Raw genomic sequence first — 72,089 nt, forward strand, 5'->3', positions numbered from 1 at the left:
ATAACTTGCTGTTAAAATGGAACACTCAGGATGAAACGGTTAAATCAGCTATGATAAAATGGGCGCAAGACATTGGCTACAATATTATGTTTGCTGACTGGGAACGGTTATGGACCACCGGTGTGAAATTCACGGCATGTAATGCCTTGAAAGAAAATATTATGAAAATGATATATAGGTGGTACATGACCCCAGTCAAGCTTGCAAAAATATACCATTTGCCAGACAATAAGTGTTGGAAATGTAAAGAAACTGAAGGAACATTCTTTCACCTTTGGTGGACGTGCCCAAAGGTTAAGGCTTTCTGGGAAATGATCTATAATGAGCTAAAAAAGGTATTCAAATATACCTTCCTTAAGAAACCAGAGGCCTTCCTTTTGGGCATTGTCGGCCAAATGGTGCCAAAGAAGGACCGAACTTTTTTTATGTATGCGACAACAGCAGCAAGAATACTCATCGCAAAGTACTGGAAGACTCAAGATTTGCCCACTCTGGAAGAATGGCAGATGCAACTGATAGACTACATGGAACTGGCAGAAATGACTGGCAGAATCCGAGACCTGGGAGAAGAGACAGTGGAAGAGGACTGGAAGAAATTTAAGGTCTATTTGCAAAAGTATTGTAAACTGTATGAATGTTAGAATGATGCAGGATATAAAGACAACGTGGCATTAGTGACAAATTTGAAAGGAGTATGTAAAAATTGGTTTATAAGAACAAAGGTGAAATTCGAACAATATTATGTTAAGCTCAAATAACTGATAAGAAAAGGGAAAAATTAGAGACGTAATAGTTGAAATGTATAACATAAAATAAGATTTGAAAGAAGGTGAAGTATTGCTGAATAAGATTTTATAAACAGGAACACAGAAAAGGGAGATGCGAGGGAGTCATGAAAGAGGGTTATGGAAATAATATTTAAGAAATTGAATCATTTTCTTTTTTATGTCTTTTTATGTCTTTTTTGCTTGTTTTTTCTGTATGCTTTGTATGTTTTTCTTGTCTTTTTTGGCTTATGGTGTTGTGTTTTTTTTGGATTGTGAATAAAAAAAAATGTAATTATGCAAAGGATTTAGAAAGTAAGAAATGTTAGATTCTTATGTTAGATTCTTATTTCATTGATGATGTGTGAGAAGGTGAACCCAAGATCTCTGTTTAAGATAAAATTAGAACCATTAGCCATCTGTTTTGGAGTGAATAGGGCAATAGGGCAAAATGTGATCTGGTAATTAAGGTGCCTGGTCGAGGCAAATGTAAGATATATGGCTACTTGTCTGCCATTTATGGATAGAAGGAAATATAGCTCTTTGTTTCCCATAAAAGGTAATAGGAAATGGGTGTATCTTTTATGATTGGTTCTAGCAAACAGCCAATAGGAATTTCTTTCTTTTCTTTTTTTTTAAAGAAAGGCAAACTGCCACATGCAGCGCCTTACTTGGATGTGTCTGGAGTCTTGGAAGCTTGACTACCCTACGTTCTCCTACAAATGAACCTTGAGCTTGTTTGGAGGTTCTAGCAGGGGAGCGCAGCTATCGTATACCCTTGACCGAAGAACGGTACACTCCTTCTATCTGGGATGGTCGTCCTCTTCCACCGAGCGCGCAGCTTCGGGAGGGACGCACATGGAGCGGCGAGGGAGGAAGGGGACACCCGGCCAGCCAGCCAGACCAGCCGAACCAACCCCGGCGATCAATGGGGTGACAGATGTCGCAGCCAGATCGCCCTCACATCCAGCCAATAGGAATTTCAACCAGGCTGATTGGACAGAGGCAGCCAAAGGAGGAGCAAGGGGGCTGGGCTGAGGGAATATAAGTGCTGGCCATCAGGGCTGGAGTAGGCAGAGCTTTGGTATCCATATACCGCTGTGTTTCTCATTTATTTGTCTGACAAATAAATTATTATTTTAATTTCTCTATTGCTGCATTGAATATTTCATTCCAGCTAAGCGTTAACCACAAGCAGGGTGCTACAATCATGGTGTTTCGATTATGTCTGGTATGTTTTTATTCTCTCTACTTAACAATTACTGCTACTGACAAGTCCGACAGACTGCGGCCCTCAGAATCAAAATGTCTAAGCAACTGGTTGCTCCGCCTTTCCAGCCAGAGCAGCTAGCGAGGTGAAAGCAGGAACATTTCACCTCATGTATAAAACCTTTATCTCGTTAATCACAGCAATACACACACACAAATAAAAACAACAGCATCACCTCCCTTTCTACAAGTACAGTGTTGTGGACAGAAAGTCAGCCTGTGGGAGAAGAATCGGGATCAAATCACCCCTCAGCCACAAGGCTTGCTGGGTGAGCCTGAGCCACTCACTTTCAGACAAACCCACCTCACAGGATTGTTGTGAGGATAAAAAGTGGAAGGAAAGCACATTATGCTTCTTGAATGAAAGGTTAGATTTAAATAATAATAATAATAACATGGCCCCCTCCCCACAAAGCAGAGAAATGCCCCACTCTCTCTGGGAGTACCTGGAACAAGTCTGGTTGACAAGATCTTGCTGGCGTGACTCGTAAGCCACCTGCAGGAGCTTGTTCTTGTAGGTCTTGGCCAGCATCTGCGGCATGGCCGCTGTGGAGGAAAGAAAATGCAGGACGTCAGGGCCCTGGAGTCTTCTCCTGAGCTTATAAGAGCCTGTTCAAAAACTGTCTCCTCCTGCACATTAGAATAGCACCAAAATTTTCCAGAGATCAGGAAGCAGCTCAGGAGGCTGGGGGGGTGTACAGGAGAGATCAAAGAGCAGAACTAGGGGTAGGTAGGGAAGCATTGTTTCTGCTTCTTGGGAAGGAGGAACCAAAATGTCAGTGCCTTTGTTGTTGATGGGGGAAGAAATACAGAGTGCATAAATCTCAATGGTGAAAAACACTGGAGAGTTTTTGGGGATTCGTGCAGAATTTTGCGGGCCACGTTCTCGAAAGCATCCTAAGAATCGAAAGCATCCTAACAATCTCTTCCATGCACTAAGCCAGGGGTGGGGAACCTCAGGCCCCAGGGGGCTAAATGTAGCATCCCAGGTCCCCAGAATCCTCTCCAAGACACAATGCCTTACTCTGGCCCTCTTCAAGGGCTTTTGCCTGGCTGAATTCTAAAAATACCTCGTTTGTCACGATGGAAGACAGAGAGGAGGTGTGTTTGTGCATGTGTATGTAAAAAATAGGCTATGGTACAAATGGAAAAATTTACATTTGTTGTCCCACCCACTTTAGCTTCTGGCCCCACCCACCCTGGCATGTGGCCCCCAGATGGCTGCCCAGAAGAGAATGCAGCCCTTGAGTGGGAAAATATACCACATTCTTTCTGTAGAAATCAACATAGCCAGGAGAAGCAGTTCTATGCCTGGGGTGTAAAGGGTCCCACCCAGAACTCCCACAGCCACACTCACAGGCCACTTCCTTCCTGCGCAGCTGCTCATCCTCCTCCTGAGTAATGGCCATCAGCTGCTCCATCCAGATCCTGGCAGGGGAAAAGGGAGAGATTCAGCCACTGCATGCCCTTCCCTCAACTGTCAGCCAATGGCAAGGCCTGCCCTGCCTCTTTCATTGTTTAGATTAGACTGAAGGCTCATCAAACCTAGTGTTCCACTTTCCAGCAGGGGGCAGCTGGAAGCCTCTGGGAAGCCTGGGCATGAAAGCAGCAGTCACCTCACATTTTTATGCATAGCATGTGGAATTTTTCAATAGGATAAGACAAACTCTTGGATGAAAAGATGATAGGAACTGAGGAAGCCACCTTACGCCAAGTCAAACCATCGGTGCATCTAGCTCACCATTGCCTACACTGACTGACGACGACTCTCCAGGGTTTCTGAGAGGGAGCTTTTTCCAACCCCACCTAGAGATGCCAAGGATGGTACCTGGGACCTTCTGCATGTAAAACAGGTGTTCTACCACTGAGCTATGGCCTTTCCCCAGTGGCGATCAATGGCTACAAGGTACAATGGAGGCAGCATGCCTTTGAATGCCAGGTGCTGGGAACCAAGTGCAGAGAGTTGCTGGTGGTGGTCAGAAGATGCATCTGGTCAGTCACTGTGAGAACAAGATGCTGAACTAGACCGCCCATTGTCCTGACCCAGGCAACACTTTTTATGTTCTCGTGCAAAGGCATCATCCTCCCCACTCCTTACCCAGCCAAGAGCATCTGGGACACTCACCGGTCATTCTCCAGAGTTTTGAGAATCTCAGAGCTCTGCTTTTGCCCAGAAAGAAAGCAAGGAGGAGAAAAAACGCCAGACGGCATTATTAGTCCTTGTTCAGTTCTAAGAGGAAGGGGGGAGCTCATGCAACCACCTGTCAGTCCAACATGGAGTGGAACCTATATAAAGTCCTATATAAAATCTCCACCTGAACAAAATCATGGCTGAAGCAACAGGATGAAGGATCTTGGTAAAAGATAGCAAGAGAAAAATTAATTCTGCTATGAAGGGTCTGGCGTTTCCAGACCATGACACTTGGGATTTGCTTTCAAAGGAAAAATCCTGGACGAATTTTGGTAACATCAGGGATGTCCTGACAGGGCTATTCCTGTTTGACCTCTTAACTTGAGAGCTGAGAACCTCAGACCCAGGGGCTGAATTTGGCCCTCCAAGCCTCTCTGCCTGGTCTTTGGAACTCTCCCCAGCCAACCCCCTTGCCAGTCCTACTTAAATTCTTGAGTGTTTTTGTCTGGCTGGGATGTGCCCCTGAACTCTGATAATGCCTCTTGGTTGACTAGATGGGAGGATAGACAGCTGTGTGAGAGAGTTCCAATATATAATTTGCATGTGATGCTCCACCTATTTTATCCTCTGGCCCCGTAAACCACTGGCAAGTGGCCCCTGGAAACCTTCCCAGAAGGAAACATGATCCTTCAGTTAAATTTGTTCCCCAACCCTAACTGAACTCCTTGTCTGGAGTCACACCATCAGATCTGAAAATCCAGCCCAGGTGTCTTTGAGCCTTGGTGCAATAAACCCAGCCTGGGAGTGAAAACAGTCAAGAGTTGCAAGCATAGCTCCCTAGCTCCTGTGACTGTTGCTCAACACCATCTCTGACCTATGGTTCTCTTCCAGCAGGTTCTTGAACCGGCTGGAGACCCCTTGCTCCATCTGCTTCAGCTGCTCCAACAGCTTCATGCATTCTTCTCCTAGGCACTCCTGGTGCCGGGTGTCGGAATCTCCGCTTGACCGAGCTGATAAAGCTCATCTGCCTCCGGCCGAGTCCTTTGGAATCACCTCCGATGTGATTAACGACCTGAGCCTTTGATGAGGCCTCAGGCACATTCCCATTACACAGAGAATCAAAGCAGCACACGGAAATGATGAGATTTATGGCTACATTGCAAAGGGTTCTATTATCCTAACTATGCAAACAAAAAACCCCCACATCCTCTTTCTGTGAGAGCAGAGCGCAACTGAAACAAAGGAACAGGAAACCAGTAACGTCACATCCGTCTCCCGTGAGACTTCCAACAGTATGGAATGTGTGGAATGTAAACAGAGTCTTGTGACTCCAAAGCACTGCTCAGTGGCAAACAGAAACTAACACCAGGTCAGGCCCTGCTCCAGCCTCACCTGCTCCTGCAAGCAGAGAGGAGAACAGCATCAAAGGACCGTTTCCTTGATCTCCAGGACAGCCTTATCTCCCACATAGGCCTCCCTGGACCTTGCGACTCGAGGGTAAGCCTACATCTGGATTCCTCAGAATGGCACATTTTCCCAACCACAATAAGCAAACGTATGAACCTCTCTCATGGGCAGTGGAGGCTGGTCCATCGGGGTGAATGGGGCACTGCCTCCCCAGCCTACCCTCCTACTTGCAACCAGTTCAGCGGGTGGCAGCACCACCCGCCAGCTTCTTCCTTTTTAGTCTCTGGGTGGCCCCTTGCAGAACTCAGCAGTGAGAATGAGGACAAAAGTACTTAGCAGTCTCTACCTGTCATTGGCTCTGGCACCATCTACTGCTGAGGCCTTCTGCCCTACCAGTCCCAATGGGCGTCAGTCATCACTGCCTACAGGGCAATTATCAATCCATCCTAGGATGACCTATTTCATTTTCTTTTACTTAGAAATATTTTTGAGCAGCTTAACCACGGAGCAACAGGAGGGTCCGGGGTGGTGGAGGAAAAGGGAGACAGACAAGATACCGCCTTCATGCTCTGGAGGATCTCCCCTTTCTGGGCGTGGCTCTGGTGCATGAGCTGGGCTTGACCGCGCTGCTCCAGATCCAACCAGTGCTCAAACTTCAGCTTCTCCTGCATCTTCTACTACTGGGAAGGACCAGCAAAGAGCCTCATCAGCACACACATTCAAGCATGTGAACATACTGTGGCTTGTAGTGTTCCTCCCAGTGCATGATGAGAGACAGGGCTTGTGTGTTCATAAACAGCAGATGGAAGTGAACAAACCTGTGTTTGGACTGTGTTTGGACTACAGACTGCAGGTGGGGGTGGGGGGGTGGAGCTGGCCTAACTGAAAGCTCACCCACACAAAATATAGTAAGAGTTATCCCCTTGCATGTTGTTTTGCTTGTTGTCATCTAGCCTTACAAATAAAGCTTTCTGAAAAAAATTTCTCCCAATAGATAATTCCCATGCACGTAGAAATCTAGTATGCCATGGAAAAGTTAGGCTAGATATGCTACTTTTCTTTGGGGGGTGGGGTGCGTGTGTGAGCAGAGGAGCAATCGTTGTATGAGCCAACACCTGCAGTTTGAAGTGGTATAGTCCATACACAACTCTGCCACCTCATCTTCCATTGAATTTTCCTCTCTCCTTCAGCTGCCACCCAGTGGGCAATTAATACATCAAGCTAGAGCATAGAGTAAGATGGGACAGCGGGTGCCCACTCCATCAATTCAGCTGGCAAACCAGCTCACTTTGAGCTCCTCCTCTCTCCTTAAACCCTTTCCTTTCCAAGCTGCTTGTTACGAGAACTTTGTAAGAACTAATGCATGAGCTTACTTGTTTGCCTCTTCTCTCTTCATTCCTTTTGTGCCATGTCTTAGATTATACACCTGCAGGTTAAGGACTGTTTGCTACTCATCTTGTGTAAGGTGCTCTGGCAACCATTCTGGCTGAAGCATTTTTTATTATTTCAATACTTTACACTGGGGGGGGGGGCTGTGGCCCTCCAGATCTTGCTGGACCCTTAACTCCCATCAGTCTGAGCCAGCATGCCCAATGCTCAGGGAAGATGGCAGCTGTACTCCAGCAACCTTGAAGGGCCAAAAGCTTTCCCATCCTGGCTTTAAAGCAAATGAATTTGCTGACTGAGGGAACTAAGTCAGATCTATTTTTCTTCAGATGGCACTATCATCATCATTATTATATGACGGCCACTCATGTACGTAAATAATACTGTCCCACAGAAATTGGCGGATCCAGTGAAGAAATGGAACAAGCTGGGGGAGCCATCTGGAGGGCATAACAGTTTTCCAAAAGGGAGAAGGGTTGAGCAATGGAAAATGTTTCTTACTTTCCGTTTCTCATAGCCCATAAATTTGTTCTGAAAAAGGAGGAGAAGGAGAAGAGTTTGGATTTGATATCCCGCTTTATCACTACCCTAAGGAGTCTCAAAGCGGCTAACAATCTCCTTTCCCTTCCTCCCCCACAACAAACACTATGTGAGGTGAGTGGGGCTGAGAGACTTCAGAGAAGTGTGACTAGCCCAAGGTCACCCAGCAGCTGCATGTGGAGGAGCGGAGACGTGAACCTGTTTCCCCAGATTACAAGACTACCGCTCTTAACCACTACACCACACTGGTGATAGAAACTGTGCCACTAAGAAAAAAAAAACCTATGCCAATGCTAAGAACCAGAGAACTAAAAAACACCTGGTGGATGAAAAAAAAAAAAAAAGCTCAAGAGATCCAGCACTTAGCCGACACTCATGATGCACAGAGTCTCTTTAAAGCCACAAAGACCATCTATGGACCAATAAATCATGGCATATGCCCCCTACGCTCAGCAGATGGTACCACGCTTCTGAAAGATAAAGAAGCTATTGCACTGTGCTGGAAAGGACACTACCAACATCTCCTTAACCACAACTCCCCCATAGCTGCTGAGGTCCTCTCACAAATCCCGCAAAAACAAATTAGAGATGAGCTTGCTGTATCTCCAAATCTGGGAGAGTTGTGTACAGCTATTAACCAAGTGAAAAACAACAAAGCCAGTGGACCTGATGGGATACCTGCTGAAATCTTCAAAGTGGGTGGAATTGAACTTACACAACAACTTCACAAGCTCATCAAAAAAATCTGGGAGAGAGAAGCAATCCCAGCAGACTTCAGGGATGCCAAAATTATCACTCTCTTTTTTAAAAGGTGACAGAACTGATTGCGGAAACTATCTAGGCATCTCTCTGTTAGCTGTGGCCGGCAAAATTCTTGCAAGGATCTTAGCAAACCGTCTCTTAACATTATCCGAGGTGACCCTTCCTGAATCCCAAAATGGTTTTCAGCCTTCTAGGGGGACAGTGGACATGATTTTCACAGCTCAACAACTTCAGGAAAAATGTAGAGAGCAAAACCAACCTTGGTACTCACACCATGCCGCCAGTTCTAGTGGTGCATCCAGCACCTCAGGGGCGCCCCTTGCTTGCTTCTGAGAAGAACTGGCTCTGCATTCCATACAAAATGTTGTTGTGCCTGCTGTTTGCTACAGAGACTGAAGATTCCTTCCCCCAGGTTTTGGCCCTGCTCAAGAACCAGTTAAGCACTTCCATGCCCCATTCGTTTAAACTGCTGAATAAACTTGGCCCTTCCATGAATCCCATTGAAATCTATAACATTATTCAGTTGTGTCTCAGCATATTTATGGGAAATGTCACTATTACAAAGAGTTTGGAAGAAGAGTTTGGATTTGATATCCCGCTTTATCACTACCCGAAGGAGTCTCAAAGCAGCTAACATTCTCCTTTCTCTTCCTCCCCCACAACAAACACTCTGTGAGGTGAGTGGGGCTGAGAGACTTCAGAGAAGTGTGACTGGCCCAAGGTCACCCAGCAGCTGCATGTGGAGGAGCAGGGACCCGAACCCGGTTCACCAGATTATGAGTCCACTGCTCTTAACCACTACACCACACTGGCTCTCACAAAAGGAGCCTGGGTTTAACTGGGTTTAACACAACCCACCCACTCATTCATACACACAAACACAGACAGACACACACACACACACACACACACACACACACACACACCACCTCTCACAGTTCAGGGGAGCCAGTGACCATTGTTAGGTTGCATGTAAGGCATGGCTGGGAAATCTGTGGCCCTCCAGATGCTGTTAGGATGCCAAACTCCCATCAGCCCCTGCAGCTGGCATGGCCAGTTGGTCAAGGGCAATGGGAATCCAGCAACATCTAGAGGGTAACACGCTCCCCATCCCTGACTTGAAGACCACTGCCTGCTTTTCAGCAACTACCTGCCACTCAGCCTCATTCTCCACATATTTCATGACCATCCTGCCGACTCTGTCCACTGAAGTCTCACCTCCGTCACGTTCCAACACTGGGAGTAAATACTGGGAGGGAGGATTGTACTCTATTCCTAATTCTGGGAGAAACCGGAAGACAGCACGGGCAGGTCAGTTATTGGCAGGGCTCAGGCATCACATACCTAAGTGTGATGCACTGGGCAGAGCGCTTAAAAATGAGTCAGGGAGACTTGAGCCCTGCTTGGCCACCAAACGCATCAAGGTGGCTCTAGAATTCAGCAAGCATGTTTTCATAGGAAGTGGCCTTATACTGAACCAGACCGTTGGTCCATGTAGCTCAGGGCCATCTACACTGGCTAGCAGACCCTCTTCTCAATTCCAGACAAGGTTCTCTTCCAGCCCTGCTTGAAGATGCTGGGCATTGAAGCTGGGGCCTTCTGCATGCAAGGCAGATGCACTCCGATTGAGCTACAGCCCCTCCCTAGGCCCTTCATTCCAGGAGAGGAAAGAGTCTCAGAGGTATCAAGCACTGTTGGGCTGGTCCTCTCCACCCTGCCTGCACTAGGCAGGCCCTCTGCTCTGCTCACCTCCACACAGAAACTGCTGGATGCCCTCTGTGCCAGCGCTGCAGATGTCATTGGACGGGTAGGACATGGACGAGGCATCTAGGGTCAGTGTCTGCAGAACAGACAGAAATATAATTATTTTAGAACGTAAGAGGAGCCTGGCTACTGGATCAAGGCCCATCAAGTCCAGCATCCTGTTCTCACAGTGGCCAACCAGATGCCCCTATGGGAAGCCCACAAGCAGCACCCAAGTGCAACAGAAACACTCCCAAATTCTAGCAGTATGAGAGAGGGAGGAAACCACTTTCTCTGCATCATGCATAATCTTACAGGTGAAACTCAGAAAATTAGAATATCATGTAAAAGTTCATTTATTTCAGTAATTCAACTTAAAAGATGAAACTAATATATGAGATAGACTCATGACATACAAAGCGAGATATGTCAAGCCTTTATTTGTTATAATTGTGATATTATGGCACACAGCTGATGAAAACCCCAAATTAACAATCTCAGAAAATTAGAATATTAAATCAAATCAGCAAAACAAGGACTGCAAATAGAGCAATATTGGACCTATGAGAAGTAGAAGCATGCATATGTACTCAGTACTTGGTTTGGGCACCTTTTGCATCAATTACTGCCTCAATGCGGCGTGGCATGGATGCGATCAGCCTGTGGCACTGCTGAGGTGTTATGGAAGACCAGGATGCTTCAATAGCAGCCTTCAGCTCTTCTGCATTGCTCGGTTTCATGTCTCTCATCTTTCTCTTGGCAATGCCCCATAGATTCTCTATGGGGTTCAGGTCAGGCGAGTTTGCTGGCCAATCAAGCACAGTAATCCCATGGGCACTGAACCAGGTTTTGGTACTTTTGGCAGTGTGGGCAGGTGCCAATTCCTGCTGGAAAATGAAGTCAGCATCCCCATAAAGCTCGTCTGCAGAAGGAAGCATGAAGTTCTTCAAAATCTCCTGGTAGACGGCTGCGTTGACCCTGGACTTAATGAAGCACAGTGGACCAACACCAGCTGATGGCATGGATCCACAAATCTTCACTTCACACTGGACTTCAAGCATCTGGCATTGGAAACTTCACACTGGACTTCAAGCATCTGGCATTGTGTGCCTCCCCATTCTTCCTCCAGACTCTGGGTCCTTGGTTTCCAAATGAGATGCAAAAGTTGCTCTCATCAGAAAAGAGGACTTGGAACCACTGAGCAACAGCCCAGTTCTTTTTTTCCCTTTAGCCCAGGCAAGATGCTTCTGATGTCGTTTTTTGTTCAGGAGCGGCTTGACAAGAGGAATTTGGGGAAATAAATCTTTTGGTCCAGGCAGCGCTTCCTCGGCGTAGGCTCTGCTCTCACCCTGACCTGGCCAAAGAAATGTAGAGTAGCAGCGGTCCTGCTTCCGTGTGAGATAAAGGGATAAATCAGTCCAGAGACAGTCCGTTCTTATCTCTAGTAGCTTTATTTACAGAGCAATAAATTCCATCAGACACCATCGGAAACTTCAGCCATTTCTCTGTGCTTTCCAAAAGCACTCTCACAGCAGCCTCTGAGCTGTGCTGCTTCTCTGTCCGTTGCAGAGACAGATCTGAAGAGCGTCAGAACAACATCCTGTGACGCACTTCTCTGCATCGAGATGCCTTGATACAGATACAGGACACCAGTGAGTTTTAACCCTGTCAGTTCCAAACTCCACACCCCCTCTTGTCCTGCATCTGGAGACAACAGTCAACAATGCTTTCCCCATACACAGACCCTCACAGAACTCCTCGTGCTTCTGGAAGGTTAATGGTTTTGTGAAACCATCAGCGAGGTTCTTGCTTGAGGGACAGTATTTCAGAGCAACTAGCCCCTCATGGACGCTCTGACATACATTCCAGAAACGTATGTCCAAATGTTTAGTCCTCGCCTTGAATTGCCCCGTCTCAGCTAATTTGAGGCAAGGTTGATTGTCTTCGTGCACCACAACAGGTAGACAATTCTCTCCACTAATTTCCTTGACCAAACACACATAGAACTCCAGCTCTCTGCAAGCATCTGATAGCGCACTGAACTCAGCTTCAGTAGACGAAAGCGCTATGAGACTTTGCTTCCGGGACCTCCACCCAACTACTGAGTCCCCAAACTTCACCACTAGGCCTGACACTGATTTGCGATCTTCAAGGTTAGCCCAATCCGAATCCACAAAGCAAGTCAGTTTGACTTCTCCTTGAGCTGGCAATCTAAGACAAAAGTCTTTGGTTTCCTGCAAATACCTCAGAACTCTCTTGATGCCATTCCAGGCTTGCACACTAGGACTTGAAGCCTCTCTACTGAGCAGATTGACAGCAAATGCTATGTCTGGTCTGCTCCACTGAGACAAATACAACAAACTCCCTAGGGCTGACTGAAACACTTCAGTATTTTCGAACACAGCGCGTTCTGCTTGCTGGCTGTCTTTCACAAAACTAGTCTCCATAGGACTTCTCACTCCTGCACAATCACTCAACCTGAACTTCTCAAGCAACTGTTCAATTTTACCTTTCTGGCAAAGCAAAAAGCTACCATCCTCAGTCTTTGCTATCTGGACGCCTAAGTAGGATTTGACATCTCCAAGCTGCTTCAGCTTGAACCGCTTTCCAAGCTCCCTAGCAAACTTCTCTGCCTGTTCACTAGCCTGTGTCATCATTAAGATATCATCAACAAAAACAAGAACCACTTGCTGTGACTCTCCTGACCCCTTCAGGTACAGGCAACTGTCTGCAACACTTCTTCTGAAACCTAGCTCTTCTAAGGCTTCATGTAGACACATATTCCAATTCCTGGCAGATTGGCGTAACCCATAGATGGATTTGTGCAACCGCCACACAATACCTGGTTCACTGACTTCAAACCCTGGAGGAGGAAGCATGTACAACTCCTCCTGGAGATCTGAGTTCAGGTAGGCGACATCTACATCAAAATGGTTCACCTTCCAACCTCTCTGTGCTGCTATCGCCAAAAGCGTCCTCAAAGTCTCCGCTCTTGAGGTCGGTGAATAGACCTCTGTGAAGTGGACACCCTTTTTCTGTGTGAATCCTCGGGCCACTAATCTCGCTTTATACTGTGGTTCTCCTGATTCTGTGGGTTTTAAGCGGTAAACCCACCTGCAACTAACAGCTCGCTGGTTAGCCGGCAGCTGAGTGAGTGAGAACACACCAAGAGACTCCATTGAGTTCATCTCCTTCTGCATCGCCTCACGCCATTTGCTAGCTTCCTCCTGAGGCAACTTCTGAACATCCTCAAAGGATTCAGGCTCACATCTAGCCACACCAACCCAAACACTAGTGGCTTCATACCTGTCAGGAGGCTTACCCTTGGTTGACCTTGCTGACCTCCTCAGTGTGAATTCTGGACCTGCACCTGATTCACTTGGATCAACCCTACCATCCCCTGTGTCAGAAACTTCCCCCTCTGACCTGCTGCGCCGTTTCGGGCGTACAGCTGGTTCTGCTGGCGAGGATGGTTCACTACTCGGCTCAGACTTGACAGAGACCTGCGGAGGGGTCCTGGGACTCCCCTTTGGAGAGGTTTGGGGCCTCTGCCTTGGAGATCCCTGCTCTGGACTCTGTGGCTGTGGACCGTGCACCTCAGCAACAGGTTCAGCCTCGTCCTCCTCCTCCTCATTACCTGAGTCTAACAGAACATCTGGGTTCCCGTGAAGACGTTTCCACCCACTCTGCTCGCAAAACTCAGCACTGCCGCTAATAAGCAGCTTAGACTGGTTGCCAGTAGGGTATGCGAAACGCCACGCCTTTGAACTTGGCTCATAGCCTACAAAGATCATCTTCCTAGACCTTGGCTCACCCTTTCTGTGCATGGCCTTTGGAACCAGAACCCAAGCCTCACATCCAAAAAGTGAAAGTAGTGGACCTTCGGTTTTTTCTGATGCAACAAGAAAAACGGTGTGTTGCCTACACTGGAATTGTACGTCCGATTCTGCAGAAAGCATGTTGTCTTATAACTTTCAGCCCAAAAGCGCTGTGGCAAACCCGAGTCTGCCAACATTGCGTTTGCTGATTCCTGTAGTGTGCAAAACTTTCTCTCTGCAACCCCGTTCTGTTGCGGAGAGTAGGGGGCCGACAATCGATGAGTGATACCTTTCTGCCTGAAAAACGATTGCAGCGCAGAACCTGTGAACTCCCCCCCCCCCCCGCGATCAGATTGAAAGGAAACCACCCTGGTAGAGAAACGCAGCTCTACCGCTGTGATCCAATCTCTGATCAGTGCAGCTGCTTCTGATTTGCATCTAAGCGTAAACAACCAGGTGTGTTTTGAAAAATCATCAATCAGAACCAGAACCCATTTAGACCCAGCTAAAGAAGGTGTTGGCATGGGTCCTGACAAATCTGCATGCACAAGTTCAAAGGGTTTGCTGGTCCTCCTCTCTGACCTGGGGTATGTGCATGTTGTGACTTTTGATTGCTTACAGGCTTGACAATCTAGGTATTTGTCACATGCCTTGAACCTACACCCAATTGTGTTCTCTGCTGCTTTTCGCACAAGTGACCACCCAGCGTGTCCAAATTTCCTGTGCCATAAGTGTATACAATCATGGTGTGGTGGGACATTAGCACACTGCCCTTGGGCGTCTTCAATGGACTCTCCACTAGCCCCATTTTCCACCAGCCCCATTTTCCCACCAGTCCCATTTTCAATGGGCATCTCCACCAGAAAGAGCCTGTCTTTCCTCTCAACACTGTAGATCTTCTTCCCATCCCTGTAAAAAGAGCACAAATTGTTAGAGAACAAAACATCGAACCCAACAGCCATTAATGCTGACACACTCAAAAGAGAATGGGCAAGTTCTGGGACCACGTAAGCTTGCACTTCAGCATCTATGAAAGAACAATATAAAGACCCAGAGTCAGTCAGCGGTCTTTTCGACCCATCTGCTAAAGTAACATAGTGTGCAGTTTTAACTGTCTTGCAGTTCCTCAGGAGCTCTCTAGAGTTAACGAGGCAATGCGAAGCTCCACTGTCGATCAGAGAAAAAGTGTCTCTCTGGCTGTTTTCCAAAGATGCCATGGCGTTGCTCGCACCCCCACTGGGGCCTCTGCAAAAGTCCATGTCCTTGGTTGCCATGGTTGCAGCCTCCCCTCGACTGGGACTCTTGTCTTTTCCCAGAGATACCAACGCAGCTGTGAGGTGAAAAGACGCCTTGTCTTTGTTTTTCTCCTGGCCTGCAGCTTTCCCACGTCTGGCGCTGGGAACTTGCTTTGTTGACATTCCACGCCGGCCGGTGTCCTTGGCAGCCTGGGCCTCTAGCGGATGCTTCCCAGCGCTGTTGGACATCGCCTCAGAGCACAAACAACTCTTGGAAACTTACGCTTTTTCAGAGCTCTTGGAACGGCTTGCTCCCCCACTCGTGGGTGCTCTGCTGCCTAAGGAACAGCCTGCAACTGCCTTCCTCTTCCCAGCTCTCAGCCTCTCTCCAGCACCATCACACAGACGTGTCGAAGCATGGAAACAGCTTCCCAAAACAGCTCCAGCCCCCTCTGGACATAGGGCTTTCTCTGGGCAACTCTCAGCCCCCTCTGGCCTTTCTCCCACTGAGGCTTGACACGCTATCTTCAGTGCCTGCCACGCGACCCAGAGCTTCCCTTGCAGCATTGGCAACAGCCAAGTATCAACGCTGGCCCTTAAAATGGCTAGCACCCTTTGCTCTCTCTCCAGAGCAGCCCCGTCTGCTTCCACTGCTCCTGCAGACCTCTCACTGGACTGGGCAAAGACTGGATCGGCCTGGGTACAGTCCCACAGCTTCCTTTCTGCCAGCCAGTGGTGCATGGTCTTACTCCAGGCTTCCCAATTGGCCCCATGCAGCCTTTCACCGGGGTAGCTCTCATGGCCTTGCTGTGCCTGAGCCATCTTCCTCCCCCCCCCCCGGGGCTTCAAGCGTACTCACTCTGCCAGCAAGCTGGTCGTCCGAAGCAGCAGCCGTCTCCCTTGGCTCTTGGCTCCGATCACCAGCATTCCTCACTGCCCTTCCTGGCAGGAGATCACAGCAACTCAAAGCTAGCAGCCTTCCTCCCTTCTCACACTTGTCAGGAAATGCGGAACTCCCATAACCTTTGGGTAAATAAATCTTTTCGTCCAGGCAGCGCTTCCTCGGCGTAGGCTCTGCTCTCACCCTGACCTGGCCAAAGAAATGCAGAGTAGCAACGGTCCTGCTTCCATGTGAGATAAAGGGATAAATCAGTCCAGAGACAGTCCGTTCTTATCTCTAGTAGCTTTATTTACAGAGCAATAAATTCCATCAGACACCATCGGAAACTTCGGCCATTTCTCTGTGCTTTCCAAAAGCACTCTCACAGCAGCCTCTGAGCTGTGCTGCTTCTCTGTCCGTTGCAGAGACAGATCTGAAGAGCGTCAGAACAACATCCTGTGACACACTTCTCTGCATCGAGCTCCTCCCAGCTCCTCCCAGATCCAGATACAGGACACCAGTGAGTTTTAACCCTGTCAGTTCCAAACTCCACAAGGAATACGACATTTGAAGGCCATCTCCAGGATCCGTCTGTGTGTGGTAGCTCTTGATGCACTAACTCCAGCCTCAGTCCACTCCTTGTGAAAGTCCCCAACATGTTTGAATGGTCTTTTCCTGACAATCCTCTCCAGGCTGTGGTCATCCCTGCTGCTTGTGCACCTTTTTCTTCCACACTTTCCCCTTCTGCATAACTTTCCAGTAATGTGCTTCGATACAGCACTTTGGGAACATCCAACTTCTTCTGCAATTACCGTTTGAGGCTTTCCCTCCTTATGGAGGGTCTCAATGATGGCTTTCTGCACAACTGTCAGGTCAGCAGCCTTCCCCATGATTGTGCTTCCTACTGAACCCATTGCAGGTGTTATGGATTAAATAGTTACTGCACCTTTTCACAATATTCTAATTTTCTGAGATTGTTAATTTGGGGTTTTTATCAGCTGTACCCCATAATCGTCACAATTATAACAAATAAAGGCTTGACATATCTCGCTTTGTATGTCATGAGTCTATCTCATATATTAGTTTCATCTTTTAAGTTGAATTACTGAAATAAATGAACTTTTCCACGATATTCTAATTTTTTGAGTTTCACCTGTTGTCAGAGCTGCCTCAGGTCCCAGCTCACAAAGGACCAACACCAGTTTCTCTTTAGATACAAAAGTCTTTATTGAAGTCCATTTGTGGTTTCACAGTTCCGGCGCGCAGCCCTACGTCTGTATCTCTTAGACCGTTGAAGCTCCCTCTGAGTCGGTCCCTCCCCGACACCAGTTTAAGATCCTTGCCTTGCTCCACCTCCTTCTTTGTTCCCTCTTCCGCTGGGTCCTCCTGCCCCCTGGGGTTTCGCCCTTCCTAGACTCTTCCGACGCTGATGATTCCCCGGATTGTTCCCCCTCCCTCCGGCGGGCTTTAGGACCTGGTTCCCAATCCGGGGGCTCTGCTGTCCCGCACGCCTGTACATTTGAACTTGGCGCGCGCGCCCAGCTCCCAACCTTCCTTCTGATCGTTACACTACTCCTGTCACTGCTCTCCTCCTCTTCCGGGAGGATAGCTGGTCCTGACCTCCCCTCCATTCCTCCTTTCTCCGATGGAGGCGCGGCCAGCCCTGACTCATCTCCTCTGCCTGCTGGAGGAGACGCTGCCCCCGACATACAGGAACCTCCCCCCCCCTGCTATGCTCTGATGGGGAAGCTGGTCCTGATCTCCAGCTGCCGCTTGGGGAACCCCCGCTGGCCCCTTGTTTCTGGTGCGTCCCCCCTGAGACCTCCCTAGTCCTGACCACCGGCGCCCCCTTCTGGGAATCCTCTGATTCGCTGGAGAGGCTCATGGAATCCCTCGGATCACTGTCATTCTCCTCCCCACTGTCCTCAGTTTCTTCCCATTCGCTCTCCATCTCCTGTCTCCGCTGTGCCTCTGTCCCTGAACCCCTGATATCCATCCCCCCTCGAAGCCCTCCTTCCCCCTCCCTCTCCTCGGGTGCGGGTTCCGGGTGCTCCATTGCTGTGGGGGTTAGTGCTGGAAACTGTTCGTTCTCCCCTGCGTGTCGCCGTCCTTCTAGATCCGGCCAGTCCGTAGTGTGGTCGTCTGCTTCGATCTCCTCTGCTTCCATCTCTGTGTATTCGTGCTCGAACCCGGGATCCTCCCCCAACATGTCCATGCCCGTCTCTCCCCCCGTTACCTCAGGAGATGCTGCGTGCCAGGGTCCCCTTAGCAGCTCCCTGCGCCACCCCACCTCCGGTTGATCGTCCCACCAATAGGAGCGGTCTGTGTCAACCCCCGAGCATGATCCCCTTGGGGGGCTCGATTCCGGCGTCGTTTCCTCAGCGGACGAGAACCCCTTGAACGTGCTGGCTGAAAGTGTGGGTGTGAAAAGCCAGTCGTCGAAATAATCTGCTGGCATGGGTCTGTGTGGGTAGAGTGCATGGAACTCGTCTTTGAGATAATGCTCTTCCAGGGCATAGTCCGGTACCCAACTGTTGGCGCTGGCCGGGGTACCTTCCCTGGCAAGGAGATATTCTACTCCCTCCTCCCCCCCATCTCGAGTCCAAAATTTCCATGACCTCGTTGAGTGGCGTCGCCCTCGGCGACTTCCCCCCTGCTGGTGATTTTCTGCACGGATCTGGTGCGGTCCCTGGCGCCTGAAACCTGTGCGGTGCCTTGTAGGGTGTGAGCACCGACCTATGAAAGACCGGGTGCATTCTGGAACCTTCCGGGAGAGTCAACCGGAAAGCCACTGGATTGATTTGTGCCTCGACTTGGTACGGCCCTAGCTGCTTGTGTCCTAGCTTCTTCTTAGCTAACGATTTGGCCGGCACCGCCTGGGCCGCTAACCATACCCAGTCCCCCACCTGGATTTCTACCCCTGCTCTCCTGTGCTTGTCTGCCTGCACTTTGTAGGCGTGTTTAGCTAGTTCCAAGTGCCTTCAGAGTTGCTCGTGGACTTCCTGTAACTCTGCTGCTAAGTGCTCTGCTCCCTGCGGCTCCCCCTCCCCTGTCGTCTCTAACCCCGGGAAGGTCCTGGGATGCCGCCCATTGTTGGCGAAGAACGGTGTCACCCCCGTGGACCCGTGCTTCGTGTTGTTGTAGGCAAACTCAGCCAGCGGTAGGTAGTCCACCTAGGTCGAGGGCTGCTGATTCGCGTAGCAGCGCAGGTACTGCTGCATGATGGCGTTGACCCTCTCCGCTTGTCCGTTGGTCTGCGGGTGTCTCGCCGACGCTAAGTTGATCTTGACGTTCAGGATACCCAGCAGCCTCTGCCAGAAGCTCGAGATGAATTGGCGACCCCGGTCGGACAAGATGGACCGTGGCAAGCCGTGAACTCTGAACACGTGGTCTATGAACAGCTTGGCGGTCTGTTCCGCTGTGGCCACCTTCACGCAAGGAATGAAGTGCGCCATCTTGGTGAACAGGTCCACGACGACTAGTACCGCCGTTTTGCCTCGCGAGCTGGGCAGATCTGTGACAAAGTCCAGGGCCACCTTCTCCCACGGCTCTAGTGGCGTCTGTAGTGGTTCCAACAGTCCCGCCGGCTTCCTGTGCACTGGTTTGGCTCTTTGGCACGTGTCACACCTGGCGACGTAATCCGCGACTTCTCCTCGCATCTGGGGCCACCAAAAGTCCCTGTCCACCAAAACTCTGCCGTCTTGTCCTTGCTGAAGTGCCCAGCGCTGGGTGCGTCGTGCAATTGCTGCAGGACTTTCGCGCGTAGGTCGTCTCCCGGCACGTAGAGAGCCCGTTTGCGGGTGAGCAGCCCGTCGCGTATCTGGAACTCGTCGTCCTTCGCTGTGCCCCTGCGCACCTCCTCCATCTTGGATTGTGTGAACGGATCCGTCTGCAGCACGCGACGCACCGCATCCAGGTCCACGGTAGCTGAAGCGCATGCCCACGCTTGCGGTGCGAAAATGTGTTTGGCCGCCACCGGTGCCGCTTCCTCGAGATACTGTGGTTTCCTGGACAGTGCATCTATCGAGATACAGTGCATTCTATCCTGAAGTCGAAATCCGCAAAGAACTCCGCCCAGCGGATGTGTCTCTGGTTCAGGAGCCTCGCCGTGCGCCAGTACTCCAGGTTCTTGTGGTCTGTGCGGACCTGCACGGTGTGTCTGGCTCCGATGAGGAAGTGCCGCCACGCCTTGAAGGCCGCATGAATGGCCAGCAACTCCCTGTCCCAGATGGTGTAGTTCTGTTCCGACTTGCTGAGCTTCCTGGAGTAGAATGCGCAGGGCCTCCAGTTCCCTTGCAGATCTTCCTGCAACAGGACCGCCCCCACCGCTCTGTCTGAGGCGTCAGTCTCAACCCTCATTGGTTTGCTGGGGTTTACGTGTAGCAGCTGTTCTTCGGACGCGAAGAGGCGCTTGAGTCTCCGAAAAGACTGTTCCGCCTGGTCCGTCCAGGTGAACTTTTTCTTTTTGGAGCTGAGGGTGTCCGTGATAGCTGCCGTCTCCTTGGCGAACCCCTTGATGAACTTGCAGTAAAAGTTGGCGAATCCGACAAACTTCTGGACCTCCTTCCGATTGCGCGGGCTCTCCCAGTCCAACACCGAGCGGACCTTGGCACTGTCCATGGCGAGGCCCTTGTCGGACAGCTTGTAGCCCAGGAAATCCACCTCCGTCACGTCGAACTGGCACTTCTCCAGTTTGGCGTACAGTCTGTGCTCCAGTAGTCTCTGCAGGACCTCCTTTACATCCCTCTCGTGAGCCTCCGGCGATTCCGAGAAGATCAGGATGTCGTCGAGGAAGCATACGCACTTCTTGTAGAGGAGTCCCACTAACACGTGGTGTATAAATGCTTGGAAACAGTGGGAGCCATTTTGGAGACCAAACAGCATAACTTTGTATTCATAGGTGCCTAACGGCGTAAACATGGCCGTCTTCCACTCATCGCCCTCCCACATGCGTATGAGATTGTATGCGCCGCGTAGATCCAACTTGGTGAAGATTCTCCCCTTCCTCACCGTCGCGAGCAGGTCGTGGATCTTGGGCATGGGAAAGGCTGTGGGCTTTGTCTTCGAATTTATGAGCCTATAATCTACGATCAGCCTCTTTTGGGGCGTGTCTTTCTTCTTCACGAAAAACACGGGACTGCCCCCCACTGCCTTGGATTCTTGGATGAATCCCCGCTTCAAATTGTGCTCTATGAACTCCCTGAATTCCTGCATCTCGTCCTCGGACATGGAATACAGCTTCCCAGTTGGCAGCGTCGCCCCTGGTAGGAGGTCAATCGCACAGTCGTAGGGCCGGTGGGGGGGGTAGCTGGTCAGCTTCCTTCTCGCAAAAGACCTCCAGAAATGCCTTGTACTTGTGGGGCACCGCCTGCACCATGCCTAGGTGTAACTGTTGTCCATCCTCCTGACCCTCCTCTTCCTGGCCAGTCTGGATGCAGTGTTCTGCGCAGTAGGAGGAACCGAAGGTCAACTGCCGCTGGTACCATGCTAATGCCGGGCTGTGCCTGTCCAGCCAACTCATGCCCAACACTATGGGCGTGTCTGACAGGTGGGTGACGTTAAAGCTGATGACTTCGCGATGATTTCCAATTTGCATCACCATAGGCGGTGTTTGCTGTACCACCTGCCCGCCCAGCAGCTTCCTGCCATCGACTGTGACGACGTGTAGTGGCAGCGTGGCCGGCAGAAGCGCTATACGGTGCTGCTTGATGAACTCCACCCCCACAAAGTCTGCATTACTACCGGAATCAATGGTAATCGGGACTTCCAGGGTGAATCCATTTGGCAGCTGGAGTGATGCGGTGAGCTGCACCACTGGCTTGGGTGGGAGGGGGTCTGTGGGTTGTAAGATCTCTGGGGACTGCTTCACTGACTTGCCTGGCTGGGCCCCAGTGCTTCTGCTTCCAGCCAGGCATTGTCGTTTCCCTGAAGCTGCCCCCCCTGTTGCACTGCTTCTTTTACTGTTGCCAAGGCTGCAGTGTGCTTCTGGATCCTCTGGGGACACTCTTTGGCCATGTGGTTTGCACTGTCGCAGATATAACACTTCCTGCTCCCTCTAGGAGTCGTCGTCTTGACTGCTCCTGGCGCTAGGGCTCTGGCCGCTGTCTGAGCCTTGGCACCACCAATCTCCAATGGTACTTCTCCCTCCCCCAGCGGAGGCGTGGAGTGCGCGCGCCCTAGGTCCCCGGGTAGAAAGGGAGGTGCCCTGGCGGATGCGCGTGCCAGACGACCCTCATCCCTGTTCCAAGGGCGTTCTTCCTGGCGTACCCCTATCGTGAGCGCTCTCTGAACCACTTCTGCGGTAGTGCTAGGTCTGTCCCCTCTTGCCAGCTCATCTTTCACGGAGCCATTTAGCCCCTCCCAGAAAAGATCCCTCACTGCCGTGGAGTCCTTTTCCCAGTGCAGCACATTCAGTAACTCAAAAAAGCGAGAGTGGTATTGTCGCACTGTAGCTTTGCCCTGCCGCAATCCATGCATCTCCCGCCTCGCGAAGTCTACGTCCACGGTAGATTGAAAACAAGCGTCCATGGCCGCGATAAACGCATCTGAATTCCTGAGGGCGGGGCCATCTTCGCACCATAAATTGCGCAGCCAGGCTCTAGCTTCCCCATGCAGGTGGGTTATAATGAAACCCACTTTCTCCTCCTCATCTCTAAAGTCTTTCCGAAGCAGATTTAGCGCATAAACAACGTCTGCTCTGAAGCTGGGATATTGTTTCAGGTCCCCATTGAAATGGGCTACTAAGCTGCCCCCCCCCCCGTTTTGCGAGGCCAATTCCCTCCGGCCGGGACCCCAGGAGTCCTTCCTTGCACGCATGTTCCCACCTGGCTTGCAGATCTTTGCAGCGCGTTTCTGCGTCCTCTTCCCTCTTTCTGGAGACCGCTACCTCTGCGTAAAGCTTCGAGACTGCGTCCTGCAGTTCTGCCAGCTGCGCCTCCGTAGTCATGCCTGCCCTTCTTCGTGAGCTTGCGAAAAAATTTTTTTACTGTCAGAGGGAGCTTACTGTCAGAGCTGCCTCAGGTCCCAGCTCACAAAGGACCAACGCCAGTTTCTCTTTATATACAAAAGTCTTTACTGAAGTCCATTTGTGGTTTCACAGTTCCGGCGCGCAGCCCTACGTCTGTAACTCTTAGACCGTTGAAGCTCCCTCTGAGTCGGTCCCTCCCCGACACCAGTTTAAGATCCTTGCCTTGCTCCACCTCCTTCTTTGTTCCCTCTTCCGCTGGGTCATCCTGCCCCCTGCGGTTTCGCCCTTCCTACACTCTTCCGACGCTGATGATTCCCTGGATTGTTCCCCCTCCCTCCGGCAGGCTTTAGGACCTGGTTCCCAATCCGGGGGCTCTGCTGTCCCGCATGCCTGTACATTTGAACTTGGCGCGCGCGCCCAGCTCCCAACCTTCCTTCTGATCGTTACACTACTCCTGTCACTGCTCTCCTCCTCTTCCGGGAGGATAGCTGGTCCTGACCTCCCCTCCATTCCTCCTTTCTCCGATGGAGGCGCGGCCAGCCCTGACTCATCTCCTCTCCCTGCTGGAGGAGACGCTGCCCCCGACATACAGGAACCTTTTCCCCCCCTGCTATGCTCTGATGGGGAAGCTGGTCCTGATCTCCAGCTGCCGCTTTGGGAACCCCCGCTGGCCCCTTGTTTCTGGTGCGTCCCCCCTGGGACCCCCCTAGTCCTGACCACCGGCGCCCCCTTCTGGGAATCCTCTGATTCGCTGGAGAGGCTCATGGAATCCCTCGGATCACTGTCATTCTCCTCCCCACTGTCCTCAGTTTCTTCCCATTCGCTCTCCATCTCCTGTCTCCGCTGTGCCTCTGTCCCTGAACCCCTGACATCCGTATATACCCCTATCATGTCCCCATCCTGACATTTACCTGTCTATCCTCTAACTAAAAAGGCCCAAACATTGTAACCTTCTCTCACAGGGGAGTTGCTCCATCCCTTTTATCCTCCTAGCTGCTAATTTCTGAACCTTTTCTAGCCCTGCAAAATTCCTTTTGAGGTGGACAAAAAAAGTTCTTTTGAAATGCATTTTAACATCATCCAAAATGCCTTCCTTGAAACAGATCCCAGGATGGCTCACAATAATGATGATGAAATGCAATAAAAGGAAAAATATAATCCCTCAGAAAACAAGAAAACTGACTGAAAGGCAGCCACGTAGAACCCAAAAGCTGGCTGAAAGCAAACAGAACCCCTTTCAAATTGCCCTGGTCAACAATAAAGTCTTAACTAATTGCTGGAAAAAATTGCAAGGTCAGTGCCTGTGGAGCTCCTCTAGGAAGGGCATTTTAAAATCAAGGAGCCACTGCCAAAAAGGCCATCGGTTGTCTCCTGTACTAGTCCTATTCAGAGTAGATGCTTTGAAAGGTAACAAATGACTTTGACCCATTGATTTTGATGGGTCTACTCTGAGCAGAACTTAGTTGGCTACAACCTCTTCTCTTTTGTGCAACCCAGAAATGCAGTGGTCCAGAGTCATGGAAGGTTGAAGACCCATTACTACCCCCCCCCCCATGGCTCCAGTCTCCAATGTCACCCAATCCACATAAAAGGGGGTGTTTTAGCCACTGGGAAGAAGTCTTAGCCTTTGTGTTGATTTGAGCTAATCAGAATGAAAGGAAGAGGAGTCATCCTCTGAGGACTGGGCTCCAAGGATCACTCTGGAGAAAGCAAGCAGGGAAAATACTGAGGAGAAAGAGTTATGCGAGCTCCACAGTTAAGCACTTAGGAACCCTGAAAACAAAAGCTGCTTTGGTTTCTAGAGAATAGTGTGAAAGTTCTGTTAGGTACAATGGAACTTCCAAGAGAATCACAACTTAAGTCACTCTGAGAGAAGACGTTGGAGGACTCCAGATCATTTGCACAGTTCCTGCACAGTAAATGGAAGATCTAGCTGAAAGGCAACAAATGAAGATCTGCATTGATTGTTGCAATGCATCACTAATTATTATTACTGTCTAATTATAAAACTGTTGCATTTTAGAAAGGGATCTAGCTGTGAAGGGGCATGGCTTTGACCATCAAGAAGGGACCCTGCACTTCTGAACTGGCCACTAAACTACTGATGTAATCACAACACACTTCAGCAACAGACGGAGGAGGGTCTTAGTTGATGAGCAATGCAGGAGAAGTCTTGAGATTCATGCCCTTTGTACAAGGCTAGATTGGCACACAAGCTTCCCAGGAAGAGAAGAGCTGCTTATACCCATCCTAGTATGATCTGAAAGAAGCAAAGCTTTCCTTTCCAGCTCCATATTGACCTCTTCCTCCCGCTCAATATGAATTTTGCATCACACAAACACAAACAAAGCAAAAACTTCTTTGGGCACATACCTCCAGTGTTCGGATGTGAGCCAGTGCCTGCAGCAACTCCTGCATTAGGTTTTCGCTGATGTCTAAGGTCTGTAGGCTAGGGAGGCTGGCAGTTCCTTCAGTTTGTTGCCTGCCAGAAAAGGCAGAATGTGCAAGATGCAGATATTAATGCACTTCTTGGATATATATGTGTGTGTGTGTGTGTGTGTGTGTGTGTGTGTGTGTGTGTGTGTATTTGTATAATGGCTTGATGATGTCAGAAGTTTTATTTTCAATTCTTTTCCTATCGACCCCTAGAATGGAAAATGCTGCCCTGGGGAAGTCCCGTCTGGTACTAGCCTTGTCACTGCTTGGGCACCAGGCAACAACATTCTTGGTTACCCCAGGCGTTTGGGCAGATGCAGGAATTGGATGTTTTTACTACAACTATTTATAAATCTATTTTTGTGTGTTATTATTAGTGTGAAATATGTTCCCGTATCCCTGCGGATTGCAGCCTGAGGCATTTCCTCCTACCTTTCAGATTAAGCGTCTGCAGCTGGACAAGGTCCCCTATCGAATCTGGAAGGGCCTTCAATAGATTCTTTTCAAAGTTCAGGACCTATCAAGTGTTAGGGTGTGAAACCTAAGACGCTGGCAAGTTAGCAATGTCATGTAACTTTAAGTAGTCAAGCTCGTTAAGTTGTTAAGTTGCTCAGTATATAAAGAGTGTTTGTTTTCTCTGTGGGTTGGGGCGTGAAGCAAAAATGTCCGAAAGCTCCGGAGGTGTTTCTGTGATCTTTCTGCAATAAACCTGTCTTTGGAAAGACAGGCTTCCCTGTGTCGTTATTTCTTTGCTGCTGAGACTCTGAAGCTTGTACTGCAACAAGAATCTCTGCACTGGACTTAATTAATGCTCTGCAAAGAGAGCTGTTGCTGGTGGCGCAGCGGAAGCATTTACTGGACCAGTACAAACTCTCTTATCAAGGACAGAGAGCAGAAACAAGAGGGGTTGGTCTCCTTCCTGTTCCATTAGGGAGAGGCAGTAGGAGGTTCCTGTGAAATCCAAGTCAGAGGGTGCACTTTACAGAGTGCTGAGTCTCTTGAGTTCAGCAGCCTGGTCTTGAGGGCAGGAGACAAAATGTCTTGTTTTGATGACCCTGCTAAAACCTCAAGTGCTAAGATCCTCAGGTGAGCACTTGTAAGGGAGCCAGCCAGCAATTAATCACACAGAGTAAATGAAGTTAACTCCTTCTTAGAAGAAACAAGGTCAGCTGAGGGGTGTCAGGCCTAATGAGCACAGCAACTCTGCCCCTATGAGGCAGTTGTGGAGGCTGAAGGTCCCCACATTCCCACAGCTGCCTAAATCTCCTCCTCCCCTAGATTCTTCCCAAGATCCTTCCCAAGCAATCTGATATTCTGCCAATGCACCTGTCTCTGCTCCTCCCTCTTTGTGCCTCTCCTGGTCCTGGGAGACCAGGGGGAGGGGAGCAGAGCTTGTGGCAGCAGGAGGGGGAGACATCCTAGTATCTTCACCAGCCTGACTCCGCTCTGCCTCTTGGTCTCCTTCCTGTCCTGCTTCTTCCTCTGCTTCTGATTCTGGACTTCTCTCTGTCACAGACTCCCCCTGCTCACTAGAACCTGTTAGTGCTTCAGCTTTCAACACCTCCTCCTCCAGGCTTCTCCCTCTGACCATGCATTGTCGTCCCACCACCAATCCCCGGACTCTGAGAACTTTGTCCCTTGGGGGTTCTGCAGCAGGTGCCTCCCACCATACCTGTGTCCAGCCAGTCCATGGCAGCACCTTCTCATTGTCCAATCAACATTGGAAGCTTTGTTTGTGGTGACACAAGAAAGAAACTGCACCCCGATTGTAGCATTCCCTCCCAAGAGAGGTTAGACTGGCTCCCTCTTTGCTATCCTTCCGCCAATAGACGGATGGACCTTTGGAAACTAAGGTGCAGATGATACTGATCATTCAGCTACTGTCAGGGCAAATTGGATTTTAACTGCTGGTTCTAATTGTGTTTTGATGTATTTAAGCTACTTTTTAAACTGGTCTGATTTTATTTGTATTTTACAATGATTCTTTTGAATGTTGGAAGCCACTTTGAGTCCCAACGTGAGAGAATGTCAGGATATAAAAACTTTAAAACAAACAAAAAAACAGGAATGCCAGGCTCTTGGTATTCATAGAGACCTGGCCAATGAGCAGGTTTCACACTGGCAGCCAGTCACATGGGCTGATGTTCCACACAGGTTTCTCTCTGTTTCTGCTCTGTGATAACTCACCCAGCAAGGTCCTTTGTTGTTGTTGTTTAGTCATTTAGTCCTGTCCAACTCTTCGTGACCCCATGGACCAGAGCACGCCAGGCACTTCTGTCCTCCACTGCCTCCCGCAGTTTCATCAAACTCATGTTGGTAGCTTTGAGAACACCGTCCAACCATCTCGTCCTCTGCCGTCCCCTTCTCCTTGTGCCCTCCATCTTTCCCAACATCAGGGTCTTTTCCAGGGAGTCTTCTCGTCTCATGAGGTGGCCAAAGTATTGGAGCCTCAGCTTCAGGATCTGTCCTTCCAGTGAGCACTCAGGGCTGATTTCCTTCAGAATGGAGAGGTTTGATCTTCTTGCAGTCCATGGGACTCTCAAGAGTCTCCTCCAGCACCATAATTCAAAAGCATCAATTCTTTGGTGATCAGTCTTCTTTATGGTACAGCTCTCACTTCCATACATCACTACTGGGAAAACCATAGCTTTTACTATACGGACCTTTGTTGGCAAGGTGATGTCTCTGCTTTTTAAGATGCTGTCTAGGTTTGTCATTGCTTTTCTCCCAAGAAGCAGGCGTCTTTTAATTTCGTGGCTGCTGTCACCATCTGCAGTGATCAGGGAGCCCAAGAAAGTAAAATCTCTCACTGCCTCCATTTCTTCCCCTTCTATTTGCCAGGAGGTGATGGAACCAGTGGCCATGATCTTTGTTTTTTTGATGTTGAGCTTCAGACCATATTTTGCGCTCTCCTCTTTCACCCTCATTAAAAGGTTCCTTAATTCCTCCTCACTTTCTGCCATCAAGGTTGTGTCGTCTGCATATCTGAGGTTGTTGATGTTTCTTCCGGCAATCTTAATTCCGGCTTGGGATTCATCCAGCCCAGCCTTTCGCATGATGAATTCTGTATATAAATTAAATAAGCAGGGAGACAATATACAGGCTTGTTGTACTCCTTTCCCAATTTTGAACCAATCAGTTGTTCCATATCCAGTTCTAACTGTAGCTTCTTGTCCCACATAGAGATTTCGCAGGAGACAGATGAGGTGATCAGGCACTCCCATTTCTTTAAGAACTTGCCATAGTTTGCTGTGGTCAACACAGTCAAAGGCACACCAACAAACTCTACAAACTAGAGAAACGCCAGAAGCCCAGCCACCCTCCACAACAACCCATGAAACAAACAGTACATAACATATCAGACAGGATCCTCACCCCAACTGAAACCAAAGTACTCTCCAAAGGTTTCAACTTTGCAGTCGCCCCGAGACGCATCCCCACGGAAAACATCATATGCGGAGTCGAAGCTAGCCTGACCAAAATCCACCCAGATGAAGCCAATAAAATCAGACTTGAAGTCACCAACATCCTCTGCTCCAGCAAACCACCCAGAAGCAATTTACACAAAGAAGAACAGAAAGCACTCACCAACCTGAGGAAAGACAACAACATAATCATTCTCCCAGCAGACAAAGGCAACGCCACTGTTGTGATGAACACATCGGACTACCAAGCAAAACTATCAAATCTACTCCAAGACCCTACCTACCAACCTATAAAAACAGATCCCACCACCTATCTGGAAAAAACCACCAAATCCAAAATAAAAGCCTCTCCTATCAGTGAAGAAATCCAGCTAAGAATCATCCCCAGAGAAAAATCATCCAGATGCCCCAAACTCTACGGTCTCCCCAAGATACACAAAGAAGGAACACCACTCAGACCAATAGTCAGCTCCATAGGCTCACCTCTACAAAATCTCGCTAAATTTCTCGCTAAGCAACTTCAGCCCTATGCAGAATCCATCGCTTCACACGTTACTAACTCCTTCCAGTTCATAGAAACAATAAAGAAGCAATACCTACATCCCGATGACCTACTTGTGAGCTTCGATGTTATATCTCTCTTCACTCAAGTGCCCATTAATGAAGCCTTGACAGCCATTCAAAACAAATACAATCCCCCCAAATACATCCTGGACCTGACCAACCACTGCCTAACCAACACGTACTTCATCCACAATGGACAAAGATACAAACAGATAGAAGGAGCACCTATGGGATCACCCCTCTCACCGGTCATCGCAAATTTGTACATGGAACACTTTGAAACCAATGCTTTAGACAAGTCAGAACACAAACTTCCGCTTTTACCACAGCTGCAACAGTGTGAGCTCTGACTGCAGTAAGCAGGTCGGGGCACACACCGGTACTGTGAGGGGCAACGTTTGGCTACACGACCCCTGAAAAGGCTTGGAAGGAAGCTCAAGTCAAAGGAACTTCGGCAGTGTCTTTTTGGAGTCCCGGCACCCCTCGCTGAAGGAAAAACGGCAGAGGTGGGGGGGAATCCAGGCACAGAGAAGAACATCAAACAGACCGGTGAAAAGCCTCACATCACTGAAGCAGCGACAAGATGGTAAAATCTCTATTTCTATATCAAAATAAACGTAAAGTGGTAGCAGCAGTAACAAAACCTAAAAGGAAATAAGACAAGAGGAAGATAAGGGGACCCAGGAGGGGGAATCCCTCACGGAGTGGGTAAACCCAAAACAAGATAAAGAGTAAAAATAGCGGAGGAGAAGTAATGCTACCACAAAAGTAAAGGGAAGACAGAAGAACAATATATATGGAAAGAATATAAAGAAATCACTCAGATTGCAATTAAACTATTTGAAAAGCACACTATCTGAAACGGACTTACTACAAAGTGCAAAGCGGTGCAGGCTGCCTGTTGTTGGAGCTGGGTGGAGTAAAGCAGCTGCTTTGAAACTGAATGTCCTTGAAGGAAAGATAAGGACAAAGGAATAAGGAACGCTGTGGGGGAAAGGAGGGGAATTTCACAGATAAGATAAGATGGCGTCACGGGTCTGAAGACGCTGAGTAATCATCAAGAAGGAGGAAGAAGGAGGAAGTGACGAAGACAAAATAGTGAAAGAGAGGATTAAAGGAGGGCAGAAGCTGGCAAGCTGAGTTAATAAGAACACAGTGACACCCAGTGGGCAAAGTAGGAAAAGCAGTAACAAAAGAAAATTGGAACAATAGAAGGATATCTGATGGTTGGAAAAGAGAACGCAAAATGTCTCATGCAATTAAAAAACAGACTGGAACTGGAAGTCAACAGCAACAATTAAGAAGAAACTCAGGCCTTGAAGAAATGGACTTAAGGGAACTTATTATTAGTTTGAAACTGGACTTAGGAGGACTGAGAAAAGAGTTGGAAGAAAAAATCAACACAATTGATGGGAAATTGGAAAAATTAGAAAACACAATGAAAAAAAATGAAAAAGAAAATGAAGAAATAAAGGAAAAATTAACAGAAGTCCTAGAAGGAATGAAGGAGACAGATAAGAAAGTGCAAGAAATTAAGAATAAGAATCAGCAAATGGATGAGATGGTGAAGAAAATTAGCAAAGAACAAAGGGAACAAAGAAAAGAAATGGACAAATTGAAAAAGGAGATGGAGGAACAAAAAGCAATCCAGGAAGCTACTGGGGATGCGCTAGCAATGATACAGATGCAGATTAAAGAGAAGACTTTGAGATTCAGAAATGTTCCAGAAGAGGAGAAGGAGGATATTTGGAAGAAGATGATTGAAACTTTAGCAAAGTGGCTACATCTACAGGAAAAAGACATAATAGAACAGACAGAGAAAATCTTCAGAGTGAACTCAAGAAAAGCAAAAATGAACAAATGGCCGGCAGACTGCATCATTGTATTCACATCGAATTGGATGAAAGATAAGATCCTCCAATTAAAGAGTAAGAACAAATTAACCATAGATGGAAAGGAAATAATAATTTTACGAGAAGTTCCACCTAGGCTGATAAAAAAGAGACAGCAATTCCAATTTCTAACAAAAGCACTAAAGGCCAAAGCAATATCTTTCAGATGGGAATACCCAGTGGGGATTTCCTTCAACTTCAAAGGAAAAAGAAGACGATTTGAGACATTTGAGGAAGCAGACATGTTTTGGAGGAAGTATCGAGGAGAATTAGGAGGTGGGAAAAGTGAAGTAAGAAATGAGGAAGGAAGAAAGGGAGAGCTATCGGATGAGGCGGAAGAAGAAGAAAAAGCTCAGCAAAGGGTGGAAGGATAAAGAACTACGCCAGTGGTAAATAATCAGACCAATAACTATTACAAAACCCTTCTCCTTTACCACTGCAGATAACGTAAACTCTTTCCATTAACTTTAGAATTTTTTAACTAATAAAGAATGACATTTAAATTGTTATCATGGAACGTGAATGGTCTAAATAATAGGAGGAAGAGGCAGAAAATAGAACGTATCTTAGAGAGGCAGAAGTGGGACCTTGCTTGCTTACAAGAAACCCACATCAATACTAAGCATAAAAGACTATTGGTAAAACCAAAGTTAGGGGAAGAATTCATCGCATCTGATGTAAGAAAAAAGAGGGGGGTTGTAATGTATGTTAAAAGCAAATATGAACCGGAATTGTTATATGAAGACAAAGAGGGGAGGATTATAATAGTCAAAATATCAATAGAGGGGGAACCAATTGTAGTAGCAGGAATCTATGGATCAAATAAAAGAAAATCAGAATTCTATGTTAAAGTAAGATCATTATTAATGGAATATATAGATATGAGAATTATTGTGTTAGGGGATTTAAATGGAGTAATGGAACCAGAATTGGATAGATCACAGAAGAAGAGGGGGGGAAATGAAGGGAAGTTGCCAAAAAGCTTTATGGAAATGGTAAAGATTTTTGATTTAGTGGATATATGGAGATATAAACATCCTGTCGAAAAGGAGTTCACATATTTCTCAGAACCAAAAAATTCGTATAGTCGAATCGACAGTATATGGATTACTAAGGATATGACAATTGAAGCAGAGAATGCCGAAATATTGCCAAAAACACTTACGGATCACAATCCAGTATCATTAACTCTTAAAGGAAAAGAGGAGAAAGGGAAGAAAAGGTGGAGAATGAATGTTTTCTTATTAAAAAATGAAAAAGTAATGCAAGGAGCCAGAAAGTTGATGAAGGAATATTTTGAAAACAATTGGAGGAAAGGGACAGATGTTAAAACAGTGTGGGATGCTGGGAAGGCGGTTGTTAGGGGATATTTCATACAGCAAAACTCAATAGCATATAAGAATAAAGAAAAAAAGAAAAGGGGGCTTTTAGAAGAAATTAAAAGGAAGGAAAAATTGGCCTATGCAAGCAAAAATAAAGAGAGATTAAATCAAGAAATTAAATTACTGAGAGTAGAATATAATAAAATTATAGAACAGGAGGTAGAACAACAAATCAAATTTTGGAAATATAAAAATTTTGAATGGGCAAACAAGCCAGGCAAGATCCTTGCCTGGCAACTAAAGAAACAAAGAAATGAAAAATTAATAAATAAAATAAAAGTAGAAGAGAGGACAATAAGGGATATGACAGAAATCAAAAAAGAATTTGAAAAATATTACAAAAAATTATATCAAAAAGATGAAGTGCCAATAGAAGAAATAGAGGAATATATAAAGAAAAATAAATTAATAGAGATAGCAGAAGAAGACCATAAATTATTAAATGAACCAATATCAACCATAGAAATTAAGGAATCAATTCAAAAATTAAAAATAGGGAAATCCCCAGGTCCGGATGGCATACCAGCAGAATACTACAAAGAAATGTTAAATGAATTAATTGACCCACTAAAAGAAGTAATAGAGGAAGCAGTAGAGAAGGGGAATGTTCCAGACTCTTGGACTCAAGGGTATATAACGCTTCTGCCAAAACAAGGTACGGATTTGGAATTGGTCTCAAATTATAGACCCATTTCATTGTTAAATTCCGATTATAAAATTTACGCAGGATTACTGGCTAATAGGTTGAAAAAAATTATAGGAAAAATAGTACATAAAAATCAGGCTGGATTTGTGGAAGGTAGACAAATAAAGGATAATATCAGAAATATAATAGACATAATGGAATATCTACAAGTAAGAAGAGACAAACAAGCAGCCCTGATTTCAATCGACGCGGAGAAGGCTTTCGACAAAATCTCATGGGAATTTATGAAAAAACTATTAAAAGAATTGTGTTTAGGTGAAAAATTCCAAAAAGGTATAAATGCAATATATAACCAACAGAAAGCAAAAATTATTATTAATGGAGAGTTTGGAGAAGAAATCAACATCTTTAAAGGTACAAGACAAGGATGCCCCCTATCCCCAATGTTATTTATAATAGTATTAGAGGTTCTATTAAAGAAAATAAGGCAGGACAACCAAATAAGAGGAATAGCAGTTGGTGAAAAAAGATATAAGTTAAGAGCCTTTGCAGACGATGTTATGATCACAACAGAAAATCCCCTACAATGTACACCTAGAATATTGGAATGCATAAACGAATATGGCAGATTAGCAGGATTCAAATTAAACTATGGGAAAACCAAAATACTAGTGAAAAATATGGAAGAAAAAGATAAAGTGAAATTACAAGAAATTACAGGATTGGAAATTAAAAAGAAAATAAGGTATCTTGGAATAAATTTAACAACAAATACTATAGACTTAAGTAATGAGAACTATGGGAAAACATGGAATGAAATAAAAAATGACTTGCAAGTATGGGGAAAATTAAATCTTTCCTTACTAGGGAAAATATCGGTAATAAAGATGAACATATTACCAAGGATGATGTTTTTATTTCAAAGTATCCCAATACTAGGAGGAGATAAATGTTTTAATAACTGGAAAAGAGATTTGGCTAAATTCATATGGTCAGGAAAAAAACCAAGAATAAAACACAAAATAATGATAGATAAGAAGGAGAGAGGAGGATTTGGTCTCCCAGATATGGAGTTATATCACGATGCGGTGGGTCTGACCTGGATAAAAGAATGGATCAAATTAGATGACTCGGATGTATTGGATTTAGAAGGAGTAGAGACAAGATTTGGATGGCATGCCTATTTAATAGATGAAAAAGTGAGAGTACATAAAGGCTTCCTAGGGCATATAATCAGAAAATCTATATATAAAATATGGGAGAAATACAAAAGACTTTTAGAACCGAAAACTCCCTGGTGGGCATCGCCGGCAGAAATTGTCGCAGTGAAAAAATTAAATATGAAAGAAAATTGGGCTACCTATAAAACTGTATTAAAGGAAGAAAACGGGGAATTGGAATTAAAGGACTACACAGAAATTAAAGCTCATATTAGTGATTGGTTTCAATATATTCAAATTAAGTATAGATTAGCAAAAGACAAAAAGTTAGGATTTGAAAAAGAAATATCAAAATTCGATAAATATTTAATACAAGAAAAATCAAAAAATATATCTAAATTGTATAATCTGATTTTAGAGTGGGAAACAAATGATGAACTGGTTAAAGCATCAATGATTAAATGGGCGCAAGACATTGGGAAAAACATTATGTTTGAACAATGGGAAAAATTGTGGAAAGAAGATATGAAATTCACCATGTGTTATATACTGAAAGAAAATTACCTTAAAATGCAACATAGATGGTATTTAACACCTGAAAGAATAGCAAAAATGAATAAAAACTGTAGCGATATCTGCTGGCGATGCAACACGGGAAAAGGTACTATGATACATATATGGTGGAATTGTTTAAACATCAAACAATTTTGGGAAATAATATATAATGAAATGAAAAAAATGTTTAGATACTCATTTAGGAAAACACCAGAAGGTTTTCTATTGGGAATAGTACCAGGAAGCGTAAAGGAAGAAGATAAGACCTTATATTTATACGCAACAGTAGCAGCAAGGCTATTGATTGCGAAAAACTGGAAAAGTGGTATAATACCGACAAAAACAGAGTGGCTTGCCAAATTATTGGAGTATTACAATATATCCAAAACAATGGAAGAAATTGGAAGGATTTCGAAAGAAAAGATAGATAGGGACTGGAAAGTGTTTAAAAGATACTTGCAAAATCATATCGAAAAATCAGAACTCCTATTAGAATAAACAAGTTCCGTTTCAAATACTGAAATATCAAATAAGATGGAAAACAACGTGTAATAGAAAAAGAAGTATGAAATTAGGGTAAAGGTGTGTGAAAGAAAGTAATAGAAGTGGAAAGATATTGTAATTGAGTAGATTGGAAGTCAACACAAAGGTGGGGTGAAGGGTCGGTGGATGGTGATGGGGAAAGGAACTATTTGTGGGATTGAGTGTAAGTATGTTTGAATATTTTTAAAGATTGTATGAAATGTATGTTTGTATGCTTGTATATGTGTATTAATGATAAAAAATAATAAAATTTATTTAAAAAATGAAAAAAAAAAAAAACACAAACCCAAACTTTGGCTCAGATATGTTGACGACACCTTTGTAATTTGGCCACACGGGAAAGAAAAACTAGATAGCTTCCTCACACATCTCAACAGCCTACACCCCAAAATACAATTCACTATGGAAATAGAAGACAACAACCAACTCCCCTTTCTTGACGTCCTAATCTACAAAAAACCTGATGGCTCCCTAGGACACACTATCTACCGGAAAAAAACACACACCAACCGCTACTTACATGCACAATCACACCACCATCCTGCACAAATAAACTCCGTAGCCAAGACTCTCATCTCCAGAACCAAACGCCTGGCTGACAAAGACCACTTGACAACTGAGTTACAGAATCTCTCAAATGTGTTAATCGCCAATGGATACCAGAAAAACAGGGTTACGAAGCTAATCCAAAAAGAAACACCCCCCAAAAACCAAGACACAGAAGAAAACAATGGCATGGCCCTCCTTCCTTATATCAAGGGCACTACAGACAAAATTAGCAAAATCCTCCATAAACACAATATCAAAACAGCCTTCTGCACCAACCAAAAAATAGCCAATATCCTCAGAAACCCAAAAGACAAAATCCAGCTGGAAAACCAAGGGGTCTATGAAATACCCTGCAAAGTCTGCCCAGCCACGTACATTGGACAAACAAACAGACGAATAAATGCACGTATCGCAGAACACAAGAATGCCGTCAAAAAAGAAGAAAAAACTTCCTCTCTTTTCCAACACATGAAAGAAACAGGACACGAAATTAATTTTGCAGATTCCAAATTGCTCTTTAACATGGAACATCACCACAAGAGAATAATCATGGAAGCCATCGAGATAGAGAAACACCCTCACAACATGAACAAGCGTGACGACACGTCCCGCCTGCCAGACATCTGGAAATTAGCCCTCCCCACAAAAACCGACACCAGAACCAGAGGCACACAGAACGCCGTCACCAATCAACCACACCAGACCCAAACCCAGACCCTCTCCACAGACATATTACAGACTCCATCCAGTAGCCAAACTATAGTGGCACCTCCGGATGCTGCACCCCCCTGCAATCCCTACACAGATCTGGCTGGCACAAGGCACAAAACCATAGCTCGCCCCTATACACGAAGCCAAGCCAGAGCACAACTAAATGCAGCACAGCCATCTTCTCAGAAAAACTCTTCACAAGCTCAAGAGGTCAAGACACGAAAGCTTTAGCAACTAATCTACACTTAATGACCCACCCAGTGGTATTCAGAATATCACTCATGAAATCACTCAAGATATCCCTCAAGTAATTAAGGAACAAAAGAAGAAAAGGCACACTAATCTAGGAACTTCCTCTCTGCCCAGAACGTTGGAGGCTATACACCACACCCCTCAACAGTATTTATAGGAACTCAAACACCAGATTCTGCTCTGTTCCAGTAACAAGAAGCCGAAAGCACCAGCCTGAAGATGACGAGTGAGACCTCGTCGAAACGTCGCCCAGACACCCCGACTCTTACACGGGAAGACACCCGAAGACACCAAAACCTGCATTCCTGTACCCGTGAAAATCTACGAAAGCATATATATATATATATATATATATATATATATATATAATTAGTTTCAATCAATTCATTATACAACACCAAACATTAAGACAACAGAAAAGACAGAACAAAAAATGAGAAAAAAACAACAAAGAAAAAAGAAACATTGCATAACATAAAACACCAACAAATTAAACTTACAATAACTAAATAACACAACAATAATTGACTTCCCTTCAACTCGGTTTCGGAATATGTTACAAAGGGTTTTCTATCTGCAGTTTCGTTTTCTTAAAACTCTTTACGTCGCGGGCGTTACATCAAGCCTACTGTGATTTTTAATTTTTTTTACATCTGTTTCAATATATGTCATAAATTTATTCCACTCATTATTAAACTTTGTACCTTTTTGGTTTCTTATTTTCTGTGTCATTTTTGCCAATTCTATATAATCAAATAATTTAGATTGCCACTCATTTATAGTTGGGATTTTTGATGTCTTCCAGTTTTGTGCAATTAGTGTTCTAGCAGCCACTGTTGCATATTGGAAAAGTGTTTGATCTTCCTTTTTAATTTCTTCTCCAATTATCCCTAGAAGGAAGGCCTCGGGGTTTTTTGTGAAGGTATATTTAATTTTTTTTTTAATTCATTGTAGATTATTTCCCAAAACTTTCTAATTACTTCACAAGACCACCACATGTGGTAAAAATTGCCCTCCTTGATCCTACATTTCCAGCATAATTTGTCTCCGGTTTTGTACATTTTTTCTAATTTTACAGGCGTGATGTACCACCTGTACATCATTTTTTCCATGTTCTCTCTAAGTGTTGTACATGCCGAGAACCTCATACCTTCATTCCAGAGTTTCTTCCACTTATCAAACTCTATGTTGTATCCAAAGTCTATCGCCCATTTCACCATTACTTCTTTTATTTCTTCATCTTTGGTGGCCTTTGAGGTCTGGCGCCACCATCTTGAGGGAGCACGGCACCCGGTGGAGGTGAGAACCGACCACTGGAACCTGGAGTACCTCCAGACCACCCGCAAGCTGAACCAAAGGCAGATCCGGTGGGCGTTGTTCTTTTCCCGGTTCCAGTTCCTGATCCGCTACATCCCTAGCTCCCAAAACCAGAAGGCAGATGCTCTGTCCCGGAAACCTGAAGACAACGCAGACACGGTACAGCAAGCAGTTCCCACCACGATCCTACCACCGGCTGCATTCCTGGCCACCCAGGAGGCTGAGCCACTGCAGGCTCGGGTGCGGGAACAGCAGCGGATCGACGCTTGGGCCCAGGAACGACTCCGAACTGGCCGAAGGGTCCAGCCCTCAGTATCCGGGGCTGGCCTTGCATCAGGGCCTTCTGCTGCACCATGGTTGCCTGTACATTCCGCCAGGGCCACTGCGGGCTGAGGTTCTCCGGATGACCCATGATGCCCCAGCAGCGGGGCACTTTGGGCGGTATCGGACCACCCATCTGGTAAGCCGGGAGTTTTGGTGGCCCCGCCTAAAGGCTGACGTGGCTCACTACGTCTCTGGTTGTGATGTCTGCCGGCAGGCCAAGGGCCCTACCGGGCGACCCCCCGGCCTACTTCAGCCATTGCCGGTCCCACCACGTCCTTGGCACACGGTTTCGCTGGACTTTGTAGTGGACCTACCCCCGTTGTGTGGCTGTACCTGCCTTCTAGTTTTCTCCGACTATTTCACTAAGATGGTACACTGTGCCCCCTGCCCATCCGTACCCACAGCTAAGGAAACCGCTCAGCTGTACCTTCAGCATGTCTTCCGCCTGCATGGCCTACCTGAGCGTGTGGTGTCCGACCGGGGCGTTCAGTTCACATCCCGATTCTGGCGGGCGTTGCACCAGACCCTCGGGACAGAGGTCTGTCTATCATCAGCCTACCACCCACAGACCGATGGCCAGACGGAATGGGCGAACGCGGTGCTGGAGCAGTACCTTCGGTGTTACTGCAGCTACCAGCAGGATGACTGGGTTGACCACCTAGCATTGGCAGAGTTCGCCTACAACAACGCGGTGAATGCGTCCACCCAGCAGACCCCGTTCCAGGCCAGTTACGGGTATCATCCACGGCTGTTTCCGGATGTGCTGCCGGCATCCGCGGTCCCTGCGGTGACGGAGTGGCTTCAGGAGCTCCAGTCCCAGTAACAGCTATTGATGGAGCAACTGCGCCGGGCCAAGGAGGCGTACAAGGCCCAGGCCAACCGCCACCGCCAGGTGGGGCCGGAACTCCACGTCGGTGACCTGGTTTCGCTCTCCACTCGCCACCTTCACCCCTCTCAACCTTCGCGGAAGCTGGACGCCCGTTTCACCAGCCCGTTTCCTATCGTGGACCAGGTCTCGCCTGTGGCATTCCGTCTCCAGTTGCCCGCAACCCTGAAGGTTCACCCGGTATTCCACAGGTCCCTGCTGAGTCCAGTGGCCCCACCCGACGAGTTCCACCCGAACTGTCCCCGACCGCAGCCAGTTTTAGTTCAGGGGGAGCCTGAGTACGAGGTGGAATGCATTCTGGACTCCCGATACCGCAAGGGAAAGCTGCAGTATCTCATAGACTGGAAGGGGTATGGACCGGAGGACCGTTCCTGGGAACCAGCAGCCAACGTCCATGCGCCTGCCTGCCTCCGAGATTTCCATGCGGCGTACCCCAGCAAGCCGGGTCCAGGCTCTCGATTGAGGGGGGGACCTGGGAGGGGGGATGGTGTGATTGCCTGGGATTCCGATTCAGAGGCTGAACCGGAGGAGTCCCAGCCTGCACAGGAGTCCCCGCCTCCAGGGCCGGCTGAACTGGGGCAGGGCCTTGAGTCTGAAGCGCCTGCACCTGTGCCGGATCCTCAGGAGCAGGCACCAGGTGATTCCACTCTGGCTCTGGAGGTGATTGAGGACTCAGTGCCTACGGGTGAGTCTCCTCCTGGGTCCATTAACCCTTCAGCCTCTCCTGAACTGCAGAGGTTCAGGGCAGAGAGGCGAAGGAAACTGGTTTCTCCCAGGAGGAGTGCTCGCCTTAAGGCCAGGGGAGGCGGGTCTCCTGGGGGCCGGGGCCGCCCCTGGCCTCAGAGAAGATAAAGGCCAGTCAGCCCAGTCCCAGGTTGCGGGAGCAACGTCGTCGTTTAGTACCTGCTCCTACCCGGACCCAGACCTGACCTTCCAGTGTTCCTGTTCCCCGCCCGGCTTCCTGCTTCCGACCTTCCAGTGTTCCTGTTCCCCGCCCGGCTTCCTGCTTCTAACCTTCCAGTGTTCCTGTTCCCCGCCCGGCTTCCTGCTTCTAACCTTCCAGTGTTCCTGTCCCCGCCCGGCTTCCTGCTTTGGACCTCACCTCGCTCCTTGTGAACTGTTTCCAGGCTAGTGACCCAGGACTGATCTTCGACTACGATAACGGTAACCTACCCCCCGGGACCAGCACAAGTTTTGATTTATTTTCTAATATTTCTACCTGGAATCTGGATTTTTTTTCATCCCAATCGTTTTATCCTCAGTCCATAAAGCATTGATTTGATGAAATTTGGAGCATTCATGGACACTGCCCTTCTTGGGGATTGGGATGTAGACTGATCTTCTCCAATCCTCTGGCCACTGCTGAGATTTCCAAATTTGTTGGCATATTGAGTGTAGCACCTCAACAGCATCATCTTTTAAAATTTTAAACAGTTCAGCTGGAATATCATCACTTCCACTGGCCTTGTTATTAGCAGTGCTTTCTAAGGCCCATTTGACTTCACTCTCCAGGATGTCTGGCTCAAGGTCTGCAACCACACTACCTGGGGTGTACGAGCCACCCATATCTTTCTGGTATAATTCCTCTGTGTATTCTTGCCACCTCTTCTTGATGTCTTCTGCTTCTGTTAGGTCCGTACCACTTTTGTCCTTTATTATGGTAATCTTTGTACGAAATGTTCCTTTCATATCTCCAATTTTCTTGAACAGATCTCTGGTTCTTCCCATTCTGTTGTTTTGCTCTATTTCTTTGCATTGCTCATTTAAGAAGGCCTTCTTGTCTCTTCTTGCTATTTTTTGGAAATCTGCATTCAGTTTCCTGTATCTTTCACTATCTCCCTCGCATTTTGCTTGCCTTCTCTCCCCCGCTATTTGTAAGGCCTCGTTGGACAGCCACTTTGCTTTCTTACATTTCCTTTTCATTGGGATGGTTTTCATTGCTGCCTCCTGTATAATGTTGCGAGCCTCCATCCATAGTTCTTCAGGCACTCTGTCCACCAAATCTAAATCCTTAAACCTGTTCCTCACTTCCACTGTGTATTCATAAGGTAATTGATTTAGATTGAAGCTTACCGGCCCAGTGGTTTTTCCTACTTTCTTCAGTTTAGCCTTTGCCCTGCTTCGTTTTGATCTCCAAGGCCAAACTTGCCAGTTGTTCCTTTTATCTCTTCATTCCCTACTTTAGCATTCCAATCCCCTATAATGAGAAGAACATCCTTCTTTGGTGTCACTTCTAGAAGGTGTTGTAAGTCTTCATAGAATTGGTCAATTTCAGTTTCTTCAGCACCAGTAGTTGGTGCATAAATGTGGATTACTGTGATGTTAAAAGGTCTGCCTTGGATTCGTATCGAGATCATTGTATCATTTTTGAGATTGCATCCCAGTACAGCTTTCGCCACTCTTTTGTTGACTATGAGGGCCACTCCATTTCTCTTACGGGTTTCTTGCCCACAGTAGTAGATATGATAGTCATCCGAACTGAATTCGCCCATTCCCGTCCATTTTAGTTCACTGATGCCCAGGATGTCAATATTTATTCTTGTCATCTCATTTTTGACCACATCCAACTTACCAAGGTTCATGGTTCTTACATTCCAGGTTCCTATGCAATATTTTTCTTTACAGCATTGGACTTTCCTTTCGCTTCCAGGCATATCCACAACTGAGCGTCCTTTCGGCTTTGGCCCAGCCGCTTCATCAGCTCTGCATCTACTTGTACTTGTCCTCTGCTCTTCCTCAGTAGCATGTTGGACGCCTTCCGACCTGAGGGGCTCATCTTCCAGGGTCATAACTTTTATATGCCTGTTGTCTTTGTCCATGGAGTTTTCTTGGCAGGGATACTGGAGTGGCTTGCCGGTTCCTCCTCCAGGTGGATCACGTTTGGTCAAAACTCTCCACTATGACCTGTTCATCTTGGGTGCCCTGCTCGGCATAGTTCATAGCTTCTCTGAGTTATTCAAGCCCCTTCACCACGGCAAGGCAGTGATCCATGAAGGGGGCAAGGTCCTAGCCGCAAGCAATAAGGAGGCTTTCCATTCAGCCCCTGGTTTCACTATCCCATTTTGAGGGGCTAGTCTGAGCCTTCACGGTCCCGAAAGAGATGGAAAAGTTCCCATACTTTCTGAGTCACCACACTTACACTGCACACGAGAAACAATTCAGAGCAGGATTCTCCCGCAGGATGTGTTTTGTCTCTTTTACCTGGACAGACGTCAGTTGGCCAATATCAGGAAGAAGTGAGGTCAGCTGGTTGTCATGTAGATCTAAAACCTGGAAGGGCAGAGAAGGAAAATGGTCATTCATTTATCTGTTAAGCCTTCATAGCAGAGGTGGAGAACATTTTTTTCCCTATTGAGGGCCACACTCCGTCAGCACTAACCTGTTAGAGGGCAAAGCCAGTGGAGAATGGACCACTCACATCTCTGTCTCTGACAAACTGCTTCTTCCTCTTTCTCTGTCTTTGGCACCCCCTCCCTCCCCTCTCTCTCACACACTTCTCTGTCCCTGACATCCCCTTATTCCTCTTTCTTGGTCTGTGACACCCTGCTTCTCTCTTCCTCCCATTCTTCTCTGTGTATCTCTGACACTTTCCCCTTCTCTCTCTGAGGTCTCTCGTATATTTAAACAAGACATGGAACAAAATCACATTGGAATGGGACCTGGTTTCAAGGGTCCCCCTTCTGTCAACACACACAAAGTGGTTCTGTGCCTTCTTCACTATCAGGTCCAGAAGCTTCCATTCAATGATTCATTCCTACCTCTTGCGTCATTTGCAAAAAGAAAAAAGAAAAAAAGAGTTTCAAGTTACCTTCACAGTTAGGAGATTCAGGATGCTACAGGATTTAGGGATCAGAGATGTCAAGCAATTTGGTGTGAGCAATGAAAGAAGCAGAGAGGATATTATCAGAGTGATGCTGGGAGCCATAATCAAGGTTTGTTCTTGGCTAACTCACTTGTGGTTTGCTTGGAGAGAAATAAATGGTGAACCTGGGTTCAGAGGTAGCACTAACCCAGACTTATTTCCTGGGAGTGGAGACAGAGGGGCAGAGGGAGTGAAGTGCCTGCAGTTTCAGTGCACCTACTTAAATCATGGTTTACTGCCACTATGATTTGGGAAACCAGTGCAACAAGTGATCTGCAGTGGGAGGCAATGAAGAAATGGTCCTTGCCAGCAAGACACTGTATAGGCTTGGATTGCTTTTGCTCCCAGAAAAACCCTCCAGGGTGTTTGAGGAAAGTTAAAACACAACAGGGAGAGGGAATCGCTACACATTCGAAAGCACATTGGCTAGGACTCAAAGGGCCCCATTTCTGCCTATGTACATATGAGGCTTTGCCTGTTGTTTGAGGCCACCAGCCATTTCTTGCTCTGCGTGGACAAGAGGGTTCTCCAGCCTCATAAATTGTTTAACAGGGGAGGACACAGGAAGAGTCTGATGCATAGAGATGCCACCACCTAATTTTATGATATTGGCCTGTGTGTCAACATGGACTTTGTCAACCTAATGCTCTCTGGGTATTTTGGACTACAACTCCCATCAGCCCCAGTCAGCAGAGCCATTTTGGACTACAACTCCCAGCAGTCATGGCCAGCACTGCCATGCTGGCTGGGGCTGATGAGAATTGCAGGGCAACAATGTCTAGAGGGCTTTTGCCCATTGGACAAAGCCTGTACTAACACACTGAAAACATGTCCTTTACTGAAATATACTCGGAGTCGAGTGTGGATTTCATGCCCTTTATTCAGCTCATAGGGGTGAGGAGGAATGAAAGTTTCACCAAAATATCTGCTTTATATACATTATTTAAAAAATGGGCCACAGGTGATCGGCTAATTCCGGGATTCTCCTGTAGGCCAATCAGGTTGCGGATTCACTTCCACCTGCAGCTGGATTGGGTGGCTCCTGCAGACCAATCATACTGTTGCATTGTTCGAGGACCAATCAGACTGCTGCATTCTGAATCCTATTGTTCTAGGACCAATCAGACTGCTGCCTTTTGGATCCTATTCAACTCAGTACATAACACCCCTCCCGTCTAAGTTCCAGTCCGGCCCGGGAGATTGCATTCATAGTCCTCAAGGTACGCCGGCTGCCTACATGTGCATTGCGGTCTGGGGTGTTCCCTGGTCAGGGGTTCGGGTTCTGGCTCGTGTTCCGAGGATGCTGGCTGTGATGGGGCCGTTTGGTCTGGCACAACCGGCTCGCTCAGTCATTGCTCTGGTTCCGGTGTCCTTTCGGCCTCGTGGGTCCTCTCTGTATTTACTGATTCTGCCTCCCCTGCTGGCCCCTCCCTGCTCTACGGGCCTCACTTCCCCACTGTTCCCTTGGGACTCCTCTGACCTGTCCTCCTCCTGGTTTTCTCTCAGGAATCGTCGCTGTAGCTGGTCGCAGTGGCGGCGCCAGCATTGCCCCCATCCGTTAGCACCTCGTACGACATGGGGCCAGTGACCCTGGTGACTGTGGTGGGTACCCATGCTGGGCCTGCCCCAAAATTCTTTGCGTACACTGGGTCCTGGGCCACAAAGGTCCGGGGTTTCCTGCCTACCCCCGCCCACTACATCCTCCTGAGCTCTGTCCGGGTGAAGGCGGTCCAGTCTGATTGCGAGGTGCTGGCCTATTAGTAGTTCAGCGGGGCTCCGGCCAATCGTTGAGCTGGGGGTGCTGTGCTGTGCTAGGAGGAATGTGGCAAGGCAGTACTCCCAATCCCCTTGCGTCATGCGGTGGAGGGTGTCCTTGGTAGTCCGCACCATGCGCTCTGCTTGGCCATTGGTGGCAGGGTGGAATGGCGCCGAACGGATGTGGCAGATGGCATTCTGCGCTGTGAAGGTCTGGAATTCTCCTGACGTAAATGCGGTTCCGTTGTCTGAGACGAGAGTGTCAGGGAGCCCGTGGGTTTCAAACAGCCTGTGTAGTACCCGGATGGCTGTGGACGTGCAAGTGGACGGTACCAGTGCGACTTCCAGCCATTTGGTGTAGGAGTCCACCACTATGAAGAATGTTTTCCCCTGAAAGGGGACAGCGGAGTCCACGTGCAGGTGTGACCATGGTGCTCGGGTGGACTCCCAGGACTGGACTGGCACCCTTGGGGGATCTGGGCGGGATTCTTGGCAGGCCAGGCAGTGTTTGACCCAGGCCTCTATCTCTCCGTCAATCCCCGGCCACCACACATAACTTCTGGCAAGGGCCTTCATTCTCACTACCCCAGGTGTGTCTCGTGTAGGGCTGTGAGGACCCTTTTGCGGAGGGGCTGGGGAATGACGACCCTGCTTCCCCATAACAGGCACCCCTTGTGGGCTGACAGTTCTTGTTTGCGGGTTTGTAGCCCATGAATTCTGGCCCGGGGCTGCTGCTGGGCCATCCCCTCCACACCCAGTCCAGGACCCGGGAGATGACCCTATTTTCCTTGGATTGGTGCGCAACTTCTTGTGCCTGAATGGGGTGGTCGGGAAGCAGCTTCAGGCTCATAACCTCTTGCACAGGCACTGGGTCGGGGCCTGTTGTATGCCTGGTGACATGCTGACACCGAATTGCAGCTGCTTTACCCTGAACGCTCCTCTGTGCCTCACAGTCGTCTGTGCCTCTGCTGTGGCCTCATCCACTGGCAGCTGTTGATACGCTTGGGCCAAGTCCAGCTTGCCAAAAATTTTTGACCCAGCCAGGGTGGCGAGGACATGGCTGACCACTGGCACTGGGTATGCGTGGGCCGTGAGGGCCTTGTTTATGGTACATTTGTAGTCTGCGCAGATGCAGACCGAACCATTAGTCTTGACAGGTGTGACAATTGGGGTTTGCCAGGGGGCATTGGGCACAGGCTCCAGCACTCCTTGCTCCAAGAGCCGGTTCAATTACTTGTCTATACGGGGTTACAGGGCGAACGGGACCCAGTGGGCCTTGATCCTGACAGGTCGTACTGCGGGGTCAAGCTGTAGGCCAATGGGGGGGGGGCGTATACTGTCCCAATTTCCCATTGAAAACCTCCGGAAATTCCTTGCATATGGCATCCACGTCCACTTCTAAGCTAGTGCGGTTCACCCCGGTGACAGCTAGCCCCAGTGGTCCAAACCATGCCAATCTTAGTAAGCTAACGCAGGGGCCCTTGACCACAAGCAACTCCAGTTGCTGCCTCCGCCCTCGATATTGCACCCTGAAGGTCCCACCCCATTGTGTAGAAGGCATTTCGACGAGCCACCACTGAGGGCTGCGGTGAGAAGTGCCCCTTCAGCCATTCCATTATTATTTTGTAAGGAACAGTAGCGATGTCTTCAGGCGCAAGGAGAGCCCGGGCAATTTCGAACATATCCTCTCCACAGACGCTGAAGAATATCGCCCTCTTCTTGGCGTCGTTGGTGAACACTCTGGCTTCTAGGAGGAAGGTGAAACGGGAGGCATACACTTCCCAGTCTCCTGATGCTGGGTTGAACAGCGAGAAGCTGCTGTCACTTGCCATTCTGAGTTCCTTGGGTCCCGGAGCTGAAGCCTGGATACACGGTGCGAGGCAGCGGTGCGGCAGGTGGCGGTGCTGCAGTGCTGTGTGTAGCTGTCAGCTCAGCGGGATCCCATCCTCGTCGCCAGTGAAATATACTCGGAGTCGAGAGTGGATTTCATGCTCTTTATTCAGCTCATAGTGGTGAGGAGGAATGAAAGTTTCACCAAAATATCTGCTTTATATACATTATTTACACAATGGGCTGCACGTGATTGGCTAATTCCGGGATTCTTCTGTAGGCCAATCAGGTGCGGATTCACTTCCACCTGGAGCTGGATTGGGTGGCTCCTGTGGACCAATCATACTGCTGCATTGTTCTAGGACCAATCTGACTGCTGCATTTTGGATCCTATTGTTCTAGGACCAATCAGACTGCTGCATTTTTGGATCCTATTCAAGTCAGTACATAACACTTACCTTCTTCTGCAAGACTTTACAGGCCGCCAGGGCACCATAGGTAAAGGTAATGGGACCCCTGACCATTAGGTCCGGTTGAGGACAACTCTGGGGTTGCGGCGCTCATCTTGCTTTATTGGCCGAGGGAGCCAGTGTACAGTTTCCAGGTCATGTGGCCAGCATGACTAAGCCGCTTCTGGCAAACTAGAGCAACGCACGGAAAAGTCGTTTACCTTCCTGACGGAGCAGTACCTATTGTTCTACTTGCACTTTTGATGTGCTTTCAAACTCCTAGGTTGGCAGGAGCAGGGACCGAGCAACGGGAGCTCACCCCGTCGCGGGGATTCGAACTGCCGACCTTCTGGTCGGCAAGTCCTAAGCTCTGTGCTTTAACCCACAGCGCCACCCGCGCCCCTTTTTGGACCACCCCATACTCACCGTCAAATCACATGTCATGTCCATGGGCACAACGTGCACACTAAAAAAGCAGTATCCACGGCTTCCTGGCAACACCGTGGGCCAAAAACGCGGTCTCGAACCATGAATCCTTATGGATCCTCAGGGATTTTGCATTGGACTACCCCTAACTCACCGTCAAATCACACATCATGGCCATGGGCACAGCCTGCACCAAAAAAAAACCATGGATCCACAGCTTTCTGGCAACACCGTGGGCAAAAAACGTGGTTTCGAAGCACGGATCCTCATGGATCCTCAAGGTTTTCGCTTTGGTCCACCCCAAACAAACCGTGAAATCACAAGTCATGTCCATGGGCACAGCCTGCACACACACAAAAATGGGTCCATGGCATCCTGGCAACACTGTGGGCCAAAAACATGGTTTCAAAGCACGGATCATCATGCATCCTCAGTTTTTTCGCATTGGCGAACCCCAAACTCAACATCAAATCACACATCATGTCCATGGGCAAAGCCTGCACTACAAAAAACACGGGTCTACAGCTTCCTGGCAAAACCGTGGCCCACAAACTGCATGTGAGAATGTGTGTGGAAGCTCTCACACACAGCAGGAGTTAGTTGCCTTTATTGTACTGGGAGTGGGAGGATTACAGGCATATTTTGGTCCAGTGGGTACCAGTGGCTAACCCCTTTCTTATACAAATGTCCCAGCTTGTGTAACTGAGGTGCCACAACAGGGCAGGGAATGTGGAACCTCGGGTCCAGGGGCCAAATAGTGTCCTCTAGGTGTCTGTGTGGCCCTCTGCACTCATCCCAGGCACATACCCCTTAAACCAGGCCTCTCTGCACCACCCCCACCCCCTGGCCAATTTTATGTCATGGAGGTTCGCAAGTGGTAACTGTTTGGCTACACCCCACCACTGCAGCCCCTGGAAGGTTCCTCACAAGGGAATGTAGCCCTTGAGCCAAAAAAAGGCTTTTCCACCCCTGAACTACAGAAGGGTTATGAAAAAGAAAATTCATAAATGTGTTTTGATTTATTCTCTCCCACCTGCCCCCAACTTCTCCAGAGTGCGGCACCTTGAGCAGAATTCGTCTGACATGAGCAGCTTCTTCTCAGACTGACAGAGATGTAATTCCTGTTGCTCAGGTTGTGGTTGCCTTCCTGCTTTCGTTTCCTTTTTCCATCTCTGAATTGGGATAAAGGGAAGAAAAGAAGAAGATGCCGCGCTTCTTCCGTAAAAGGAAACCTAGCGATGAAACCCGCAAGCGCCTTGAGTACCAAATATGCCTGGCAAGTCAGCCAAAGCTAGCTGGGCCAGCTGCTGGGACTCTTCAGGCTAGCGGGGGCTCCACTAGGGTTCTGAGGAATCTTCTGGAACCTTGAAAGAATGTCATCACCTGGTCTTTTCTATCCCTTGTTACAGATGAATCCCAAACAGGCTGGATGGATGTAGCAGATCCACAGTATAAAAGCCCTGCTGCCATGTGATAATTTGTTTCATAAAACTACGCCAACTCTGGGATGATGCAGCTGGAGGGGGGGGTTAGTGGGTTAAGCCCTAGACCCTCAGGGGATCAGCTGGTGCCTACTCCACACACACACCCAGAAAAACATGCCCTTTATTGGTGGAAAACTCTGCAGAAGAGACTTTCCACCAGGAGTGGGGAACCAAACCAGCCTCCGGCAGTTTGGACAAACTCATGCTGGTAGCTTCGAGAACACTATCCAACCATCTCGTCCTCTGCCGTCCCCTTCTCCTTGTGCCCTCCATCTTTTCCAACATCAGGGTCTTTTCCAGGGAGTCTTCTCTTCTCATGAGGTGGCCAAAGTATTGGAGCCTCAGCTTCACGATCTGTCCTTCCAGTGAGCACTTAGGGCTGATTTCCTTAAGAATGGATACGTTTGATCTTCTTGCAGTCCATGGGACTCTCAAGAGTCTCCTCCAGCACCATAATTCAAAAGCATCAATTCTTCGGCGATCAGCTTTCTTTATGGTCCAGCTCTCACTTCCATACATCACTACTGGGAAAACCATGGCTTAACTCTACGGACCTTTGCTGGGAAGGTGATGTCTCTGCTTTTTAAGATGCTGTCTAGGTTTTGTTACGATATAGAAGCAATGCGGCAGCGAGCTGCTAGCTTGAAAGCAAAACATAAATGGGAATGTTGGGACTGTTCCGTGGGAAACAGAGGGACAGTCTATTCACAGTGCGAAGCACCGGAATTAGCTCAGAGTGTAATATGAGCTGTACAGGAAGTACAGGAGGAGTTTGTCTCTCGGCTGCTGGAGTTTGAAGAGAGCAGACGTGTTTTTCTGTAACGCTGCAAAGACAGAAATAAAGACATGTAAATACGTTTCTGTCTATCTCTTTCCCCTGCCTGGGGGGGGCGGCGGCAGGAAAGAGTGGTGTGTTCTTCTCACACTGAGGAGGATCGCCGATCATGACCTCTGCCTGAATCCTGCCGGGAAATGCAGACAGGGAGGTCAACCGGTGATTCAAGCCGGGTGCCTGGAGAGTGGACAGTTTCTCCTGATAATGGCTTGAATCCCAACATCTGGTAGCAACGGGCCGATGGTTTTGATTCATGTAAGCTGCAAGAGAGGTTGATGGATCGTACCTTCATCCTCTGCACCAAGAGAAGGAAGATACAGTAACGTGCAGCTGGGAGCTACATGGACGGCTGGGCACTGACGAAGGTGTTTACTGAGCAACGGAACCCCTACGTTATGCTGATTTTATGGCTGTGAGAGTGAACGCGAATTGAAGCATTCTTCGGTTCACTGAGTGTCTGTGTTTGGATGAAACCAGCACTGTGAGAGGCCACATACTTCGCTTATCTTGATATGCCTGGAATTTCTAGTTGCTAAGCAACGATACGTCAGTTCAGTGGAAAGTTACTGGCAAACAACGGACAAAGGGGCTGGCACAGTGTGAGGCTGGGAAACAGCGTTTGTTTTGTCTATAAAGCTGCTTTTGGAAGGACTTTCAAACAGCTTGCATTGAACTGCCAGGTATGAGGCAGTAAACAGCCAATTGACTCTTGGATTTTACAAGCTCACTGCTGAGAGCTGAGGCTTGGATTCAAAATGGATGCCAAGAAGGGGGGAGGCTTACCTTACCCACCTCCACTGACTAATGACAATTATTCCTCATGGTCTGTAAAGATGAAAGCCCTGCTTCAGAATCAGAGGATTTTTGGGGTGATTGAGAACCCCATCCCTGCAGCACCAACACCAGGTTGGAATTCACAGAATGTGAAAGCCAGGACGGCCATAATTCTGTGTGTCTCGGATGACCAGCTCGTGGATATTCAGAATTTAGATAACGCACGCGAGATTTGGCAGCCGCTGCGTAGAATACATCAAAGAGATGCTGGTTCTTCAGCGTTGCTGCATTTTGAAAAGCTGACCAATCTAAGGCTTGCGCCCGATGGAGATGTACAAGCGCATTTGACAGAGATGAAATTCTTACGCCAGCAGATGGCGGAACGCAATTTCCCTCTACAGGAAGAGATATTCTGCTTCATGATTATAAACAGCCTAAATCGGACTTATAAAACGGTTGCAAGTCAGCTTGGATCTCTACCTGCCGCGGATCTCGCGGCGGAGAGAGTCTGCGCCGTGGTTCTCAATGAGAGAGATCGCCTTGCTGCAATAGATGTCAAAGACAGGGGGAGAGAAGCTCGGAGTACTGACACCCCCACTGCTATTGCTAGTGAAGAACAGGCTGTTGCTTTGAACGTTGTGCGTTGTTTCAATTGTGGACAGACTGGGCATCTTCAGCGGAACTGTAAGAAGCCACGTCAACAGAAAGGAGCTAAGGGCAGCTCTGCAAAGCCTGAAGCGTCAGGCAAAAGTCGTACCAAGTCCCAGGTGAAACCTGCAAAAGCTTTGATGTCGAAAGGAGCCACCCCAGAAGTGGAGAACGCATTTATTTTGGACACTGGAGCGACTCAAAACATGACGTCGCACAAAGGACTGTTTTCAACGTTTAAGAAGCAAAGCTTCACTGTGAAACAGGCCAACGGTCAGGAGCTGGAAGCGACCGGGTTTGGAACTGTGTATCTTGAGAATCTGAACTTTACTATTAACAATGTGTATTTGGTTCCTGATTTAAAGTTCAATCTGCTGAGTGTTTCGCAGATCACAAAGAAAGGACTGACTTTGTCCTATGATAGAGAAAGCTGCAAAATCTTCAAAGATGGAGAGCTGTATCTTTCTGCCAGAGAGAAAGATGGACTGTATTTGTTGACTTTTGATCAAAGTGATTGCATGAATTGTAATTCATCTGATTCTAACATAATTTCTCTCGCAGGTGTGTCGAAGAACGTCAAGAAGGTGACCAAGGTCGACAGGGCATTTCAGCGGGTGTATGCTGATGTGATTGGTCCTCTAGCACCATCTAGAGGCAATGCAAGATATTATCTTGTGTGTGTGGATTATTTCTCTCATTATGTCTGGGTATATGTGTTGGAGAAACCACAAGAAGCCTTAGAAAGGTTTAAAGAGTTTTGTGACAAAGTTAAGAATGTTCATGACGCTAACATTGATTGTCTTTTCACAGATGAAAAGCCAGTTTTTCTTTTACAGGATTTTCAGGATTTCCTGCATAAGAAAGGGATAAGGCACAAGACTGCTGTTTCTGCAGAAGCGTGGAACAGAGGTGTCTGTGTGCAGGTGAACAGAGAATTGCAAAATGGCATGAAGGCGCAATTGCTGAGTTCACATTTGCCACATGAGTTTTGGGCGGAGTCGTTAATGTGTTATTGTTACACGTGGTTGAGAAAGGTTTCAAAAGATTTGGGAAGTTCTCCTTTTGAGAAGCTATTCCATAGAAAACCTTCTGTTGCCCATTTTAAGGTTTTTGGGTCTCATGTGAGGACTGAAGCTCCAGGTAGAGTAAAGAATGCCAGAGGCATTTTTGTGGGTTATGAAAAGGGTCTCTACAGAGTAATTTTGTCTGAATTTGGTCAGGTGATTCTCACGAAATTTCTAGAGAGTGCTCCTGAACAGGAGAGAGTAATTGTTCACACATTTCCCACTGAGGACAATTCAGATGATGATGATGATGGTGATTTTACTGATTACAGTGGTACTGAGAGTGACAGCACAAAGAGCTCAGTTGACACAGTCATTGAGAGGAAATCTCATACAATGGATAGACCTTCACAGATGAAGGATGAACCACTGTTTACTATTGGAACTGGTTCTCCAAAGAGTCCTGAGACTGAACCAGTGAGCAGAGAGGGTCAGCACCTCATACGTAGGTCTGATAGAGTTACAAAGGGTGTACCACCCAAGAGGTATTCAAAAGAGTATGCTAACTCAGCTGTAGCATGTGTTACTATTGTTAACAACTCAAGACAGGTTGAAGCTGTGTCCAAGTCAGAGACAAAGACACAACAGGGAGTTGCTAAGTGTAACACTACATTCCCTAACCAAGGTAATACAGATGTACTCATTCCTTGGAAGTCAGACAACCAGAGAGGTACACTGGGGAAACCAGTGGCGGGTAGTTCCAAGGGTGGAACTGAAACGACAGGGGAGTGTTATATGTATAACAACTGTTTGTTTTCTTCTCTGGATCACACTTTGCTCGCAGCACACATTGATTCATATGGGGGAGTATGTTACGATATAGAAGCAATGCGGCAGTGAGCTGCTAACTTGAAAGCAAAACATAAATGGGAATGTTGGGACTGTTCCGTGGGAAACAGAGGGACAGTCTATTCACAATGCGAAGCACCGGAATTAGCTCAGAGTGTAATATGAGCTGTACAGGAAGTACGGGAGGAGTTTGTCTCTCGGCTGCTGGAGTTTGAAGAGAGCAGACGTGTTTTTCTGTAATGCTGCAAAGACAGAAATAAAGACATGTAAATACGTTTCTGTCTATCTCTTTCCCCTGCCTGGGGGGGGGGCAGGAAAGAGTGGTGTGTTCTTCTCATGCTGAGGAGGATCGCCGATCGTGACCTCTGCCTGAATCCTGCCGGGAAATGCAGACAGGGAGGTCAACCGGTGATTGAAGCCGGGTGCCTGGAGAGTGGACAGTTTCTCCTGATAATGGCTTGAATCCCAACAGGTTTGTCATTGCTTTTCTCCCAAGAAGCAGGCGTCTTTTAATTTCATTACTGCTGTCGCCATCTGCAGTAATCATGGAGTCCAAGAAAGTAAAATTTCACTGCCTCCATTTCTTCCCCTTCTATTTGCCAGGGGCTGATGGGCCCAGTGGCCATGATCTTAGTTTTTTTGATGTTGAGCTTCAGACCATATTTTGCGCTCTCCTCTTTCACCCTCATTAAAAGTTACAGATAGGTAGCCGTGTTAGTCTGCCATAGTCAAAATAAAAAAATTCCTTCCAGTAGCACCTTAAAGACCAACTAAGTTAGTTCTTGGTATGAGCTTTCGTGTGCATGCACACTTCTTCAGATACACTGAAGAACCTTTTAACCTCATTAAAAGGTTCCTTAATTCCTCCTCACTTTCTGCCATCAAGGTTGTGTCGTCTGCATATCTGAGGTTGTTGATGTTTCTTCCGGAAATCTTAATTCCGGCTTGGGATTCATCCAGCCCAGCCTTTCGCATGATGAATTCTGCATATAAATTAAATAAGCAGGGAGACAATATACAGCCTTGTTGTACTCCTTTCCCAATTTTGAACCAATCAGTTGTTCCATATCCAGTTCTAACTGTAGCTTCTTGTCCCACATAGAGATTTCTCAGGAGACAGATGAGGTGATCAGGCACTCCCATTTCTTTAAGAACTTGCCATAGTTTGCTGTGGTTGACACAGTCAAAGGCTTTTTTTAAGCATAACCTTGCTAGCGTGTGAAATGAGTGCAATTGTGCGGTAGTTGGAGCATTCTTTGACACTGCCCTTCTTTGGGATTGGGATGTAGACTGATCTTCTCCAATCCTCTGGCCACTGCTGAGTTTTCCAAATTTGCTGGCATATTGAGTGTAGCACCTCGACAGCATCATCTTTTAAAATTTTAAATAGTTCAGCTGGAATATCATCACTTCCACTGGCCTTGTTATTAGCAGTGCTTTCTAAGGCCCATTTGACTTCACTCTCCAGGATGTCTGGCTCAAGGTCAGCAACCACACTACCTGGGGTGTACGAGCCACCCATATCTTTCTGGTATAATTCCTCTGTGTATTCTTGCCACCTCTTCTTGATGTCTTCTGCTTCTGTTAGGTCCTTACCACTTTTGTCCTTTATTATGGTAAACTCTGTACGAAATGTTCCTTTCACATCTCCAATTTTCTTGAACAGATCTCTTGTTCTTCCCATTCTGTTGTTTTGCTCTATTTCTTTGCATTGCTCATTTAAGAAGGCCTATTTTTTGGAAATCTGCATTCAGTTTCCTGTATCTTTCACTATCTCCCTCGCATTTTGCTTGCCTTCTCTACCCCGCTAATCCCCTATAATGAGAAGAACATCCTTCTTTGGTGTCATTTCTACAAGGTGTTGTAAGTCTTCATAGAAATGGTCAATTTCAGTTTCTTCAGCACCAGTGGTTGGTGCATAAACTTGGATTACTGTGATGTTAAAAGGTCTGCCTTGGATACGTATCAAGATCATTCTATCATTTTTGAGATTGCATCCCAGTACAGCTTTCGCCACACTTTGGTTGTAAGTATTTTATGTTTTATCCTTGGCCTTTTGCCCCCCCCCCCCAAAAAAAAATTGAAATCTCTTTCTGCCATTTTTTAAAACATTCATCTTTCAGGATGACTGGTATTGATTGAAAAAGAAATAGCATTTTTGGCAACACATTCATTTTAATCGCCGATATTTTCCTAACAATGAGAGATTCATTCTACTCCATATTTTTAGATTTCTTTTTGCCTCAAGCCAATTTTTTTCATAGTTATTTTTAAATAGGTTTATATTTCTTGATGTTAACCAAATCCCTAAATATTTAACCTTTTTATGGACTTCAATCTCAACGTTTTGTTCTAACTCGGTTCTTTCTTCTTCCTTAATGTTTTTAACTAATAATTTAGTTTTATTCCTATTTAGCTTAAATCCTGCCACTTCCCCAAATTTCTGAATTTTTTCTATTACTTTAGGGAGGGAAGTTTTAGGTTCTTCCACTGTTATCACTAGGTCATCTGCATACGCTTTTAGCTTGAATTCACGTTTCCCAGTTTTTACACCTGTAATCTCTTTATCTGCTCTTATGTTTTTGGCAAGTACTTCCAAGACCAGGATAAATAATAATGGTGAAAATGGGCATCCCTGTCTCATTCCTTTTTGGATCTTACAATTATCCGCTATCACCTGATTTATAATTAGTTCGGCTTTTTGTTCTGAATAGACTACTGCTATTCCTTTTAAAAACTTAGAACCACTTCTGATTTGTTCAAACAGCTTTAGCATGAACTTCCAAGAAACATTATCAAAAGCTTTTTCAGCATCTATAAACATCATTGCCACTTTCTTTTCATTTTTAACCTCCAAATATTCTATTATATTCAAAATATTCCTTATATCCTCCTTCATTTGTCTTTCTGGTAAAAACCCAGCTTGATCTTGATGTATATATTCATTTAATATTTTTAAAAATCTATTAGCTAGAATATTTGCAAACAATTTGTAATCATTATTTAACAAGGAGATAGGTCTATAGTTTTTAATTTGCAGCAAATCTGCGTCTTGTTTTGGAATTACTGTTATATAGGCCTGTTTCCATGTTTCTGGAATTTCGCCTGTGTTCAATATTTCATTCATAACATCTTTCAATGGGTTCACTAATTGTTCATTTAATTTCTTATAATATTTTGCCGTAAAGCCATCCGGGCCTGGAGACTTGCCATTTTTAGAGCTTTTTATTGCCTCAAGTAATTCTTGCATTGTTATCTGGGAGTTAATAATGTTCCTTTGTTCTTCTTTTAAATATGGCATATTGCTACTTCTGATGTACTCTTCTATCTTAAATGTTTTTTCTTTCCCTTGTCTATACAGCTCAGAAAAATATTTAACAAATCCTTCTTCTTATTTCCTTAGTTCTGCCAAGAGAACAAACACTCTTTTCCAGCAACACAAGAGACGACTCTACACATGGACATCACCAAATGGGCAGCATCAAAATCAGATTGATTATAGTCTCTGCAGCCAAAGATGGATAAGCTCTATGCAGTCGGCAAAAACAAGACCTGGAGCTGACTGTGGTTCAGATCATCAGCTTCTTATAGCAAAATTCAAGCTTAAACTGAAGAAAGTAGGAAAACCACTGGGCCAGTAAGATACAATCTAAATCAAATCCCTTATGAATATACAGTGGAAGTGAGGAACAAGTTTAAGGATTTAGATTTGGTGGACAGATTTGGTGGACAGAGTGCCTGAAGAACTATGGATGGAGGCTCGCAACATTATACAGGAGGCAGCAATGAAAACCATCCCAATGAAAAGGAAATGCAAGAAAGCAAAGTGGCTGTCCAACGAGGCCTTACAAATAGCAGGGGAGAGAAGGCAAGCAAAATGCGAGGGAGATAGTGAAAGATACAGGAAACTGAATGCATATTTTCAAAAAAATAGCAAGGAGAGACAAGAAGGCCTTCTTTAACGGGCAATGCAAAGAAATAGAGGAAAACAACAGAATGGGAAGAACCAGAGATCTGTTCAAGAAAATTGGAGATGTGAAAGGAACATTTCGTACAAAGTTTACCATAATAAAGGACAAAAGTGGTAAGGACCTAACAGAAGCAGAAGACATCAAGAAGAGGTGGCAAGAATACACAGAGGAATTATACCAGAAAGATATGGATGGCTCGTACACCCCAGGTAGTGTGGTTGCTGACCTTGAGCCAGACATCCTGGAGAGTGAAGTCAAATGGGCCTTAGAAAGCACTGCAAATAACAAGGCCAGTGGAAGTGATGATATTCCAGCTGAACTATTTAAAATTTTAAAAGATGATGCTGTCAAGGTGCTACACTCAATATGCCAACAAATTTGGAAAACTCAGCAGTGGCCAGAGAATTGGAGAAGATCAGTCTACATCCCAATCCCAAAGAAGGGTAGTGCCAAAGAATGCTCCAACTACCGCACTCTGGAGAAGTTGGAGGCAGGTGGGAGAGAATAAATCAAAACACATTTATGAATTTTCTTTTTCATAACCCTTCTGTAGTTCAGGGGTGGAAAAGCCTTTTTTTGGCTCAAGGGCTACATTCCCTTGTGAGGAACCTTCCAGGGGCTGCAGTGGTGGGGTGTAGCCAAACAGTTACCACTTGCGAACCTCCATGACATAAAATTGGCCAGGGGGTGGGGGTGGTGCAGAGAGGCCTGGTTTAAGGGGTATGTGCCTGGGATGAGTGCAGAGGGCCACACAGACACCTAGAGGACACTATTTGGCCCCTGGACCCGAGGTTCCACATTCCCTGCCCTGTTGTGGCACCTCAGTTACACAAGCTGGGACATTTGTATAAGAAAGGGGTTAGCCACTGGTACCCACTGGACCAAAATATGCCTGTAATCCTCCCACTCCCAGTACAATAAAGGCAACTAACTCCTGCTGTGTGTGAGAGCTTCCACACACATTCTCACATGCAGTTTGTGGGCCACGGTTTTGCCAGGAAGCTGTAGACCCGTGTTTTTTGTAGTGCAGGCTTTGCCCATGGACATGATGTGTGATTTGATGTTGAGTTTGGGGTTCGCCAATGCGAAAACCCTGAGGATGCATGATGATCCATGCTTTGAAACCATGTTTTTGGCCCACAGTGTTGCCAGGATGCCATGGACCCATTTTTGTGTGTGTGCAGGCTGTGCCCATGGACATGACTTGTGATTTCACGGTGTGTTTGGGGTGGACCAAAGCGAAAACCTTGAGGATCCATGAGGATCCGTGCTTCGAAACCACGTTTTTTGCCCACGGTGTTGCCAGAAAGCTGTGGATCCATGGGGTTTTTTTTTGGTGCAGGCTGTGCCCATGGCCATGATGTGTGATTTGACGGTGAGTTAGGGGTAGTCCAATGCAAAATCCCTGAGGATCCATAAGGATTCATGGTTCGAGACCGCGTTTTTGGCCCACGGTGTTGCCAGGAAGCCGTGGATACTGCTTTTTTAGTGTGCACGTTGTGCCCATGGACATGACATGTGATTTGACGGTGAGTATGGGGTGGTCCAAAAAGGGGCGCGGGTGGCGCTGTGGGTTAAAGCACAGAGCCTAGGACTTGCCGACCAGAAGGTCGGCAGTTCGAATCCCCGCGACGGGGTGAGCTCCCGTTGCTCGGTCCCTGCTCCTGCCAACCTAGGAGTTTGAAAGCACATCAAAAGTGCAAGTAGAACAATAGGTACTGCTCCGTCAGGAAGGTAAACGACTTTTCCGTGCGCTGCTCTAGTTTGCCAGAAGCGGCTTAGTCATGCTGGCCACATGACCTGGAAACTGTACACTGGCTCCCTCGGCCAATAAAGCAAGATGAGCGCCGCAACCCCAGAGTTGTCCTCGACCGGACCTAATGGTCAGGGGTCCCATTACCTTTACCTATGGTGCCCTGGCGGCCTGTAAAGTCTTGCAGAAGAAGGTAAGTGTTATGTACTGAGTTGAATAGGATCCAAAAATGCAGCAGTCTGATTGGTCCTAGAACAATAGGATCCAAAATGCAGCAGTCAGATTGGTCCTAGAACAATGCAGCAGTATGATTGGTCCACAGGAGCCACCCAATCCAGCTCCAGGTGGAAGTGAATCCGCACCTGATTGGCCTACAGAAGAATCCCGGAATTAGCCAATCACGTGCAGCCCATTGTGTAAATAATGTATATAAAGCAGATATTTTGGTGAAACTTTCATTCCTCCTCACCACTATGAGCTGAATAAAGAGCATGAAATAAAGAGCATGATGTTCGAAAGCACATCAAAAGTGCAAGTAGATCAATAGGTACTGCTCCAGCAGGAAGGTAAACAATGTTTCCGTGCGCTGCTCTAGTTTGCCAGAAGCGGCTTAGTCATGCTGGCCACATGACCCGGAAACTGTACACCAGCTCCCTTGGCCAATATTGCGGGTCAGGGGTCCCTTTACCTTTACCTTTTGTGGGGTGGTCCAATGCAAAATCCCTGAAGATCCATGGTTTGGAACCATGTTTTTGTCCCATGGTGTTGCTAGTGTTGCAGGAATTTCCCCTCCCCCAACCATCTAGTTATACAAGCATGACCCACACGCACAACTCCCATTTGTAAACTTTTATTTGAAAGGGCTTCTGTAAATAAGGAAGCACCTAAACATAAGTCTACCCCCCACGGAACCCGTTCCCTATTCTCAAATTTGGTAGACCGGTTCCCTAGTCAAATGAACCGCTGCGCTCCAGCCAATGAATGTAACCGAACAGCGCCCCTTATGGCAGCCAAGCAGGTACTGCAGGGCCGATGTCTACCCCTCTCAATGACTTTGACAGCCACTAATACAATGTATCCGGGTTTAATTGACTGTGACTAATCTTGTCATAATGTATCAGAATGTTTCCTCTTTGAGTGAAAGTGTCTCTACCTCTGTAGTGTTTCTGTTATTAATTCATAGAAATTCAGCTGTACATCGGATCTGTACTGTTTCACTTTTGTTTTGCACCTTGGAAGAAGGACTATCAAAGGGGGGCTTGACATAGGGCAGCCATAATCCCCCAAGCGTACCAACACGTCCGCAGTGAGCTCACCCCAGCGGACATGCCAATGTTGATGGTGCCAGAATGTGGATCATTTGCATGGCGAGTTCCCACCTCCCACCAGAAGAAATAAAGACATGAGACACCATAATTAAGGTTAATGGGCAAAAATTGGCCACAACTTTATTGGTTACAGGTGATGAGCAGTATTGGCCTAGGCATTGGTCCTAATCAACTATCCGGCTTCAGAATGTCTGTCTGAGAGGCTGGGAAGGGTTAACACCAGCAGGGGGAGCCCTGCTGATGCACATCAACTAGGCACTCCCCCGGGGTCACCGCTCAGGGGCGTGCCTTGGGCCCTGGCCTCCCTAGGCTTCGGACGGGGTCACGCCCCCGGAGTCCTTTACCGGACTACCCTTCGCAACCGGGAGAGGTGATGGCGCTCCTCCCCCCATTCATCTACATAATACCCCGACCAATGCCTCACCGCCACACGAGCAAAAGGTCGCTGCCAATACCCTCAAACCTGCAACCAATCCCTAATCCCCGCAGAAATGTCAGCCAGCCAAACATTGTTCCCCTCGTTGGAAAGATGTACGCCATCCCCGCAGTAGAGGGTCTCCTTGCTGAATCGAATGTTGGGGTGGTCAATGACCCGTCCCCCCAGCGACACCACTCTGCGAGCCACCGAGCGTTCCAGTATTATTCTGGACTTGTTAATAGCAATAGGACATTTGCAATCTCTCCATTTGCGCCTTTCTAACAGGGAAGACCAAATTATGACTAGCTTTGGGTAAGAATTTTTCAATTCCTCAAAATCATTGTAAATATTCTACATTAAGTCCACGCCCTTCCTGTAAGCCAAATTGTTTTCCCCCAACTGGATGACAAGGGCATCCGGTGGACCATCTTTGGCGACTCTAGCCTTCACTGCTGGCAGAAATTCTGCCCAACGCATTCCACGGCGAGAAATCCAGGATAGTTCTACATTCTTTGGCAATTCTAGCACTCCTCCTTGCCCCTGGTTAACAGCTTGAATTCTGGCCCAGTGCACAATACTATGGCCAATGATCCAGACACGCACAGCCCCACCACCTAAAAGGAAAAGAGCATAACAAGGAGGAATCAATAGGGGGTTGAATATCATCCTAAAGGATCACCGAACATACCCTTTAAAGGCGTCTGAATTCCACCGCCCTATATTTTCTATCCTTTCGGCCGGGAGGCCTAAGTGTACCGCTGTAGTGGCTGCCCCAATCCGAAACAAATGAGCCACAAATTCCGCAGGGGGAAAGCCGCATGCAGCAATTGCCTTGCTCATGACGCACGTAAACTGATGCCTTGTAAGGCGGGAGCCGTCCTCATGTATGAAGAAGGGGCCAGGGGCATTTGGTCTCAAATATAAGAATTGCCTTTTGTCCTTTACTGGGCATGGCCCCTTCCTTTGAGTTGCTATAAGACAAATTAGGGCCCCTTTACCTAGTTGATCAGTTTTGGAGCTACGGATATGGAGAACTAAGTCTGAGCGAGATATATGGAGAAGTAGGTCTGAAGGCGATAATGTCACATCCTTCAGTAAGGCGGCGAAAAAGGCGACAGAGTACGTTGCAGAAAATAGGCGTGCTTCGTACTTAGACCAACAAACAGACCTTAGTTTTTTATGAATTTGGCCCAGGATGTCGAATGTTATGGGTCTCCTACCATCTGCGCTGGGAGGCTGGAGCCTGCACCAGCCCTCCAGCACCTTCCGGACTATAAAGTTGGCGCAAAGATCTACCAGGGCCTTACAGAAGAAAGAAATCGCTGAAGACTGAATGTTAAGGGCCTTAGGTGCACGACCCATTCCACGCAAATGCACTAAATATTTCAGCACTTCTGCTTTTTGGGGGGGAGTGTCCTGAGTAACAATGCCTAATTTAATATGGAATGCCAAGATATCAGCCCAAGCTTTCTTATAGGATCTAAGCGTTGACGGGGCAACTGATGCTAATACTCCCTTTAGGACTTCTCGCTCCCAAGGCTCCAAAGGTGTTCCGGAAACGGTTGAGGCAATTGCTGTGCATCTGGCGCCAACAAGCGGAAGCGATCCATCTGGAAGCGAGATAAAGCATCTGCAATATCGTTATTAATTCCTGGTACAAACTTGGCCAAGAAATAAATATTTAATTTTAGTCACAAAAGGACAAATGATCTCAGTAGAGCTGCCACCCTTGGTGAACGCGAGGATTGCCTAGCAAGTATGGAAACCATGGCCTGGTTGTTTGTCCAGAAGCACACCCGGTGGTCCTTGAACTCCTCTGCCCACAAATGCACCGCCACCGCTATTGGGAAAAACTCCAGAAAGGTAAGGTCACATGTAATAGGTTTGCCTGCCAGGAAGAAGGCCACAGTTGCGCGCACCACTGTCCCCTGAAATAAACCCCGAAGCCAAGAGAACCTGCTGCGTCCCATTGAACTTGAAAGTCAGCCTGGAGTGACAGGTTGTCCTGCCATAATGAAATGCTGTTGTATGTGTCCAGAAACTCCAGCCATACCTCCAGATCAGACTTAACTGCTTTCAATAGGAGGACCCTGTGATGGGGAGAGCGTAAAACTGCTGACAATCTCGCCAAACGCCCACAAAAGGGGCGGCCCGGGGCTACAACCCGGCAAGCGAAGTTAAGGTGACCTAGGAGCGACTTGATTTGTCTGTGGGTAACCTTCCTAAGGGGCAGCAGCTGTAAGATGAACTCCTGAAGTGCAGCCAGCTTCTCCCTGGGTAAGCGAGATGTTTGGGTGATAGTATCAAGTTCAATGCCTAAGTATGTCATGGTTGTGACTGGGTCCTCTGTTTTGTCGTTCGCTAAAGGAACGCCCAGCTCCTCTGCCAGTGATGTAAATGCTTGAAGCAAGGCTGCACAGTCGGGCGCATTACTGGCCACCAGAATAAAGTCATCCAAATAATGCCCCACCCCTTCGGAACCTGTCTTAAAACGGAGGGCCCAGTCCAGGAAGGTGCTAAAGGTCTCGAAGGCTGCACAAACCACAGAACAACCCATGGGCGTGGCCTTATCACTGAAATACGCCCCCTCAAACTTAAAACCCAGCCAACAGAAGTCTTCTAGATGAACTGGAAGGAGGCGGAAGGCCGACTCGATGTCACACTTTGCTAGCATAGCTCCCCTCCCGTATTTGCGAATAAGCTTTACCGCTTGATCGAAGGAGGCATACTTAACAGAGCATAGCTCTTGCGGAATTGAATCATTAACTGAACTCCCCTTAGGATAGGAAAGGTTGTATATCTTATGGTATTCACCGGGGCCTTCTTGGGAACGATACCTAAAGGTGAAATATGTAAACCCTCAAAAGGCTCCATGAAGGGGCCAGCTACTCTACCAGCAGCAATTTCCTTGTGTATTTTCTTTCTAGCAACTTCTGGCGTGTCTTTTACTGATTGCTGATTAGGTGGGTTTCCGGAGTTGGGTCTGACTGAGACAGGGATTCTGAAGCCTAGGGAAAACCCCTCCCAAAGGTACCTAGCAGCTTGCCTATTTGGGTATAAGTCAAGGAGGGCTTTTAATGGATGATGTTTAATTGGAGAGAAGGCCAGACTGAGATTAGTATTAATAACGGTTTCTGGCTGTGCCCTGGGAGGGACTGGGGGCACCACGGTTACCTTGGTGGAAGTGCCCCCTGCCACCCCGAAAGGGCTGCTTACCTTTGAAGCATGCTGAGGCCGGGTGGTTACCCAGACATTTCTCGCACTCGTGCAAGTACTTACAAGTTGGCCGTAAGCATGTGCCTCTTTTATATTCCCAGCATTGCCGACGCCTTTTTGGCTTGACCTTCCCAGATTTTTGAGGGTCCTGTGGCTTCTTTTCCATGTAAGGGCCCACGTGCTCCATCCAATAGTTCTGATCCCGCAGATCCCATCGGGTAGTGGGCAGTAAAGAAGCATTTCTGTGAAAATCTTCATCATACTTTAAGGCCGCCTCCTCCCCCGCCAGGGCAAAGGCCCTCCTAATGTGAGCCATGTAGGCCACGAGATGCATACTGCGTTTGGGATAACACGCACAAACTACCACCATGTAAACCTGAAACCTATCCAGCCAGTTCTCAAAGTTGCGTTCAGCCTGTGGCGTCCTATACTTATGCCTACTGTAAGCCCGCTTCTTTTCTCCCTTTCTCGACACCTTAGCTGGTGATAGTAGGGTGAATATGTCTATGTAGTCCCCATTAAGGATCCTTGCCCTTTTCCTTTTGGACAAGTGGTTACCCAAAATAAAATCGGTGGAAAGGTTAGTGGATGTTTTTACATCCTCCACCAGCACACCTCCCTTCCATTCCAGGGACCCATTGAATGTTTTACGGTGGGAATTAGCCCTCCTCTCATGAACCCACAAGGGGACCCCAGAAATATCTTCCCCAAGACTCCATTAAGCCTCCAGAGGGGCATCGCTATCAGAATCTGAAGAGGAAGTACCTGATTCCTCCTCGGTGTCAGAACGCTTGCTCTTCTTGGTCTTCTTTGATGTGTGTTTTTTCTTCGCCTTCCTTTTTCCTCCCTGTTGTTCGGTGGCGTCTGGGGCCTGTCCTGTGTTTACGGAAGCTTCAGGCTGTGGCTGGACCTCCTCCTCCTCCAAGGATGAAGCTGAACCGCCTTCAGAGGGCGCAATTTGAGAGGAGGGATCCTGAAATACACTAGGAACATCTATCTCTACCCACTGTGGGGCAGAGCGTTTAGGCCTAGTGGAAGAGGACCTACCCTCAGCGGCACTGGGTGTAGACTTTTTGTTGCGCCCTGACTGAGAGCGCGTGTTGGGTCGCTTACTTGTACTGCTGCCAGGCTGTGCGCTACTCAGGCTAGAGGAGGAGGCTGAAGTACCTGGCTGCTCCAGCATGCTAGGTGGAGTATCTGGAGTACAGTCCTGAGAACTTAACATTGGCAAAGCCGACCCAGCAATCCTTGGCCTACATTGCAAATAGAAGGTTTCAAAAGCTGATAAAAATTGAGCGAAAGCCTGAGGGTTGCAAGGCATGGCTGGGGTCTGGGGGCCACCCTGTGCGCTGAGCCCACTTCCATTGTTAGCGGATGCGTTAGCATTACCCGTGTTAGTCATATCAAAGCAGCTATTAATTGGCACGAAGCCCAGACAAAAAAGCTCTTGGAAACACTAAGACTCAAATATAGCACTAGGCGACCTAAGCACCTTACTTAATGTTAATTAGGGAGTGAATAACCAGCAACCCTGTAGAGGAAATGTCCCTGCTGACTAGGCAGAAGTAATGATGCCCTGAAAATCTACAGCAGCTTTAACTTGGCAATAAACCGCACTTACATCAATCAGAGTTGAAATTAATAAGCCTCAAAATCAATGCACACGCACTAACCCTTACCCCAAACAAATAAATCCTTCACCAGGGGGAGAGTGATGAATTGTCCAAATGAATTAACATAAAAAGCCCCTAACTGAATTTAGAATTTAATACTTTAGATGGTAGCACTCAAATAACTGAGCCTCCGCTGCAGGCCGCAGCATGTAATGATTATGCTAATAAATTTCCCAAGTGGTCGGCACTTTAGGAATTAGCGCTCAGCACTTTAAAACTATTAACAGATTTACCCAATATAAAACAAGCAGCTGGCACTTTGGGAACAAGCACTCAGCACTTTGTTACTGTTAAAGGATTTTCGTATGTGCTACACAGTTACCCTGCCGCAAAAGGAGGAAGAGCGTTACAAGGTTTCAGCTACAGGCACACAGTAGCCCTGCCTGTAAAGGCAATCTAGGCAAAGGCAGCCAGATGCCTCTCCTAAAATGGCGGCCGCTGTGTGACCACGTGGTCACCCTTTTAAAAATAGTGGCGGTGATTGTTGTTACCGTAGCAACCGCGTACTTGGTCTACCTTCCAATCGGCGTAATGCAAGGCTAAGGAGGGGAATTTACAGACAGGAATTAAGCCCCCTTCTCCCGTGTGGCTAGAAGCTACCGGGTCCTGACTTCCGGGGAGGTGCCTCCGGTAATGGCTGAATTCCTCTGATCGGGAGGAATTTGCCCCGTGGGAATTGGGTCTGGCCGCCACGGCGAAGGCGGAGACCCACAAAAAATCACAGGCGGGAGAAGCCTGTGAGCATGGGATTCGGTGGGCACCTTTTGCGCCTCCCCTACTCATGGGGAAACCCAGTTTCGGGGATCCGGAGCGAAGTGGGGTGAGCGGCGTGGTGCTTCGAATCGTCTGCTTCTTCCATGGAGCGAAGCCGCATAGCTGTTGCCAGAGAGCACTGACTTTTTCCTGTGGACAATTTGACTTCAAAGTAATTACCCGTGAGTAGAGCGGAAGCGGGAGAATTGGACTTTAAACGTTTAATTTGGCATCGACACGGGGAGGTTCAACACAGGAAGTCCGCCTTCCCCATTTGTAAATAGACGGAAACAATAAGGCTGCAAGCTAAAGTCTTGGAAAGCCTTTTGTAAAAGACTAACTTTCCATCGGTAAAGAGTATAAAACCCCCCCTTGGTGGCAGGAGAAGAGGGGGGGAGCTGTGGACAGAGTATACCTGCAGGAGAGAGTGAAGAGAGTTAAAATACCGCCACTCTGACCCTGGAAACGGGCTGCTAGCAGGACTGACGTTTTGGAATGTTCATTGACAGTGCTTAGAACGTTCCTTGACAGCTAGTAAAATAAGAGAAATACATTGTTTCTATTGTCTCCGGCTGTTTCTAAAAAGGAGTAAAAGTAACTGAAAAATTGAAACTAACTTCGGATTTGTGTTTGAAAGAGGATACTAATTGACTATTATAAATAGAAACTGTTTCCCCCTAGCGGAAGTCTTTGAAATTGGTTGCTTTATAAGAGCTGGGCTAGGGGAATTTCCAGTCACAAGATAAAAAAACAGTGAGACTCTGGGACTGACCTTGAATTTGTTAAGTGTTATGGCAAATGAAAAGGGAAAAACAGACCAGCCAACAGCTGGGGGAACATTGAGGTCTGGTAAGACTTGGCAGCAACCCAGGAGAGCTTCAACATCAGGCCCCTCTACTTCTTCTTCTGCGGCTGCTGTTTCTGCATCAGCACATTTAAAACCAAGAGGAATGTCGACAGAAGAGGCCTTAGCGGTTGCATTAAATAAGATAAATGATTCATTGGAACAGCTTAACAAGAAAGTGCATACTGCAACTAATAAAATTGTTTTAAATACAGAAAGTATAAATAACTTGGGGCAAAAGGTGAACACTGTAGATGTTTTGATTAGTCCTTGACGTGCTAATTGATTTATAATCCGCAATTAGCTCTTTATGGCAGCTTCGGCAGGTCCAGCACACTTCCTCTGCGCGATCTGCTCCTTCTTTCAGTCAAGCCTCAGCAGAGTAAAACACAGCAGCAAACTGTCACTTAGATTTCATAAACACACAGAGCACAGTAATGTCCATTTACAGCTCTTTATTGCATCATTTTCTCAGAAATTTCCAGGACTCCTCGCAGCCATTATGAACTGCCTCTCTCTCTCTCAACGACCGGAGAGGAACAGACCAGGAAAGCTCCTCCCAGCTTCCAAATCTGACGTCAGAATGCTGAGGCATCATGGGAACAACTTAACCTCTTAAGTTCCAACTCCCATACCCCCTCTGCCACACATTCTGACAATACCTGTGGAACATCCACGTAACTCTCAGGTTCACACTGTGCGAAACTTACCAACGCACCTGTGGCTTGGTATCTTTCCGGCGGAACACCCTTCGTTTTGCGACTGGATCGCCTGGGCACAAACCCAGATGCTTCCCCTGGTTCACCATCACTAGCAGGTGTTTCCTCAGCATCTCTGGATTCCCCCTCTGACTTAAAGCGTTTTCGAATCCTCTCCATTACACTCACAGGAGAACTAGGTTCACTTTTAACCTCTCTTTTTACACCTTGTGGAGATGCCCCACCCTGCTCCAGACCTTGGTCAGTGACCTGATCGTCATCATCAGACTCAGCCTCTCCTTCCTCCCCCTCAGAATCTTCCTGTTCTGAATCAGAAAGACATTCTGAAAGAACATCACGCTTGACAGGAGTCTTTGACCTTCCATCCTCCTCATAGAACTCAGCGTGTTTGCTGACCAGCAACTTACTCTGATCACCTGATGGGAACGCAAACCTCCATGCATGCGCTGCTGGCTCATACCCACAGAAGATCATTTTCCGGAACTTGGATCCATCTGGCCCTTGCAAAACTTTAGGCACTGGCACAGATGCACGCGATCCAAACCTGCGCAAAAAATGAACCTGGGGTTTTCTGCCATGCAACAAACTAAACGGTGTGTCACCTACCACTGAATTGTAGGTCCGATTCCAGGTGAAGCTCACATACCTGATTGCCTCCAGCCAAAACTTTGGTGGCAACCCAGAATCCTTCAGCAACACCTTTGCAGTCTGGACCAGAGCCTGACATCGGAGCTGTGCCTCCCCCCTCTGATTGGGTGAAGTCACTGTGTGACGTATCCCTTTCTTGCGAAAGAACTTCTGCAAAGCAGAACCTGTATATTGAGCACCTCTGTCACTTGTGACAGCTTGCACTTTGGTGGAAAACCTTTGTTCCACCCCCTCAATCCACCCTTTGATCAGCTGTGCTGCATCATCCTTGGATTTGAGACCATGGGTCCAGGAATTCTGCGTAAAATTATCCTGCATCGAGAGCAGAAACCTTGACCCTCCCAGACTTGGTTCCTTTACAGGACCTAACAGATCTATGTGAACTAGCTCAAAAGATTTTTCGGTTACCCTATCCACTTTTGGGTAACTGCACCCTTTTACCTTTGCATGTCTGCATGCTTCACAATCCATCGCACATCCACATTCTACGATGTGGCAACCATTAGCGACCTCGGGTAGAGTCTGTAGTTCTTCTACAGAACCATGAGCTGTTCGTGCATGCCAAGCATGAACACATGAATCATGATTGGGAATTGTAGCACGCAGTGCTTGTGCTTTCTCAACCTTCCCCTCACCCTCCAGAGACGTTTTAAGAATGAAAAGATCATTCTGCCCCTTTTTAACCTTGGCAAGCATCCTCCCTCCTTTGGAGATTGTGCAGACATCACCCTGAAAACAAACCGTAAATCCCTTTTTCAGTAAATAAGGCACAGATAAAAGACAGTGGTGCATCCCAGGAACAGTACAACACTCCAACGTTTCCTGTAAAATAGACACAAAGAGATTTGTAACGTTAGTCACATATTTTTTCTGTCCATTTGCAAACAGTACAGTTTTCCCGGCCGGAATTGCCCTGCAATTCCACATTGCGACAGCAGGGGTCTCTGGAATCAAGTTGCGATTAGCTGCAGAGTCAATAATGAAACGAAACTCTGAGCCGTTCTCACAGCTGTCTTCAAACAGCGCCATGCTGGCTGTTATTTGGTAAATTTCCTCCTGATGTTTGTCACGTCCACCTGCCTCCGTCCCACGCCTGGCTGCTCTCCCAGACTGGTTGCCATGGAAACCCGACTGACTCCCATGGGAGCTGACCTTGACAACATCCTGCCTTGCCTCTCTGCTCCGGTGGGGGCAATTTCGACGCAGATGTTCTGTTGAATTACAAATGTAACACCGACGAACGGAAAACGCCTGAACCGTGCATTCTGCTGGCTTGGCTCCGCCCTTACACCCAGAGCTCCCGGTGCCAGCCCTGCCCTCTTTCTGGCGTTTCTCTTGTTCGTCCTGCAAGCGTCCTGTCACGTAATGAAGCGTCAGCTGTTGTGGATCCATAGACTCCAGAGTTAGACACAGATTGTCATAACTCTTGTCCAGAGAGCTGAGCAAAATGTACACTTTCTGCTCCTCTGGAAAATCAATACCCAACAGTCTCAGCTGGTTAAACACGGCCAGCATATCAGTTACATGCTTCCTGATGCTATCCCCAGGACGTAACTTCATCTCAAACAAGCGTCTGGTGGTGTGGATCTTTGCCCCAGCCGTGGTTCTGTGGTGCACCCTTTCCAACGCCTGATAAGCCTCACATGCATTTTCCAGGCCCTCAACCAAAGGTAGCTGCGAACCATCCAGGCTAAGCACGATTGCTCCCAGGGCCCTCTGGTTCCTCCTCTGGGAATTACGGGCGTCTGCTATCTCAGCTGCTGTAGCTCCAGCCCCTGGTGTAGGAAGTGGCGGTCCCTGCACGGCCTCCCACAGACCCTTCGCCACCAGCCAAGCCTTCAGCCTCCTGCTATATTCTTGCCAATTCTTTCCGTCCAATTTTTCGAAAGGTACGGAATATGAATCGTGGCCTTCTGCCATGGTCTCCCGTTCTCCCAAGGGGCCCCAAGCTGTACTTACAAAAACACCAGCTCTTCCGGCTCCTGCTGCGTGGAGAAACGATTTCCGCTGTTCTCAGCTCTGCTACATTCAGCACAGGCAAACCTTTGCGTCTTTCAGCTAGCTGCTTGCCTCAAATTCCGGCCTCCGTAGCATTCAGCCCAGCGTCTTTCAGCTTGCTTGCTTGCTTGCTTCAAAGACAGACCTCCGCTTTCGCCAACTCCACTGCCATCCGAACGCAACTTCAAAGCATTCCGGCAGCCTCTAGTGACAGTTTTACAAGCGGAATTTAGGGTCCATAACCTGTAGATGTTTTGATTAGTCCTTGACGTGCTAATTGATTTATAATCCGCAATTAGCTCTTTATGGCAGCTTCGGCAGGTCCGGCACACTTCCTCTGCGCGATCTGCTCCTTCTTTCAGTCAAGCCTCAGCAGAGTAAAACACAGCAGCAAACTGTCACTTAGATTTCATAAACACACAGAGCACAGTAATGTCCATTTACAGCTCTTTATTGCATCATTTTCTCAGAAATTTCCAGGACTCCTCGCAGCCATTATGAACTGCCTCTCTCTCTCTCAACGACCGGAGAGGAACAGACCAGGAAAGCTCCTCCCAGCTTCCAAATCTGACGTCAGAATGCTGAGGCATCATGGGAACAACTTAACCTCTTAAGTTCCAACACAGAATCCACCCAGAAATTGATACAGGAATCTACTTTGACACGGCAGACTGCGGAGGAAGCCAGGGAGAAGGCAGCTGTAGCTGAATGCAAAGTAACTCAATTGCGTAGCAAGTTACCTCCCCCAATGAAATGAAGACACGGACACAATGATATAAGGTTAATGGGCGTAAATGGCCACAACTTTATTGATTACGAAAATTGAAGGTATTGGCCTTAGGCATTGGCTCCTATCGACTACCCGGCATGGTGACCGGGAAGGGTTGAACACAAACCGCGGGAGTCCTGTTGAAGTACGCCAACTAGGATCCCACGGGTGTCACCGCTCGGGGGCGTGCCGGGGGCCCTACCTCGCAAGGCTTCGGACAAGGCCACGCCCCCCGGAGTCCTCTACCGGACTACCCCTTCACATTGGGGGAAGGTGATGGCGCTTCCTTCCCCCCTCCATTTGTCTATCCATTGCCCCATGCCAATGCCTAACCGCCACACGAGCAAAGCTCGCCACCAATACCTTCAAACCCGCAAGCAATCCCTAATCCCTGCACTGATGTCCCCCAACCACATGTCATTTCCTGCATCTGACAGATGCACGCCATCCCATCTGTAGAGGGCCTCATTGCTGAACTGGATGCCAGGGTGACCAATGACACACCCACCCAGATCCGCCACTCTACGCTCCACAGCCTG

General features: G+C 47.4%; 1 pseudogene across 1 annotated transcript; it reads right to left on the reverse strand.

Annotated features, from left to right (window-relative positions):
* Positions 1 to 2,029: 2,029 nt before the first annotated feature.
* On the reverse strand, positions 2,030 to 43,469 carry LOC309523259 (E3 ubiquitin-protein ligase LRSAM1-like; annotated as a pseudogene). The gene is made up of 11 exons (XR_014224658.1): positions 43,353 to 43,469; positions 42,746 to 42,814; positions 25,771 to 25,855; positions 25,276 to 25,384; positions 10,009 to 10,099; positions 9,410 to 9,540; positions 7,459 to 7,488; positions 4,159 to 4,196; positions 3,391 to 3,461; positions 2,480 to 2,579; positions 2,030 to 2,111 (listed from the first exon to the last, which is right to left on the reverse strand). The product of XR_014224658.1 is annotated as an E3 ubiquitin-protein ligase LRSAM1-like (transcript).
* Positions 43,470 to 72,089: the final 28,620 nt, after the last annotated feature.

Source organism: Podarcis vaucheri, assembly GCF_965113315.1.
Source record: "Podarcis vaucheri genome assembly, chromosome: W".
NCBI classification, from domain to species: domain Eukaryota; kingdom Metazoa; phylum Chordata; class Lepidosauria; order Squamata; family Lacertidae; genus Podarcis; species Podarcis vaucheri.